This window comes from Nicotiana tabacum, chromosome 24, assembly GCF_000715075.1.
Source record: "Nicotiana tabacum cultivar K326 chromosome 24, ASM71507v2, whole genome shotgun sequence".
In the NCBI taxonomy this organism is placed as follows: Eukaryota; Viridiplantae; Streptophyta; class Magnoliopsida; order Solanales; family Solanaceae; genus Nicotiana; species Nicotiana tabacum.
This window is the reverse complement of record NC_134103.1, coordinates 82,034,087-82,105,348: the sequence shown is the minus strand read 5'-3', so window position 1 is coordinate 82,105,348 and position 71,262 is coordinate 82,034,087. Positions and strand designations below refer to the sequence as shown.

The following is a 71,262-nucleotide window of genomic DNA, read 5'->3' as shown; positions in this document are numbered from 1 at the left end:
TATGAAAGTGGTCGGTTGTTCAGTTGTTACTTGTCCTTTCTTTATCTGTGATTAACGGATTTAGGTTGTGTTTCCGTTCGTTCTTCTATGTCATTATTATGATGTTCCGCTGTGAGTTGTTGTTTTCCTTCCTTATTGAAATTTTCGTATTATTTGCCACTTCGCATAGTCTTTATGTGGATATCATACTCTGTTGTTCCTATACTTATACTTGTTCAGGTTATTTTGTCCAGTAGGTGTCTTGACTGTTCCTCGTCACTACTCCACCAAGGTTAGTCTTGATACTTGCTGGGTACCGTCGTGGTGTACTCATACTACACTTCTGCATATTTTTGTGTAAATCCAGGTATTTCGAAGTCAGATGATCATTAGCTAGCTATGCGGATTGATGCTATGGAGACTCAAGGTAAACCTGTTGCTGCGTTCGCAGTCTTCGAAGTCACCTTTTGATCTGTATTCACACTGTTTACTTTAATTCAAACAGTTGTATTTAGAAAATGTAGCAAACTCTGTAGAGCCTATGACTTGTACTACCGGTTTTGGGAATTGTAATTTTTTTTTTGGAGATGTTATTTAACTATTGTTGTTATTCAGTAAATGTTAGGCTTACCTAGTCCCTAAGACTAGGGTGCCATCATGATACCCAACAGAGGGAAAATTGGGTGCCATCACGATACCCAACGGAGGGAAAAAAGCGACCGTACTAGAACCGCAGGACTCGGGGAATGCCTTACACTCGGGGCCTATTGTGCTACTTGTTTGCTTTTTACCGCTCTGATATTGTTGAACTGTACATTATAAATTATCTTCTCACGCATCCCCTCTGAGTCTTTTTGAAATTAAAATTGGGCATTTGCTTGACATAGCCCGCTTTCTTTGAGATAGCTGAGGTGCTTGCCACCTGGTGAATGATTTTTAGCCACACATATTTTAGGCGGGGAGCACTATCAGCTAAGCCGAAAAGCAATGCTATCGGTACGCTAACCCTCCTCGGCTCGAGTTGTTCGCTCGAGTAAGCTAGTCTAGATACATTCTCCATCAGGATTTAAACCTAGAAGAACAAACCTCATGTCGGATATCCCTAGTATGTTTTCTTTATTTGCATCACGTGCATTTGACTTAGCAGGTGCGGCGCAGGGGCCGAGTTCTGTTTTAGGACAGGTACCTTTTTGAGACCATTATGTCATGTTATGTTCTACTTGTTGCATTATATGGGAGGCTTGCATGTTGACCGACTTTAGCATAAATCAGTTGAATGAACAAAAATAATGATGTGGTCTAGTGCATATGGTTTTTAAAGATTAATTTTCATTAAAAAATCAAAAAACATAACAAGAAGAGAAACATAGTTATTTTCACCGAACTACGCGGGTCTAATTCTCACCGGATGTGAGATACGTAGGCAAACCTCATCGGTTCCGGCCCCAATTTTCAAAAATTCAAAAATATTTTCATTTAATTCCTTCAATAGAAATCTTTCCTTAGAAAATCCCAAATAAAAAAAATATTTTATTTCTTTTTAGAAGTCTTTCATTAGAAAAAGAAAATAAAATCAAAATCCAAAAATACTTTTTTTTTCCTTCTTTAGAAGTCTTTCTTCGGAAAAAATAAATAAAAATCGAAATTAAAAAATATATTTTTTTTCTTTCTTCTTTAGAAGTCTTTCTTTTAAAAAATTCTCAAAAAACAAAAATCAAAATCCAAAAAAACAATATTTTCTTTCTTCCGAAAATTACCAAAAGAAAAACATAAAAAAAATATATTAAAAAAAATCAAAATCCAAAAATATTTTCTTTATTCTTAAAGAAGTTTTCCTTTCAAAAATTTTCCAAAAAAAAAAATCAAAATTCAAAAATATTTTCCTTGTTAGAAGCTTTCGTGGTTTGTTTTGTATATGAGTAAAAAAAGAGTTAGTTTATTTATTATTTCTGATCTTTTCTTGAACTACGAATGATCTGATTCATGCGGCGTCATGATACGTAGGCAATCCCCATCGGATTCGATCATAGCCATAAATAAATTGAGTGAAAAAATAAACCGAAAAAGAGAAAACAATTGAGTGAAAAAGAAAGAAAAGAGTGACAAAAAAATAACAGAGAAAAATAAAGAGTAAAAAACAACAAAAAGAGAAAGAAAAAGTAATCAAGATATGAAAATAAAAAAAAGAAAAAAAAAGGCTCCCTAGAAGGAATCAGTTCACCCATGTCAGTGAATCATACTCGAGCATGTTCCAAAAGCTAGTCAGGCTAGGTCTACTGCAGCTAGTAGCCCTGAACCGGCCAAACCCTGAGTCCCCAACACATCGGGCTAATGCTAGATGTGAATGCCACTCTGGAGCAGTGGGACATGATACGGAAGACTGTTGGATTCTTAAGAGAGCAATGGAAGACCTCGTTGAGGTCAAGACAATAGTGCTTAGGGATGAAGAGGCCCCTAATATGATGAACAATCCTCTGCCTACTCACACCAATGTGGGCCAGTAGTCAGAATGATCTGTGAAGATGAGGAATTTGATCAAGCACTGAAAGCCACAGTAGCCATTGCCGCGACAGAAGAGAAACCTAAAAACGGGCGCCAAACCTGAAAAGTTCTCTGTCATATAGGAGTCTCGGTAGCCGGTCTTGCTATCTTTTCTGCATCTGGATTATTTCAGGATGTAATCCGGATGTTTTACTTTTATTGTCTTACTTTCTGATGTAAATCCTTCTATCTTTAAAAAATTTTAAAAAATCAAATCAAATGAAATTAATATTTCATTGTACAGGAATGTCTCTTTTCTTATTCTTGTCACCTTCCATATTCTCTTTAAAGTTCTGTTAATGCAGATTTTAATGGCGTGACATGCTTGAGGACTTCATGCCTAGATCCTAAAACGCTGTTAGACTTCAAAATAATGAATCAAGAATCAGAATGCAATGAAGATAAGTTTAAGGAAATAAAATAAAGACTCGGAATAGCTAAAGGAAAATTGGCTCTAGATTGAAAAGGTCCATACATTGTAACAAGAGTACTGCCAAAAAGGAGCTTTGTATTTGGGAGATATTGAAGAAAATGTATCCGTGCCAGCTGTCAATACAGACGCAGTCAAAAGGTATTATGTTTGACCCTTTTACGCAGCTTTAATGCTCTCTGATTGGGATGACGAAGGCTTTCATTCTCGCTATCCAAACACTATCAACCTTTTGCAAACCCTTTGAGCCGGTTACCTTTTCTTTGATTACCCTCTTTGGAACCTGAAAGTGTTATTAAAAAAAAAAGACAAAAGAAAATGAAAGAAACAAATGATAAAAAAGGAAAAGGAAAGGAAAAAAGAAAAAGAAAAAGAAAATAAAACAAAAATCCAAACAAGTTCTTGTTACTTGAACTATGTTCGACTTGATTCCGAAAGGATACATAGGCAGCCTCTCTCTGGGGTTCAGTCACACCAACAAAAAAATCCACATTCCCAAAATAAAAAGAAAGAGATTGAAACTGGGGCAGATGTTACAATTAGTTCGGCGATGGTTTCGCCTGAAAGGTTCCAAAGTTGTAATTCAATCCAAATGCTTTTCAAGTCCTTCCGATCAATCAATGAGAATGTTCAAGAATTGGAGGATACAATTACTTGGATCTGATACAAACAAATGAGAGAAATAAAATAAGAGAGTCTTATTTGGTGAAAACCCTCACGGGCATCGTAGGGCGATTGCGAGCAGAGAAAATAAAAATGAGAGAGTCTTGTTAGTGAAAACCCGCAAAGGGCACTATAAGGCAATAGTGAGAAGAGAAATGAGGGAGGTCAGTTGGTGAAAACCCGCAAAAGGCACTACTGATCGAAAAGAGGATCTTTACATCCATTAGCATCGACACAGTCCTGGGCAAGGTTTCTCGGTTTCGAGGGAAAATTTGTGATCAATTGCTGAGAGTCGAACGGTTTACACAGATCAAGCATCCAGTCCAAAAGGTATGTTATGTTCATTGAAGTCCGCATGTACTCCTAGATTAGTCCTTCTTTAATTTCTGTTCCCCAAAAAGGACAACTCTTGTTTAAACCCATTCTCCATTCCATTATTGTTTTTCTTTGAATCCCTTTCGGTATAACTTCGTGCCAAAATAAAGGCAAAAAAAGGATGGTAAGAGCGATTACAGGGCTCTCGTTTGAAGTGAACAGATACTTTGAAAAGGTACCCAACCTCGGTAAGGGCATCAAGGCCACAAACTGACCACCACTTTGAACACTCATGATTTTTCTTTGTTTGCAACAGGAACAAAGCAGTGCATAATGGCGATTCCTAAAGGACGAATGTCACCAAAGGTAGGTTTCCACAAAATCTCCATTTTCTTTTATTTTAAGAATGCATCACTATTGTTCATACAAATCATTTTCGTAGCTTAACCAAGGTAGAACCTTTTCGCCTAGGGGATCCAGCTCATAGTTCCGAGTAGAAGTACTCTTCGCTCAGGATGTTTTACATAGCTTAACCCAGGTAGAACCTTTTTCGCCTAGGGGGATCTAGCTCATATTTCCGGGTAGAAGTAGTCTTCGCCCAGGCTTATTTTTCGTAGCTTAACCCAGCTAGAACCTTTTTCGCCTAGGGGGATCCAGCTTATAGTTTTGAGTAGAAGTACTCTTCGCTCAGGTTGTTTTACGTAGCTTAACCCATGTAGAACCTTTTCGCCTAAGGGGATCCAGCTCATAGTTCCGGGTAGAAGCACTCTTTGCTCGAGTTGTTTTACAGTAGCTTAACTCAGGTAGAACCATTTCACCTAGGGGGATTCAGCTCATAGTTCCGGGTAGAAGTACTCTTCGCTCAAGTTGTTTTACAGTAACTTAACCTAGGTAGAACTATTTCGCCTAGGGGGATCCAGCTCATAGTTCCAGGTAGAAGTACTTTTCGCTCAGGATATTTTACATAGCTTAACCCAGGTAGAACCTCTTTCGCCTAGGGGGATCTAGCTCATAGTTCCGGGTAGAAGTACTCTTCGCCCGCGATGTTTTACGCAGCTTAACCCAGGTAGAACCTTTTCGCCTAGGGAGATCCAGCTCATAGTTTCGGGTAGAAGTACTCTTCGCCCAGGCTGTTTTTCGTAGCTTAACCCAGGTAGAACCTTTTCACCTAGGGGGATCCAGCTCATAGTTTCAGGTAGAAGTACTCTTCACTCAGGTTATTTTACGTAGCTTAACCCAGGTAGAAACTTTTCGCCTAGGGGGATCCAACTCATATTCCGGGTAGAAGTACTCTTCGCCCAGGTTGGCTTTTCACAGTTTAACCCAGGTAGAACCTTTTTGCCCAGGGGATTCATTTTCATTTCAGTAATACATGACACCAACCCCTAGTTACATTTCTTTTCCGTAATACATGGTCCCATCCCCCGATTACATTTTCTTTCAGTAATACAGGACGTCATCCTATGATTACATTATTTTCAGTAATACAGGGTACCAACCCCTGATTACATTCTTTTTCCGTAATACAGGGTACCAACCCCTGGTTATATTTCCTTACCGGTATCAGGGTACATCAATCCCTAGTCATTTTTCTAACATAGTGTCTCCACTCCCTAGTTGATGTTTATATTAGACATAAAGTCTCCACTCCCTAGTCTCTTTTCCAGCATAGGGTCTCCACTCCCTAGTTGACTTTATTTTTAGACATAGGCACTCCCTAGTCATTTTTCCAACATAGGGTCTCCACTCCCTAGTTGATTTTTATTTCAGACATATGGTCTCAATTCCCTAGTCATTTTTCCAGCATAGGGTCTCAACTCCCTAGTTTCTTTCATTTTATACATAGGGTCTCCATTCCCTAGTCTATGTTTTTTTTTGGGATACACCATTCCCGACCTTTTATTGCTTTTAATAAAGAAGTAGTTTAGAATTTTGTTACAATAACTCACGAAATTTTCCTAGTGCAAACTGGGGCAAAAAATTTTCTTTCGTTTGTTTGTTTTGGTGTCTGAGTAGGTTTACCTCGAGGCACAGGGTTCGAAATGACCAAAAGAAGAAGTCTCAATTCAGAATAAAAGAAAAGAAAAAATAGGTGAATCCAAAATGCAAAAGTAGTTAAAAGATGTGGAGTGCTCAAGACATGACTGAAGCCACGAGCATTGGAGTCCCGTTTTGATTAGAAGAAGATATAGAACAATGAACTAGCACCTACAGTTAGCGAGCATCAAGGTTTAGATCAGAGTCTGTATGAAGAACCAGTCAAGACTCAAGATCAAGTTTCAGAAGATTCATAGATAGAAATCTTGTAACTCATAGCTGATAGGCTTATCTAGTTTCTTTTTTATTTTGATATAATAGCAGGACCGCAGACCGGAGCCTCGACGGAACCTCACTCGACTCCTCAACTCATCATTCCACCATTCTCCTTGAACTACAGGCGGCCTGATTCCCCTATAACCCGGGATATGTAGGTTGTCCAAAACCAGGATTCGGTTACACCCTATCTTTTATTTCTTTTCCTTTTGAATAACAGTTTGGTCAAAAATTAGTCACATGGCTCACCTAGTCTTTGCCTTCAGCTGTGAGCACCTAATTTTTTTACTATACTTGAAATTTTATCACTTTCTACTATGTAAATATTTTTAGAAAATTAGTATATATATGTTTTTAGCTTTGTTACATTTTTTAAATATAGGTTAAGAATTAAAAATAATTTAAAAGGTCAAATTATTAATTTTAGTTTTTTTTTATTTTTTATCTTTATTTTAAAATAAAATAAATTTTTAAAAAAAACCAAAAAAATTAAATATTTTTTAAAATTTTTGAATGGGAATAAAATAATAGGAAAATTAAAAGTATGGAATAAAAAAAAGTAAAAGTAAGTGAAAATTAAAAAAAGAAAAGTAAAATAAGTGAAAATAAAAAAAAGAAAAGTAAAAAAAGTGAAAAATTAAAAAAAATAAAAGTAAAGGAAAGTGGTGAATTATTTTTTTTTAAAAAAGAAGAAAAATGGAAAGTGGGAATTCTTTTTAATTAAAAAATAATAAAATAATAAAATTAAAAAAGAAATAAAAAAATCAAAAAATATTACGAATTTTTTTCTATAAATAGAAGTGAAATGTGAGGAGAAAGAGAAGGAAAGAGGAAAGAGAGAGAGAGAGAGAGAGAGAGAGAGAGAGAGAGAGAGAGAGAGAGAGAGAGGGAGGGAATTGAGAGAAATTATTTTTCTTCTTCTACGCTAAGGTAATTTCTACTTATTTCATTCTTTCTTCGTCTTTCTTTCGAAAAATCCATCAATTCATCACCCAAAAACCAACAAAAAAAATATTTCAAAACATCCCTTTTGATACGCCAAACAGTGAAGTCAATAGTCGAGGTCGAGAATTCCGTTGGAGCTTCGTTCACTAGCTTTGATGTTCTTCTTCGCTTATGCTTGTTCGGTGTTCGTCTTAGTTATTGTACCTGTTCTTGGAGACTCATTTAATTGGAAATTTTGCATTACAGGTTTATTCTTTCCTTTGTTCTTTTTATCTTACTTCATGTGATTTTATTTATTTGCCTTTAAATTTTATAAATAATAATGTAAATTAGTCCTTAAAAGCTATATGCTTACACTACTAGAAATTTGGCAAAAATCGACCAAGGTCGACCGACCAACTTTGGTTGGTCAAAAAACCGACCAAAGTTGGTCGGTTTTTCAAAATATTTTTTTTTAATTTTTTTTTTTTACGAAACCGAGCAACTTTGGTCGGTTTTCTTTGGCGTAAAAATGCGGGAAACTATTTTTGAGTCTCGCGAAATTTATGTTTCAAGAAACCGACCAACTTTGGTCGGTTTATCAATTAATATAAATAAAAATTAATATTAAAAAAATCGACCAAAATTGGTCGGTTAATTCGGCGGGTCATTTAAAAAAATCGACCAACTTTGGTCGGTAATTTTACTTTTTAATAAAACCGACCAACTTTGGTCGGTTATTTTCGTGCGAAAATACAATTAAAGAGTATAAATCAAATAAAAGACAGTCTTAAAACAAAATGTACAAATGGTCTAGTAGTAGAATAGTATCCTGCCACAGTACAGACCCCGATTCGATTCCCATATGGTGAATCTATTTATTACATAATTAAAATACCGACCAACATTGGTCGGAAAAAACCGACCAACTTTGGTCGATTTTTTTTGCAATATTTTTTTTTGAATTTAATTGACCCGACCAAAGTTGGTCGGTAATTTCCGACCAACTTTGGTCGGTATTCCTTTCCGACCACAAAAATACCGTCCACACGTAAATGGTCGCGTTTTGATCGATTTTTGGCCATTACCGACCAGCGTTGGTCGATTTTTTTGTCGGTTTTTATCGGATTTCTAGTAGTGTTAATTATGTTTCTGGAAATATGGTATTCAAATTTGCTTTAAAGTTGGGAAGATTTTGACCCTAATAAGTTTGGGCTTCAATTGTTGGGCTTCAATTGTTGGGCTATAGGGTATTGGTATATGATGGTTTATTTATTCAAATATCTAAAATTATACACTTCTTCCACAAGTAAATCCATAATTCATGACCTCACAATAATCTCAAAGTTTAGGAAGAATAATGAACATTGTTAGAGTGCTTTAGGCGCGCTTTTAATTAGTTTATCGCGATTATGTATACGTTCACGTGACATAATTTTGATTTTTAAAATTAAGATCGAAGTATGTGTTCGCGCAACTTTGGTCAAAATAATCTTAATATAATAAAATGCTATTAATTGTGTACATATACGCGTGACATGATTTTGACATAATAAACAAAACGGATTCACACACATGATTCGTTTCAAAGATAATTTTATATTTTAATAATTAAAAGCGGATCGATAAATCATGAAAATCAATAAATCACAGTTTATCCAAAATTAATTCAAGCCAAATGTAGTCAATAAAGCGACCGTGCTAGAACCACGGGACTCGGGGAATGCCTTACACCTTCTCCCCGGTCAACAGAATTCCTTACCCAGACTTTATTTTCGCAGACCAATAATAATAGAGTCAAACCTTCCTTTGACTAGGGATTCAAATAAAAGGTGACTTGGAACGCCCAAAAATATCAATTCCAAGTGGCGACTTTGTAAATAAAATAATTCCTACTCAAATTTGTCACTTTAATTGGAAAATTTTTTTAACCCATAACAATCCATAATATATATATATAGGGGGTATAAAAGGGGCGTGACATTGATTATCTTTCTGCGGCTTAGCCCTAATTGAATTTGTTATATCTCCTTCTTTATTGTCCAACCTTAAAAAAAGTTAGATATCTTATATTCTAATTGTCCTTATTTGGAATTATTCGCATCGTGTTAGCTCCCTCATTGTCGAACTGTGCATTGTGAACCGTTGTTACATAATATTTCTTTCTTGTTGAGTTGTTCTTATTATGACTAAAATTCTCTATTGTGGCTACTTCTTGTGAACTAGTTCTATAGTTTCCTTGTGATTTAAAGTTCTTGATTTGATTTACTTGCCGTACTCTTGTATTTATTGTCATTGTTGATGTTGTCCTTGTTGTTGTGATACAGGAGGTTTCTGCCGTGCGGTTATTATTATGGGGTTGCACGAGATTTCTGCCATGCCATGGTTACTATTGATATTTGCACATGCGGCGTAACAAGGCGGGATATATATATATATATATATATATGGGGGGAGGGTTGCACATGTGGCAAGACAAGATGGGAATATTACTATGCATGTGTGGCGAGATAAGGCGGGCATTTATTTTACTATTGCACACGTGGCGAGACAAGGTGGGCTATGTCAGGGATTGATTTGTGATGACTTGTGATGGCCATGGGGCATTTTGTTGTTGTTGTTTGTTGCACATTTACTTTTGGGACTACGAGACGGTATCTCGGGAGTGCCCTTTGTTGACACCTCTCTATGGTTGCACTTGTCTTTGGTTATTTTATATTTCCTTGTTGTATTATGTTGGCTTGGGCTTTTTAGTACGAGACTGTGATGATTTATATTCCTGATTTTTACCGATTTTTGATGACTGAATTGTTTTAAATAAAAGAAGTTACTATCATATTTTAAATTAATAAATTTTACATCCGAGACAATAGATTATCTGATGTTATTGAAATTGAAATGTCAATTTTCTCTACTCAAATTATTTCTAAAATAAACTCATTTTTTTGTTGAATTCTTACTTGGTCTAAAAATTGTAACCTTACTTTATTGAAAATAAATATCTTATGTATTGCAATAATTGGCACAAGAGTTGTCAGTGTGGATATGAAGTGTAATGAGGGCACAATATGCCTGGTGTTAAGGTCCAGGTATTGGGACTCGTGAGCTGTGAATAGTCTGAGGTTCGATACCTCGTTGAGTTATTGACTAAAACCTGGTATGAAAGCGGTCGGTTGTTGAGTTGTTACTTGTCCTTTCTTTATCTGTGATTAACGGATTTAGGTTGTGTTTCCGTTCGTTCTTCTATGTCATTATTATGGTGCTCCGCTGTGAGTTGTTGTTTTCCTTCCTTATTGAAATTTTCGTATTATTTTCCACTTCGCGTAGTCTTTATGTGGATATCATACTCTATTGTTCCTATACTTATACTTGTTCAGGTTATTTAGTCCAATAGGTGTCTTAACTGTTCCTCGTCACTACTCTATCCAGGTTAGTCTTGATACTTGTTGGCTACCGCCGTGGTGTACTCATACTACACTTCTGCACATTTTTGTGTAGATCCAGGTATTTCGAAGTCAGATGATTATTAGCTAGTTATGCGGATTGCTGCTGTGGAGACTCAAGGTAAACCTGTTGCTGCGTTCGCAGTCTTTGGAGTCACCTTTTGATCTGTATTCACACTGTTTACTTTATTTCAAACAGTTGTATTTAGAAAATGTAGCAAACTCTGTAGAGCTTATGACTTGTACTACCGGTTTTGGAAATTATAATTTTTTTAGATGTTATTTAATTATTGTTGTTATTCAGTAAATGTTAGGCTTACCTAATCCCTAAGACTAGGTACCATCAAGATACCCAACGGAAGGAAAATTGGGTCGTGACACTTATTTTCTTCAGTTTGCTTAGCTTATAAGTCTTTCAACCCTATTAGAACTTGTTATCTATGATCTTAAAGATATGTAACCTCCAAGGTAACATGATTAACTTACCATATGTACTTTAAAAAATGATCTCATTTCTAAGCTTACATCAATTTACTTATGACGTACTCTCACGTACGAAAATATGAGGTGTAATAAATTTTACTATACCAACAAGAGTATAAAAGAGAGTACAAAATTAGAGTAAACATTCTAATTAATTTCAAAAACCATAAGAGAATAACCTCACAAAATCACTCCAAAGAAAGGGTTTACACAAGTAGTTCCCAACACTAAATCTCATACAAAGTATCTTAATAAATGAGGAAAGTAAGAAACAAGAAATAAAGACTCAAAGTCTTGTTGGTGTGAATAAAATGAACTAATGACCTTTACTTTTATAGGCAAAAAAAACTTGATCTCTTAATAGTAACAAAAAATACAAACTTGTATAAATAATATACACTACACCATGTAATATTTTTGGGTGCAAAGAATACTAACAACAACAAACTGTATTCTCGTTAGCACACAAACGAATTTTGACAGTGATTTCTAGCTCAAATACACAACCTCTATTCACCTTGATCAATTTTTCATCCCCGAATTCGAACTTCACATCTGGGCATTAAACTTCGAGCTTCAAAGCTCGTTCGTGAATCGGTGAGAAGGTTGCGGAGCAGTGGGAAGGTCGCCGCCGGTGGAACCATTTCCGGCACCATTGTATGCGAAACAGAAGTTTCGCCAAAAATTGTCGAAGTTGAAGTGTTGGCTAAAGCAAAGCAGAATTTTTCTGCTGTATGCAAAGCAGAAGTGTCAGCGGCAACTGTGTAAGAAAATAAGGATTAAAGCCGAGTTGAGAGCTGGGCAAATAGCCGGTTATATTCGCTAATTACCTTTTCTAGTCATATACATAAATTATACAGTAATTATACATATATAATATATAAATTATGCATATATTATAGCTCCCTATGCTATTTCTAGTTAAGATGGGTATATTCCCTTTTATTTTTCTACTACATGTCCCAGAGAGCACAGCCCTAGTCCAACAGTACATAGAGCTTTGCGCATTTCTGTCTACATTAATAGCTACTATGTTTTATCTCTTTGCTCTATTAAGAAACTCCAACAGAAAGGAATATCTTTCAGGCCTGTGAATTTGTGCTTATTTTTTACTGCCTGATTTTGACATTGCAGTTCAGTTGGATGACCAAGTATTTAGTAGAGGGCACAACGGCAATGTATAACATATCAGCAAGTATTCAGACAGATCTGCATTCGGAGCAAGGAAGATCAGCAAGGGAGACAAACCTACTTCTCCACTAAGGTATGATAGTTTCACCTATTTCACTGAAACTTGTATAGGTAGAAGCTGTACTAAAGCATTGCTCAAGTCAGTATTTTGTTTAAATCCTCAGAAAACTTCAAAAGTTGTTTAGTACTACCTATCCTTGAGTCTTATGAGATGGTGTGGCTACGTGTTTTCAAACATATGAGAGCTTAAAGAAAGACATGGGGGTGTTGGTTGGTTGTGGTGGAACAAGAAACCCTTCACTTTATGCACTCTCTCAACAGAAGTGTGTTTCATTAGATTCACCTATACAAAAAACTAAATATCAAGTGCCATTGGTGATCTATTTCATTTGAACATAAGCATTCCCCTAGAAAAATGTTAAGGAAATTGACATCATTTATTTTTCCAGTGTTCTGATTTAGAAGGTGAACAGTGAGGTGTCTTGTAACAAGATTAGAATTCTGCGACAATTTAGAGGCTAAGCTCTTATACTAGATTCACCTTGGCCTTTTGCATCTTTGTAGGCTTTGTATTAGTAAAGCACCATGATATTATTGACAATTCATTCCGGTGATGATAAAAGTTCACTTAAGAGTTATATTCTTGATGATAAGGGATCCACCTACTTTTATCTTTCTCAATAATAGAAGCATAATAGATTCGTGTCCTTACGAAATCCTGTAACATATTCTGCTGATGTATTAGTTTCTCATAGTAGTGAAATACATTTTGGCAGAATGTCTCTATTTTGTCAGAAAATTTGCTTTCTGAAGTTGATACTGCTCCATTTGCCAAAGGACACTATCAAAACAGAACTTGAACTACCACATCCTTCCATTGCTCAAATGCACCATGGAAAGCGCTGCTTTCCTCCTCTTGTCAAAATTGAAAGGAGATTCCTCTTGAATAATGTTTTATGTTTTCAGCATCGCAATGTCTGGCTTGGTCATCTACATGCAAATATATAAGCATAAGACTCGTACAAACGGCTTTTAGTAGATAATCTTCTACTACTCTTTATTGGCTTCAGAAGCTTCAGATATGAATAGAGAGTTCAGGTACTCAAGGGAATTATTAAATACACATCTGATAGTCAATCATAGGCACATTTTAACAGCAGATTGTTTATCTATTTTCCAATTCTATTAATGTCTTGGACAATCTGCTTGTGGCTTAATATGCTCATGAAATTGGTTTGTTTTTCTTAAACCAAAGATTGAATTCAAATGGGGCTATATCTCTCCAAGTGCACCACATAACTTACCAAGTAAAGTGATTTAAGCCAAGTGTAATGGTGTTTTAGCATAAATGCAAAATCTTCAGTTATTCTATCCAAGTAGAATACATAAGGATGATCAATTGTTCACAGAAAAATATGTAACTTTACCACTAAATGATCATTCAAAGTACCAAATAATTAACACCACGTCAAAATTATAAGTTGACACTTTCCTTATAACTTGTAGAAAGACACAACTAATCTCATTTACAATCTTGAAGAACCTTTGAAAGATCTTTGAAAAAACACAAACAACGATAGCGTGCATAGTATGGGCACTCCCATCTAGTTACTAAAGAAACCTGATGCAGCACTTCAATGTTTCCTACAAGAAATGGCATAGATATACACACCAAGAACACATGCAAACATTAACAACTATTTGTTGCTTATTTCTTTGGAATGTGGAAAGAATGACAGAAAAATGATTTACTGCATGATAAACTTGATATCTGGATTTCTTATTGACTTGAGCCACATATCCGCCATTACACGTGATGATATGGTCCATAGCAAATCTTGGCCTTTTACTGCTGAAGCTTTCTTTACTTTCTTCCCCATTTTACCAAGTCCATAAGCCACCAGCCACTGCATTGCAGTCAATCTCTGCTTTTCTGTGTCCCATGCATTCTTCTTTTCTCCACTCCCAACTCTCAATCCGCCAATCGCCAAACATGCTATTTTAAACTTCTTGTCCTCATCGATATCATTAGTTTTCTCATCAATATGAACTGCTTGAATCAGTGCTATCATAGGTCCTCCGACTGGCTCGAACTGCCTCAATGGATCCCTCAGTTGAACCACAACAGATATCATTACATTATTGCTTTTGTCATCTTTTTCCCAATCTTCAAGTGGAACTGCGGACTCCAGCGGATGACCATGGTCATCTTTCTTGTTTGCTGAATGTGGGGAAACATCAAAAGGCGCCTCTTCTTCCGCGATATCTGCCTGAATTTTCAGGGCTTCGATGGTCATTGCCTCCATTTTCTGCAGTGTGAACGCTAGAATTTCGTCCACTGTCAATGGTTCGTCACTGATATTCCAAATCCCTGTAGAAATCCTCTCATTTCGGCTTGTGTTCATCGCTGTTGCCATTGATTTCACTGCTGCAACTGTACGAGCAGCAGTTGAGCTGGCACCTACTTCTTTATTCCTTCCTTGAATAATTGCTGAAGCAATGCCTTCAAAAGCTATCTGCTCTGCTGTTTTCCCCACGAGTTCTTCCATTGGCATCATTGATAAGATCTTGGAGGTAAATTCTTCCATCCCAATAGCTGCCATCCTCTGGAATATTTCAAATCCATTCATAGACGACAAAATTGATGGAAAAACAAATGGTTTTGATATCTGCATTGCAAGTTTTGGGGTGTCTTTTCTAGAAACAACAGTATTAAGAGGATTCATGGCCGCCAAGAAACCTCCGTTCCTTGTTTGAACCACACAACCCAACCCCTTACCAAGATCTGGTATAAATATGACCGATTCTCTCTTTTCGCTATTTTCATCTCCTTGCAGCTTTGATGTTGGGATTTCTTGAAGATCCGTCTTAAACTGATTAGTGCCACCTGAATCTTCGAGCATTTGAAGAAATTCCCTTGTCACATTTTCCTCATCCGCATCCAACCTTTGTGATTCAGAGTCGTCATCCTCTGTCTTGACTTGATTTTCATCTTTAAACATGGATTCAAGAGCTTTGATTTGCTGAGCAATGGAATCAAGTGCTGACAATCTAGTCAAATGATGCTGATCATGCACAATCTCCTTAACTACCTCATGACTTGATACTGATCTTTTGTCAGAATTTCCTTCAGATTGTTCTTCTTCTTCTGCGTCTTCCTCTTCTTCTTTTACTTCTACTTCTTTTTTTGCTTCATCTTTATCTTGAATTTCAACTCCTTTGTCCACAACATCAAACTCCGGGAGATCAAGATCCTCTGCTTTTGACTCTGGTTCCTTTTCAGGCTCAGCATCTAGATTCAGCTCATCAATTCCTTGAAGATTTGGTGTTGTTCCTGTTTGTGAAGGAGTCCAATTAGATGAACTTAGGCTAGTCATTCTTGGACTTGGGACACTAAAAGATGTTTTGGATTGCTTTCGAGCAAATGATGACGATGAATAGTTCACATTTTTTCCCGTCTTTTGCCCCTCAACCTGGCTGTAAATTCCAATTCCACCATCTTTCTCCATTATCTGAAATCCCAATTTCAGAACTAGCTCCCCCCCTTTGGCCTTCCCTGAAAGAGTATAGCTCGTGTCCCATTGGCGAATTCGGTTGCCTTCAAAGCTCTTTTCTATGGACTCCTGAATCATTTCACTCAAATCTACTAAGTTCTTTCCAAAATCAAGCTCCTCTGCATCCACAGCAAACACATATATCGAAAATGGACGTGGCTCGAATTTAAAGCGAGTTCCACTACTACCAATAGTAGTAGCAGGGGTATAATAAACATGGCACCTAATGAAAAGGGTCTCTTCAAAATCAGCAGCTCCCTGAGTAACTCTAGATGGCATGGTTTGTACTGCTCCTTCTTTAGTTTCCTTTTTTCTAACACAAACTGATAGCCGTAGCCCGTTCATGGATGTAGGTAGTCCCTGAACTGTGACGACTTCAACTGAGAACAAACAGCTTAGCTTTTGCTTACCAATGTGAGCGAGAGCCCGAATTGGTTTCCAGCTCCATAGGCCTTTTTTCTCGGAGTTGGACTCGGCTTTGCTATCCAACTTCTTCAGTGACTTGGTGCTGCTGCTCTGTTGTTGTATGATATTGTCCTCGCTCTCGATATCCATCTTTGGACGAGAACGCCATGGCGACAATGACATGCGCCTCGACCTCTGCTTAGGATTGATGGCACTGTCATCATTTTTAACACTGGTTATTGGATCATCAGCGATAGCGATTGGAGGGACAGACGTTCGAGGAAGGACAAGGGAGGCAGTTCTTCGGGTTGTGCTAGTTGAAGAAGTGTTTGGCTGATAGAGTGTTTCACTAAGTGCTTCGAGTTCTTGTAATAACTGTGTATTGGAATTCCTTCTAGTATTTGTGATGTAATCAGCCATTGTAATGAAACTCTGAGAAAACAGAAGAAAGAAAATGTTGGTAAAAGGCTTGCCAAAGTAAAGATGATTATTGGCAAGTAGTGGAAGAGATATGAGGGCAGTTTGATCAGAGAGGTGTTTGGATGGAGATGAGAAGATTGATGTGGGCATTTGAGGACTGGAAACTTCCTTGTATAAATGGTGAGTAGGATGTATTGCTTGGTGCTTTTTGAACCAGGTATTTGCATTAGTTTTGTATGTGAAGGATAAGGCAAGAACGTTTGTCTCTCTCTCTCTCTGGCAATTCCCCTGCCCCACTGACAGTTGTCCATTTTTGGCAAACAGTACTACGGACTCCGTTCACTTTTACTTGTCCAAAGTGGACTTAGCACGCCCCTTAAGAAATAATAGGTGAAATATATATTTTACTATAAAACCCATAATAATGATTTTATTTTGAGAAGTCTTGGAATATGATTTGTGAAATGAGTAATTATGATAAGGGTAAAATAGGAAAAAATATATGGTCTTCTTTTGATTTACTAAAATTGATAAGTAAAAATAAAAATATATTTTTAGTATAGTGGACAAGTTCTAATACCATCTCTACTTCCAATAATTAACTAGCGTCAAAAATATATCATCTGCACAAAGGTTCAATTTCCGGAACTCAGTTGGCATTAGGCCAAAGAGTTTTACTACAATTCCAACTCAAAATATTTATTAAAAAAAGTTTTCGAGAAAATAGTTTATTCAAAATCACTATAAAATTTGTAGAACTTATCTTTGAGAGAAACAAAATTATAATGCAGTTGCCTGGATGATAATGCAATAGGAGATCAAACAGTTCCAAGCCGCTAGCAAAATTAGTTTAGATATCTTTGACAATGTTCATTGTTTTAAAATGAAGTCAAGGAAATCAAGGTCTATTTTCTATTCAGTTTGAAAACTAAGGTAGCTAAATATCTTCTAGAGTATTCTTGTAAAGGTTTTGTCAACCAATTACTTAAGTTATCAACAACGCGATCAGCACACATTACTCTTGAAAAGGCCGTAACTATAACACCTTTTCCTTGAACTGAATGATCCCTTAAGCAATATAGGCCATTCATAGCTTTTATTTTTTATTTTTTTATTTTTTATCCCTCCCAAATAAGGAGGATCTATAGTGTTTCCACACTTCCCCTCCAGCATGACTCGAACCCAGGACCTAACGGTCGTGGGTGGAGGTGACGGAACTGTTTTTCTAAGGGTTCAGTGAGGGCAGCGAAGTTAGCTTGACTGCTACTTAGCTTCAGCCCTTAAACAATAAACAACACATTGTGCTGAAGCGATGGCAATCACACGAAACAAGCAAGAAAGCTATGAAAGAAAGAGACCAAGATTTGGGAGGCAAGTGCCCTTTTCTGTTGTATTATCAAATATTGCTGATTACAAAGAATGAGTCTAAAGCCTATTTATAGAAATTAAAATTGCTATACAAAAGGGGTGGTTGGCAGGGCTGGAAAGGCTGTCCACCAGCCTGGTGCACTCCAGCATGGCAAAGCTGGAAAGGCATCCTAGAGAGATCCTGCTATCAACCATGGCCCAGAATGTCAAAGATGCTCTCCCACTTTCGGCTACTTGTCCCTTGGTATGCTGACTTTCTGTCAAAGGTGTCTTTTGATGGCATTTCATGATTTCTGTGAGGCCCAAGTGTTTTCCCACTGATGGCTGTCCGAGATTTGGGCTCAGGCAAGTCACGTCGTCGCTGGAATTGCGGAAAATTAAGCCTCACTTGTCACCATTCTTGAGAAGCTCAAATAAGTGAAATTGAAATACTTTTAAGTTGTTCAATATGAAAATTCAGCAGAAGTGGAGAAAAAAGGGTAAAGGATAAAAATGCCCCTAAAGTATTTGATATTTACAACATTTGCCCAATCATGCCCCTATCCGTTAATAGTTTGGCCCAATCATGCCCCTACCGGCTACCATTACTTTCTTGGGCCAAATATGCCCTTATATTTCACATGGAACCAAACCGAGCATAATTAGGGCATATTTAAACCTACACATACATTAAGGGCATATTTGGTCCAATTTGGTTCCAAACTGCAATTATGCAGCAACTTTTGAAGCTCACTTATGAAGCAACTTGGTTAAATTATATAGTGAATTTTTTCACCAATTTAAGGCATCACATAGAGCATATTGTTTTTCATTTTTAAGCACCTTAAAGTACCATTTTGTGCGACTTAAATTAGAAGCTCTAGGTATAGATACAACCACCATAATGTCATAAAACAAGAAAATTCATTACATTGCTTCAAACCACAAAATGTATTTACATTGCATCAAAATAACATACCTTAACCCATTGATTGTTTCAAAATTTACATAACTAAACTATATGCTATGGTACTCTAAATTGTCCAAACTACAAGACCCATATATAATCACAAATTGATACTCCTTACCATATACTCCATTCATATGATTTGGCCGAGCGCTTGGCTATACAGCCAGCACCCCAGTAAAACGCAGCAACTGGAATGAAGATGACAGCAAATATAAAAGGCACTCGTTGTCCTTGGAGAAGAAATTTTGGGTGGAGGATAGCCATTTTGTTTTTCAAAAGGAGCAAAGATATAGCCAAAGGTGACTCAAGAATTATGTGTTGGACATTACAAGCAGTCAGGGGCGGATCTAGTTATAAGGTCCGAGGGGTGGTACGTTACCCGCAAGCTACAGTCGAGACTGTGTATATTTGTATATATATGTAAGAAATCATATATGTATATTTAAAGTGCCACCCATAGTAACAAATGATATAAAGGTGCCAGTGGCAAAGAATAGGAGATTTCACCTTGGTGGCAAAGGATTGAACCCCACCGGTAACATTTTTTGAACCTTTTTACTTGCTACATTAAGCTTTCTATATATTCAGTTCTCTTTTTCTTCTTCATAATTATTATTAAACATCTTATTTTATTTGTTAACTTTTGACTTTCTTTCTGTCTCTTATTAGTTAAGTATTTATTTTTTTCACACAAAGTTAAAATAGCATTTTGTTTTGCAAATCTTTGCTCTATCATAACTATAGCACTATATTTTTTTGTTCCATCGATTTATATTATATACCAAAAAAATAATAATCCGAACCGAAATTCAAAGTTGTTCAAACCAACAAAATATTTACTCTATCTCAATGTATAAATACATGGACGCTCAAAGCTATGTGGCACCTAAAAGCTCCAAATACTAGATCCACCTCAGCAAGCAGTTGCATAATATTTGGGATAACTAAACAGAACATACTCTAAATAAGCCTGGAAACCATACAACATATTTGCTTAACACCCAATTTACAAATGAAAGAAAAAAACAACATACCCATGAAGGAGTTGGGTTGTTAAGGTGTTTTTGAATATTATGGGGTAAAATGTTTTAATTTAACAGTCACACACTATTGATCACATTATTACCGTCAATAGTCAACAGTTGATAAATGTTTCTGCAACGGGAAGCGTGTCGTTCTACCATAAGCTACTTATAGCTTATATTATATGATAAGTATATCACAAGATACTTAAAAAAGGGAGCCTCGGAGCAATGTTAAAATTGTATTCGTATGACCTATAGGTCACGGGTTCGAGTTGTGGAAGTAGTCACTAATGCTTGCATTAGGGTAGACTGTTTATATCATACTTCATGGGTGTAGTCCTTCCCCGAACTCTGTACGTAGAGGCGGAACCAGGATTTGTAACTTATAGGTTCGGTTGAACCCATACTCGATGGGCTAGCTCCGCCCCTGTCTGCAATGCTTTGTGCATCGGAATATCCGTATATCACAAGCTACTTATAGTTTATGCGATGTCATGACATTATATTCACAAAGGTAAACTAAAAAATTTCTATATATAGTTTTGTCGAAAACTTAAAAATAAAAAAGGGAAGCACTTCATTGGTAATTGTATGAGAAGGATTTCCCTAACATACATCAAAAGGCATTCTTTACCTAATGCGGGAATTGAAATTATTGGGATAAAAGGTAGCGGTTGATTATACGGGCAAGACAGCCAAAAAACGCAAAAATCAGAATAGCGATGACAACAAATATAAAAGCCACTTCTGATCCACTTATATGCTTTGAAGTTGTGTCCTCGGATGTTGGACGAGGATCCCTGCCATGTTCATTACAATTAGGAATATCCTGTTGAAGATTATTGGAACTGGAATTAGGAGACGTCAATGTTGTGTGAATAATGGTAATAGTAATATTTATATTTATAGTCATATTATTATTTGTGGATATTGTTTATGATAGGAGTTCTTTTCTGGTGGAGAGGGCGGTGGAAGTTGAAGTGAGTAGAATGAACATAACTAGTATTGTTATTTTGAGAAGAAGAGGGAAATGTAGCCATTGTTTATTGCACAAACAGACAGAAAGAAAAACTGTTGTACTTTTACTACTAGAATCGTATTATATGTTTGTATACGGTTAAAATCAGGCTCGATGTTCGATCGAGCTTCCAACCTCCCTAATTAAGGCCAAAGTCGAAATATTCGTAATCGGGTAAAAGTCGAGCTCGAAGTTCGATCTTACATCCGACACAATCAGCCAAGATCGAAATATGGTAATTAAGATCGGACCCAAAGCATTGCTAAAATTAGTCATCGACACCACCATATTTGCTCTCGAGTTTACCGAAGTCATAACCGGTCCCGGTCATGACGGTCTCAAGGAATATATTGCCAGCTTATCCAAAATTCCCGCAATTAATCAGACATTACGGCGAAAATCACGGAATATACCAAAAAAAGGAACCAACGGTCAACAAATCAAGGATCTTTTTACCTTTTATGGTATAATAGAATAATACCTAAAAAGTAGGTTCCTCTAATATATAAAGGGGGCCTCACAATTCATGAAAAAAAGGTAACATACACTCATAAGCAATACATTCTCCAAGTTCTTACTCTCTGGTATCTTCGTGTCAATAAAAGTGCATTCAACTCAAGGGTGGCTTGCTTTCCTAAGCTGAAATCATCCAATTCATGTGGTTTGCAGTTAATTTATCGTTATTTATTTCAATTGCAATCTAATTTATCGCTTTGTATCATGTTAATCCGCATATCTTTTGACCCACTAACAAATTCAATTGTTATCCAATTTCGAGAGTAAACAACTTCTGTGATGGTTGGCTAAGGATAATAGTGGTTATTTGATACAAATCTCCATAACACACACTACTTTACACTTGCTCTTTAAAGCGTCTTTGATTTCAGGCTAAAAATGCCAAACTCTCAATCAGCACCCCTACATATCGACAACGAGTCCGGTCATCAAGGTGAAAATAACAATATGGCACCCGGTAACAAAGTGCCGCTGCTGATCCCGTTGGAATTTCGATCGTAGATCCGATTGATGTTAATTCACATGTGGCTATCGACGCCAACTTGCCTACCGACCCCGAAAATAACATCTGTGGTGGAGCCCGATCAGCAACTCGAAACACGCAAAACATTGAAGAAGATGGGATCAGCCTACGGATGATCTTCGAAATGCTGCAGGCACAACAGGCGGCTATAGCTCAGTTACAGAACCAAAGCCGGGTACCGAGCAGGGCTGAGCCCGATCCACCCCGTAAAGTCACCCGCAGAAATGAACCGGTCATAGAAAGGTCAAATGAACAAGAATCGGGTGCTAACCCCGAGATTATAAAGATGCTAGAGGAGCTGACAAAGCGGATAAAATCAGGGGAAAAGAAAATCAAAGCAAACAACAAAAAGGTGGAAACCTACAATCCCAGGGTAGATCAAATCATAGGACCACCTCTGTTATTGAAAGGACTGGATTCGAGGAAGTTCGTGCAAAAGCCTTTTCCTCCGAGCGCAGCTCCGAAGCCGATCCCCAAGAAATTCCGCATGCCCGAAATACCTAAGTATAACGGAACGACCGACCCAAATGAGCACGTAACCTCTTATACATGTGCCATTAAAGGAAACGACTTGGAAGACGACGAGATCGAGTCTGTTCTACTGAAAATATTTGGGGAAACCCTGTCAAAGGGAGCTATGATATCGTATCACAACTTACCTCCTAATTCTATTGACTCATTTGCTATGCTTGCAGACTCTTTCGTAAAAGCACATGCTGGTGCATTCAAGCTCGAAGCCACGAAATCGGATCTTTTCCAAGTCAAACAGAAGGACACCGAGATGCTCAGGGAATTCGTGTCCCGTTTTCAAATGGAACAAATGGATCTGCCACCGGTCGCTGATGATTGGGCTATTCAATCAAGCTTTCACTCAGGGACTCAATATTCGAAGTTCGGTGGCTTCACAATAGGTGAAGCAGAACCTGATAGAATACCCGGCCGTTACCTGGGCCGACATGCATAACCAGTATCAATCGAAAATCAGAGTCGAAGATGATCAACTCGGGGCCCCTTCGGAGTTTGTTTGCCCCGTCAGAACCCTCGACAGAGTCAAGAGAGACATCGATCGTGAACCAAAACCAAACAGAGATCGGTATCAGCCATATAATGGAGATCGGAGAAGCAGTAGGTGCGGGCGGAACCCCATGAGAAATGAAGGGAGAAATGACCGAGGTCGAAAAAATCGGGGGCTCATGACCAAAAACGGCTTCGACAGGTCCATCGGGCCTAAAGAAGCGCCGAGGCTATCGGAATACAACTTTAATATCGATGTTGCCGCTATTGTATCGGCTATTGGGCGCATCAAAGATACCAAATAGCCTCGACCTCTACAATCCGATCCAACTCAAAGGGATCCTAATCAGATGTGCAAATATCATGAAACTCACGGTCATAAAACGAAAGATTGTCGATAGCTGAGAGAAGGAGTTGCCCGACTATTCAACAATGGGCACCTTCGAGAATTCTTGAGCGACCGGGCCAAGAATCATATTAGGAACAAGACGAACCTCAACACGTCATTAATATGATCATAAGTGGAGTTGATATCCCATAGGGGCCGATGTTGAAACGCTCCAAAGTATCCATCACTAGGGAGAAACGAACTCGAGACTACATACCAGAAGGAACTTTATCTTTCAATGACGAGAATGCGGAAGGGATCGTACAGCCTCACAGTAATGCACTGGTAATATCTGTACTCGTAAATAAAATTCGAGTTAAACTTGTATTAATTGATCCAGGTAGCTAGGCCAACATCATTCGGTCAAGGGCCGTGGAGCAACTCGGTCTACAGGACAAAATCGTGCCTGCAGTCCGAGTCCTAAACGGATTCAACATGGCATGTAAAACCACCAAGGGGGAGATAACGTTACCAGTCAATACCACTGGGACCATACAGAAGGCCAAGTTTTATGTGATCGAAGGAGACATGAGGTACAACGGCCTACTCGGGAGGCTATGGATCCACAACATGAGGGCAGTGCCCTCAACTCTTCACCAATTATTAAAATTCCCAACTTCGGGAGGGATTAAGACAATTTACGGGGAACAACCGACCGCAAAAGAGATGTTTGCAGTCGAAGAAGTGATTCCAATATCGACACTCACAACATCGAAGGAACCAAGTTCGAGTACAAACCAAGAGGCCAAATAGCAGTCACCGATACTTGCCACAACCCAACTAGATAAGCAGGGGACTGATGAAGACGATGATTACGGGGTTCGCCGATCTTTTATAATCCCCGATGACTACGACGCAATCAAATCGACGGTCGAAGAGCTGGAACAGGTCATATTGATCGAGCATCTACCCGATCGGAAGGTATACCTGGGCATGGGGTTAACTCCTGAGCTCAAGAAAAACTTATTCAATTTATTGTAGCTAACATAGATTATTTCGCTTGGTCCCATCTTGATATGACAGGGATTCCACTGGAGATAACCATTCAAAAGCTAAGCCTGGGCCCAAGATTCAATCCAGTCAAGCAAAAGAGGAGGCCCTAGTCCAAGATCAAACATGCTTTCGTTAAGGACGAGGTATCTAAACTCCTTAAAATAGGGTCCATTCGGGAGGTCAAATAGCCGGATTGGTTGGCAAATGTAGTGGTAGTCCCTAAAAGGGGTAACAAATTAAGAATGTGCGTAGATTATAAGGATCTGAACAAAGCATGTCCTAAGGACTCCTTCCCTCTATCCAACATTAATCGCATGATCGATGCCACGGCCGGCCACGAGATCCTCAGTTTTCTCGATGCCTATTCCGGGTACAACCAAATACGGTTGAACCCGGATGACCAGGAAAAAACCTCTTTCATCACTACTACTATAACGTGATGTCATTCGGATTAAAAAATGTCGATGCCACTTACCAACGCCTAGTAAATCGGATGTATGAGGAACAAATAGGAAAAACGATAGAGGTTTACATTGACGATATGTTGGTTAAGTCCCTGCGAGTAGAGGACCATTTAAAACATTTGCAGGAAACCTTCAGCATATTAAAGAAGTACAATATGAAGCTGAACCTGGAAAAATGTGCGTTCGGAGTCGGATAAGGTAAATTCCTCGGGTTCATGATATCCAACCGATGAATCGAGATCAACCTCGATAAGATCAAAGCCATCGAAGATATCACGGTCGTGGACAATGTAAAGGCCGTGCAAAGGCTAACCGGGCACATAGCTGCCCTGGGGCGATTTATTTCGAGGTCATCCGACAAGAGCACCGATTCTTCGCACTATTGAAAAAAAAGAATAACTTCTCATAGACTCCGGAATACCAACTAGCTTTGGAAGAGCTGAAGAGGTACTTATCGAGCCCGTCACTGCTTTACACACTAAAGACAAACGAACAAATGTACTTGTACTTGGCGGTCTCGGAGATAGCGGTAAGTGGAGTCGTAGTTCGGGAAGAGCAAGGTACACAATTTTCAATTTATTATGTTAGTAGACCATAGGTAAGGCCGAAACTAGGTACCCTTACCTAGAAACACTGGTGCTCGCTTTGCTAAGCGCCTCTAGGAAGCTAAAACCATAATTCTAGTGTCACCCCATATATGTCGTAACTACTTATTCGTTGTGAAACGTGATGCACAAGCCTAAACTCTCTGGCCGATTGGCCAAATGGGCCATGGAAGTAAGTGGGTACGATATTGAGTAGCGACCTTGGACCGCCATTAAGTCTCAAATTTTGGCAGACTTTATGGCCGACTTTACACCGGCCCTAATACCCGAGGTCGAAAGAGAGTTATTGGTTAACTCGGGGACTTCCTCTGGAATCTGGACCCTCTTTACGGACGGCGCCTCAAACGCAAAGGGTTTCGGACTTGGCATCGTACTAAAGCCACCAACATGTAATATAATTAGGCAATCTATTAAGACTAGGAAATTGACTAACAACGAGGCCGAATATGAGGCAATGATTGCAGGCCTCGAACTAGCCAAAAGTTTAGGGGCAGAAATAATCGAAGCCAAGTGCGACTCCCTCCTTGTGGTAAACCAAGCCAATGGAACATTCGAGGTCAGGGAAGAACGAATGCAAAGATACTTGTACAAATTACAAGTGGTATTACATCGGTTCAAAAAATGGACTTTGCAACATGTACCTCGGGATCAAAACAGCGAGGTCGATGCCCTCGCTAACTTGGGGTCGTCGGTCGAAGACGACGAGATCAACTCAAGAAGTCGTACAGCTTATGAGATCGATGGTGGAAGAAGGCCATGCCGAGATCAACTCAACAAGCCTAACTTGGGACTGGAGGAATATGTACGTGGAATATCTCAGGACCGGTAAGCTGCCCTCGGATCCAAAAGAATCGAGGGCCCTGCGTACAAAGGCAGCCCAATTTAGCCTGTCCAAAGACAGAACTTTATTCAAAAGAACATTCAATGGCCCACTTGTAATATGTCTAAGGCCGGGGGGATACTGAGTACGTTTTGAAGGAAATCCACGAAGGTACTTGTGGAAATCATTAGGGCGCCAAATCGCTGGTTAGAAGAATAGTCAGAGTCGGTTTCTACTAGATCAACATGAAAAAAGATGCGAAGGAATTCGTGCGAAGATGTGATGAATGCCAAAGACATGCTCCGATGATTCATTGAGCCGGAGAACTGCTACATTCGGTCTTGTCACCATCGCCATTCATGAAATGGGGGATAGATATCATTGGCCCCCTTCCACGGGCGCTCGGTAAGGCTCAATTTATTTTATTTATAACGGATTATTTTTCTAAATGGGTGGAAGCACAGGCATATGAGAAGGTCAGAGAAAAGAAGTCATCAATTTTATCTGGGACCACATTATATGTCAGTTCGGAATACCGGCCGAGATTATGTGCGACAATGGGAAAAAATTTATTGGCATCAAAGTAAGCAAGTTTCTCGAAGACCATAAGATTAAAAGGATCTTATCCACTCCCTACCACCCTAGTGGGAACGGACAAGCAGAATCCATCAATAAAACCATAATCCAAAACCTCAAAAAGAGGTTGATCGACGCCAAAGGAAAATGGAAGGAAATCCTGCCCGAAGTCCTTTGGGCATATCGTACAACTTCAAAGTCTAGTACCGGGGCCACCCCGTTCTCGTTGGTTTATGGTACCGAAGCTTTAATACTGGTTGAGGTCGGAGAACCAAGCATCAGATTCTGCAACAAAGGAATCGAACAACGAGGCTATGAGTACAAACCTGAAGCTACTAGATGAAAGGCGCAAAGCCGCCCTTGTCCGGCTGGCCGCCCAAAAATAGCGGATCGAAAGATATTACAATCGAAGGGACAACCTTCGATACTTCAATACCGGGGACTTGGTACTAATAAAGGTCACACTGAGCACCCGAATCCCGAACGATAGGAAATTAGGGCCGAACTAGGAAGGACCATATCAAATTATCGAGATCACCGAAAAAGTGTCTTACAAGCTCGGAACAACGAACGGCGAGCAATTACCGAACAACTGGAATATAGCTCATTTAAAGCGATATTACTGCTAAGGTACGACCCCATTCTTTCTTTTATTTACATTTTAAACTAACACTTACAGGTAACCAACAAGGGACGATACGGGATCCTAGGTCTGAAAGCACGCGTTGTACTCTTTTTCCCTTGAACCGGCTTTGTCCCAAATGGGTTTTCCGGCAAGGTTTTTAACGAGGCAACAAGTAAATCGTGCTAACTTAGAATTGAAGGCCGGCTACGAACCGATGGCAATGATCACAACAACATTTAAGTCCTTTCTTCGGTCAGCCATGAATACTGGGGGGCATTACCCTCAGATATCGACGTTAGCCAGGAAAGAAACTTCATGATTGAAGGGTCTTGATCAATAGGATTTATTGCAAGGGCCAAACGGTCAAATGAACCGTGCCCACAAAGACCACTCGAGCCCTGACACAAAACATGTATACATGTACAACTATTATGCACAAGAGTAAAAAGAAGTCTCTTCCTTGCACATAAACATCTTGTCCTTTAGCATTTTTTGCATTTCTAAAGGAATTTCCTACACCCGATCCCCTAAAGGTTTCGAGCCCAAGGGCCATCTTAATCCGAGTTCGAACAATCACTCTCAATCGGGGACTGTTGTCCGAAAATGATCTCGACCAGTCCGAGCTATCAGAGCTCGGGGGCAAAAGACCTATTAGGCATCGTCCGAATTTCAAAGGCTACAACCACCTCCACTCGGGGACTGTTATCTTAGGCATGCCCGGATAACTCGGTATAGCAAGCCCACTGGGTGACACCCGAACTAAAAAGGCTACAGCCATATTAACACGGCTCGGAGACATCCAAGACCTGTAACAAAAATAAGGCCTTCAAAAAATTTTCATAACCGATTCTAAAGGCTACCTCGACAAACTATAAACCTAAACTACTTTGGGGAAAGTTTTCGGTAACACTGAATCCCTACGATGCCTTAAAACAAATTAATGTTAAAGGCAAGGTTTGTTCAAACCTTCGAACATAGCCTAACTATTTCATGCTAAGGCATTTCGATCTTTGCGAATACAAATAAAAAAATAAAGGAAAAATTCAAAAGTTGTGAAAGGGAAAAAACCTTATATATATCAAAAATTCTTTTTACAAGAGTTGAATAGCCCCGATACAAATTTTTTACAAAGGCCGAACGGCCTCAACAAAAAGATGATACAAAAAACAAAAGGCAAAAATGCCTAAAAAGATCCTAAATGGCCTAGTCTTCATCGGGGGCCACGTCATCGCCTACGGGGTCTTCGCCACCATCAGACACCCGAATCTTCAGACCCTTCGGAATCTTCCTCCTCAGGATAAGCCAGCTTCCTGGCCTTGGTTTCGTATATCTTGGCATTCTCAATTTCAGCCAATAAATCAAAATCTCGAGCATGGACTCCCTCGAGGACCTTCCTTCGGGATTGTCACTTCGCGTGATTCACCATATTTCTCGCTTGGTCCTAAGCCGCTTCGGTATCGGCCTTGTGCTGGGCCACCCTATCATCGGCCTCGGCCCTGACCATGACAACCTCTGACTTGGTCGCCTCAAGCTCCTTGGCTAGATGTTCTTGACCAGAGATAGCCGAGTTCAACTGAGACTGGAGCTCCTCGATTTTTTTGGCCTGTACCGAGGTTTTTTCCATTGCAGCTCGAAGCTGGACCTCAGCAGAAGCCAACTGTGCCCGGGCAGTCTCCTTCTCCTTCTCAGTTTTGACCGTATCCACCTCCACCTGGAGATGCTCGATCTGGTCAAGTCTTTTTTGAACCTGCGGGTTCGGATCGTTAGCCATTGTGTCTGACTCATCGTCACTAACTTCAAAAAATCTTCTTACCTGCTCGACCAGGTCGGCATGCTCCTTCCGAGCCGCTTCTAGCTCAGCATGGAGTTTCTCACTAAGAAGCTTGTAAGCATCCCTCTTCTCAGTAAGCTCCTGAGTCTCGACCTCATTATGATTTAACTCCTCCCAATATTATAGAAAGGTCTCGTGATGAAGCACCAAGGTCTGCAAGCACAAAGGAAAATGTTACGATTGTTTACGACTTAATCTAAGTACATAATAGAGGGGCATTCGAAGTTACACAATTTAACGCATGTTGAGCTTCATTGAACAGGCAGGGCACTTCCACCTCGTTCATCTTGGCTTGATCCTCTTCGGTCACCAGGCACCGAAGATAACTGGCAATCCCTACGGGGGCGGAGAGAACCCGGGCATCCTCCGGAATGGACATAATGATTGACCGCTTCCGGGTAGGATCTGCACTCGGAGTTAGGAATCGGTTTACTAATTTCAGAATTGAAGAAGACCCGCCAGCTCCCGGAGACGGTATCTTCTTTTGTACCAGTAAGTCACCCAACTCGGTGACGTCCTCCGAGGCCGTAGAATCCAAGCCATCGAAGAAGTTGTTAAAAAATTTTGTTGCTCCTAGGGGTCCCTCGCTGAGGTGACCTTTCAGCGTCTGAGCCTCGTTTATCATAGAATCAATAAATGAAGGTGACTCGGAGAGATCTATCACCCCAAGTGCGTCCTTCGGTACATTATCTTCTGCCTGAGGAGTACCGAACACGGTCTCTTTGTCGACCTCCCCATCTCAGGGCAAAATGGCCTCGACCCTCCCTAGTTCGGAGGCCTAGGCCACTGCCTCTTCATTGGCCCCTCTAGTTCGAGGCAGTTCGGTACCGCTTCTCAAACAGGTCACCAATTCAGAGTTTTCTTCTTCTTCGGACTCATCCCTCAACCGGTGGAGTGAGTCCAATGGGAGTTCTCGGGCGCTAGTACTTTCTTTGGATGTGCGCACCAGCCGCCTCTTTGGTTTCTTCTGCTCCGAGCTCTGGGAGTTCGTAGCTTTTCTTCTTTTCTTCTCTTTATCCTGCTTCGGAGCAGAGGGCTTGGTGAAAATGTCATTATCACCGGACGGAGGCCTCATTTCAACATCTTTTGGTAAACCTGCAAAATAAAAGTAAAACAAGTTAAAAATCGACGGCGTGAAAGTAGGTCGAACGTGACCTAAAGAAAAAATCTCACCATGAGAACGAGCCTCCCAACAGCCCTTCGAAAGCTCACGCCATGAGCGCTTAGAGTAAGATCTCTGTATTGCGATACCCTCAACCCACTCCTTGAGTAGAGGAACTGCATCTGGCATCCGAGCAACATCTGCACCATCACAAAATATTGATGAGAAGGGAGGAAAAGGAAAAGCGATAAAAGGGTTTTCTTTTTGAGGAACGGATTTTGAAGTCTTTGCCATTGCTTCTAAATAGTGGAGAAAAAAAAGTGCTGATAAAAGAGGAGGTGTGATTAGCAGACAACTTATGTAAGATTTTAGAAAATCAGAAGATGAGAGTGATGAGGTTTTCTTAAAGCACAAGAGCAAAAGTTTGAATGTAAAAGTTCTAAATGAATAAATGAAAGGGTATTTATAGTTTTCTCAAATGGCGGTTCGCATCCTGAAGTGGCCGACCGTTAACTGACATGCATTTAATGCCTTAAAAATTGGACCGACGGGATGTAACTGGACCGATGGGACGTTTCAACTATTCTTATCACTTACGTCATGGTTTTGTCGTCATGATTTATCGAAGTGAGAATCGGAAGCTCGTATCGTTTCTCATCATTTACTCTCCGAAAAACAAGAGGATTTTATGTCATGATTTTGTCACTTACGTCATGATATATCGAAGTGAGATTCGGAGGCTCATATCGTTTCTCGTCATCTACTCTCGGAAAAATAAGAGGATTATGTGTATACGGGTAAAACCGGGCTCGATGTTCGATCGAGCTTCCAACCTCCCTAATTAAGGCCAAGGTCAAAATATCCGTAATCGGCTAAAAGTCGAGCTCGAAGTTCGATCTTACATCCGACATAATCAGCCAAGATCGAAATATGGTAATTAAGATCGGACCCAAAGCATTGCTAAAATTAGTCATCAACACCACCAGATTTGCCCTCGAGTTTACCGAAGTCATAACCGGGCCTGGTCATAACGGTCTCAAGGAATATATTGCCTGCTTATCCGAAATTCCTGTAATTAACCGGACATTATGCCGGAAATCACGAAATATACCAAAAAAGAAACTAACGGTCAACAAATCAAGGACATTGTTACCTTTTATAGTATAATAGAATAATACCTAAAAAGTAGGTTCCTCTAATATATAGAGGGGGTCTCACAATTCATGAAAGAAGGGTAACATACACTGATAAGCAATACATTCTCTGAGTTCTTACTCTTTGGTATCTTTGTGTCAATAAAAGTGCATTCAACTCAAGGGTGGCTTGCTTTCCTAAGCTGAAATCATCCAATTCATGTGGTTTGCAGTTAATATATCGTTATTTATTTCAATTGCAATCTAATTTATCGCTTTGTATCAAGTTAATCTGCATATCCTTTAAATCACTAACAACTTCAATCGTTATCCGATTACGAGGGTAAACAATGTTGTATATATAGAAGAGGAGACATGACAACAATAGGATTTTTTATTGTTTGTCTTGTATTAGATTTGGTTGTTTAATTCCCTTTTCCTTTCGTTTTCGGCTTCCTATTGGCACTAAAATTAGTACTAATATGGTAATTTTAATACCACAAACTTTACAAGTACTTCCTCTCATTTTGTCAAGACAAAGAACTTGAAACAAGAGATAATTAGTGCAATCCAAATAGAAGAATATCTCATTCAAGTTCTGTTGGAAAAAGAATTTCACGGAACAATTTTCAACAAATCCAAGGGAATTAGAAACAAACCAAAATTCCCCTACATCCCTCATTCATTGTAGAAAAATACAACATTAATGATAATACTTGTATTTAAAGGAAACAAAAGAATTGTATGCAGTATATGTTGTAGTATTAATTTTTCAAAAGTATAAGTAAATTAGAAAGAAATAGGGGAAGGAGCTGGAGCATCAGCTACATCTTCGAGTGCAGCTCCGTTGCTTGAGAGCTCAATCATAGCACGGTGTGGGCTGGTCCTCTGCTTGTTGCATAAATCTGGCAAATACACTCCTGCACATTTCCAACATACGCAATAACATTACTGTCGGAAATAAAGTCCACTCATAAGGGTGCTCTTAAAGCCCACTACGGTAAAGCCCAGTAACTTTAGTTATTACTATAACCCTAGACCAGTGATTACTAGTGATTCCGGCTTCATGCAAGCAAGTTATAGCCTGCAATCATAACTGAGGACAGGTTTTTGGGGTTAGCTCACCCTCGCAGGGTCGCAACCCTTTATCCCGGCCATTGTAGCATGTGTGTCGCCTAGGGCATAAGGGGCATGATGACTTGACGTCATCCTCACTTTCCTTTGGCTTATCACCGACAGTTTGTTCAGAGTTCCAAAATAAGTACACATACAATGTACAATAAAATATACTGAATAAAATATTTTCCTGCACTCTTCTCTAAGTTCTCCGTTTATAATTTACACGCTATTTAATATGTTTAGATTATCGGATTCTAACAATTACTAAACCAGAAATGCATTATATACGGTGAACAACTTTACTTTAACCCTAGCTGGGTTTATACAAGTAAACATACGGTGTACAACTAAATATACTGAATACATCGATCTTCTCTGTTAATAACATTAGGGTTTAGACTGTCGAATAGGGGTTGATTCAATACATCGTGACAACCACCACCGGCCGCAGTTCAATCTTCCTCTTTTCCTATGAAGAACAAGTAAGTTCTCCGTTTATAATTCACGCGCTATATATCTAATATATTTAGATTATCGCATTCTAACAATTACTAAACCAGAAATACTAATGCAGGGGATCAAAAAATAACTCAACTATGTGGTGCCTATATATCACAGAAAGAAAATAAAGGAAGAGGGAAAATGCTAATGTTGTTACCTTCTCCAGCAGCTAAGTTGAAGTAAAGGTCAACAATGTTAGCACATTTTTGGTAACAAGCAGAGGAGCAGAGTTTAGAAGTGAATAGAGAATCAAGCAAAGCATCAGAAGAAATCCCAACAGAGTTCCTGTCAACTCCACAAGCATCAACACATTCATGTGTCTCAATGTGTTCTTTCATGTTTCCAACAACAACCTCAGATGTCTTACATAGATACTCCACCTTCCCATCTTCCCCTGCTGAATTCTCCAACAAACACCTCTTCCCTGATGTCGCGATCGCAAAACCACACACATTTGTTGGCAAATCCTCACAAATGAAATTCCCTGAGATTAAATTTACACATACCCCAAAAAAAAATTAAATTTACACGTCGTGGACACAGGTGGAGTCAGAAATTCTAAAGAGGATTTTAAAAAGTACAAAAATATATGATTAAAAGTTGTGACTTAAAGTAATTCTTGAACCATCTATGTCATTACACTAGAAGATTGTCTTAAGTCGAGGAACAATTTATTATAACCCTACTATTTGTGCAGTATAATTTTTCATTCAATTAAAACCCTCCAGATCATGTCGCTCTGCCCCTGATCGTGAGATGAAAAACTACTCTGGATATTGCAAATGAAAACATGCATTCTACATATTCAAAAGAAAATTAAACAAACTATGATGGAAATATATTGTGTGCATGAAATAGGGAAGAAGATTAGATTGGATATATACAATACGTACCCAAAGTGCCTTGGAGGAAAAGGGCGCTAGCAAAGAAAACAATTATGGAGTATTTCATAGTGGAGGACATTTCTAATTTTATTTCTTCCCTTTTGGGAAATTTCCTTTTTTGCTTTTTGAACTCGAGGAAAAAAAATGGAGTTAGGAACTATGGGGTTCTTGAGATGAATAGAGGGGTTTATTGAATTTATATAGGGAAGTTAGGAGGAGGAATAGGAGGAAAATGCGGTTTGAACTTAGAATTCTTTGTCACCTTCTTAGTTGTTCTTTTATTTTGGATATTATTAATCTTCTTTCATTTTTTTAATTTTCAGCTTATAAGGTAGTATATGCCCTCCTAAATTTTGACGAATTCTCTGAATTTGGTGTGCACGAATAGAATGGAAGGATCTTTTAGTGGAGCCCACGCGTTTGCTTCTGTCATTAATTTTATTTAATTTTATTTCTTTATTAACTAAAGAATTAATTATTTCGTTGAATTTCTTGTTGTTTGTAGTAAGTTTACTTCTTGCCTTCTAAGTTCTAGTTGACGCCTAACAAGTAGTACGCGTTTTTTGTCTACTAATTGAAGTTTCAAACACTAGAAGTTGTCAATGAAAATCATATTTCTGATTCTCATAGTTTCCTAATCTATATTTCAATTAAATTGTTAGTTTCCCACTAAAAGGTTAACTAAATTTCCATATCTTTACTATAAACCAAATAATGTTTACGTGCATGCTTCAATTAGAAACTTCAATCGATCGAGAGTAGATTTTGATAAAAGTGCTTGTCTAGTTATGAATTTTGGGGGGATGATTAAAAATTGAACGTATTACATTTCCTTATTAGAAAGCTAAAGTGGAAATGAATTGTTTCTCCTAACAATTAATATGCATAATTAGAGTGAATTTTCTCTCCTACAATTAATATGCTAATAATACATGTTGAACTATGTTGTCAACAATTAATGGACACAATTTATGCACCTAGCTAGTTTGGTTAACCATAAGCAATCTTAAGCCCCGATAAATTTCGGGATCATTTGGTACGAGGGATAAGAGATAATTAATTTTCGGATTAAATTTAAGATGAGTTTATCCTACGTTTGGTTAGGATAAATTACAGTATACTCCTGAGATTAGTTATCCCGAGATTATAATGTTATTTTTATCCTTATGAGGATGGGATAACAATCATGAGATAACTAATCCCGAAATAATTAATCTTGGGATAACTTATTTCCCAACCAAACGACCCTTAGAATACTAAGTGGAGTTCAAATGAATCCATTCTGTTAAGTTCAAAAACTATAAATTTATAAGTAAAAACAAAGTAAATTATGTTTTAATCGCATAATTTTAAATAATCACTCACTTTTATAAAAAGAGCCTGAATTCATTAACGTTGAATTCTAATGTAAGTGTATGTACGTGAAAAGTCACAAACTTCTGTGGAAAAAATAGCAGCAACGAGAGTTAACAAGTTTTATTTTATTTTGGATAAAAGAATTCTATTATATAGAAAAGAAAAGTTGGTCAACCAAGGGCAAAATTGTAATTTTACCTTGACATTTTATTTTATTTTTCCTATTTCTATTGGTTGATCAAGGGCAAATCTCTAATAGGAGTAGTAATCTGGTTGGGCACATGCCCACACAATTCTAGAAGAATTTCTCTTATGAGAACAAGAAACCCTTGGTTGTTTCATTTGATTTCTCTTCCTCGTCTTTCAATTTCAGGTAAGTTTTTTTCTCAATTTTTGATTTAATCTTCTTCCAATTCTTTTCAAATTTCTCAATTTCATGGCTGAAATTCATTGTTGTTTTTCTTTTATGTTCTTGTTCATCCGTTATCTCCTTCCTTTTATTTCTCTATTTCATTATTAAAATGCTCCTTATGCATGATCTCTTTATTTTTCTTCAGATTTTCAAAGACTACTTTTTTTTCTAGTTCTTTACATCTTCTCAGCTCGGTTGTTCTAATTTTAGGTATGATTTGTCTCAATTTTTGCCCACTTTCTTCTAATTTCCAAATTTCATAATTGGAATCCGTGGCTGATGTCTTTAGTAGAGAAAGAGGTAGAGTTTCGGAAGGTTTGCTATGCGTAAAATGTAGTTGGGAGATTGGGGTAGAAACGATGAACAAAAAGATTATAGTAGTATTTAATAATTTCATCATAGACTATATTATAGGTAGAGTGGTCATCATCGTCGCCAGCTGTAGGTGGTCTAATAAATACCTTCACACAATTAGAACTTTTGGCTCTTGATAAAGCAACATACAATTGACCATGAGAAAAGACAGGTTCGCACAAATAGATACCCACAAAATCTAATGTTTGACCTTGAGCTTTGTTTATTGTCATGGCGAAACATAATCGAACTGAAAATTGTGTCCTTTTAAAAGGGAGAGGTTGTAACGACTCGGCCGGTTGTTTTGAGAGTAATAGCCCCGATCCCCTATTAACTGCTTTCCCCGTATCTTTTCTGCTTATGTGACTTGCCGAGAGGTCTTGTTTTTTGTTTCGGAGTGAGTTGGGACACTTAGTCCCTAAAACGGAAGCTTAAGTCTTAGGATTTTGACCATAGGCGGAACTGTAAGAAGACGACTCCAGAATAGGTTTTCGTCTATTCTGTTAGCTCCGTTGGGTGATTTTGGACTTAGGGGAGTGTCCGGATTGTGTTTTGGAGGTTGGTAGCTGATTTAGGCTTGAAATGGCGAAAGTCTATTTTTTGGAGATTTTGACCGGTAGTGGACTTTTTAATATCGGGGTCGGATTCCAATTCCGGAAGTTGGATTAGGTCCGTAGGGTTGAATATGACATGTGTGCAAAATTTGGGGTCAATCGGACGTGGTTTGGTTGGTTTCGGCATCGGTTGTCGGATTTGGAAGTTTCAAGTTCTTTAAATTTGAATTGGAGGATGATTCGTGATTTTAGCGTTGTTTGATGTGGTTTGAGGGCTCGACTATGTTCGTGTGGTATTTTAGGATTGGTTGGTATGTTTGATTGAGGTCCCGGGGGACTCGGGTGAGTTTTGGGAGTTTGAGAGCTCGGTGTGAGGCGATATTTCGAGATTTCTTCAAGGAGATTGTTGGGGTAAGTGGTTCTAACTCGGATTGGACTATTTTTCATGAATCTATTGCTATTTTCATCATCTAATTAGGGTTTTGAGTTGGCAATTTAGGGGGAAATGGTAGAAACTTTATAGACTAAAATTTCGAGTTTTGGATGGTGATTTGAGGTCGGATTCGAGTAATTCTTATATGGTTAGACTCGTGAGTGAATGGGTATTCGTATTTTGTGACTTTTACCCGATTCCGAGATGTGGGCCCGGATCGACTTTGTAGGACGGATTTCGGAGTTTTTGTTAAAGTCTTGATTTTATTAATTAGACTAGTCTATTATAGTTGTATTTATAATATGTAATTATTTTAATTAAGTTTTGGGTCATTCGGGGTCGGATATTCGTGTAAAAGGCATTGTTACCGATTGATTGATCTTGGTTTGAGATAAGCAGCTTGCCTAACCTTGTGTGGGAGAAATCCCCTTAGGATTTGGTATTTTCGTGATATGTGAGCGTCATGTACGTGAGGTGACGAGTACGTACATGGGCTATTTGTTGAAAAAAACCAATTTATTTTACTGAGTAGTAACATATTTTTCCTTTAATTTGAGTTATACCTTTTAAATGAGTATTAGTCTTTTTTCATTCTTAATTGAGCTATTCCAACATGCGTAGTTATCCTGATTAGCCTAATATCGCATGCCTACGTGTTTTAACTGCTCATTTAAACTCTCTGAAGCATGCCTAGTTGATTTTCTATTTTTCCTTGTTCTTTATCAGTCTTAACTGTAGAATTCTTGCTGTTAACTATGGTATTTATCGATTGAGCTGTGTGTTTACTTTTGAGTCTACGAGGCGATTCCTCGGGAGTTCTCCCTGCATATTTATTTTTGAGACTACGAGGCGGTTCCTCGGGAGTTCTCCCTGCACATTTACTTTTGAGATTACGAGGCGGTTCCTTGGAAGTTCTCCATATATATTTACTTTTGAGACTACAAGGCAGTTCCTCGGGAGTTATCCATGTATATTTACTTTTGAGACTACGAGGCGGTACCTTGGGAGTTCTCCCTGCATATTTATTTTGGGACTACGAGACGGTATCTCGGGAGATCCCCTGTTGTTTATCCATGTGTGTTGCATTGTTATATCGTTGTGTTTTCTTTTTGTTAAATTCCAGTCTTTTATTATACTGTTATAATTTCCTGCTTTATTTATTATATACCAGTGGGCCTGACCTGACCTCGTCACTACTCTACCGAGGTTAGGCTTGGCACTTATTGGGTACCGTTGTGGTGTACTCATGCTACTCTTCTGCACATATTTTTGTGTGCAGATCCATGTGCTCCTTATCAGCCCCGCTAATAGTTGAGAGTGCTTGCTTTTGTACGGATACTTCAAGGTACATTTGACGCGTCCGCAGACCTCGAAGTCCCCCTCTATTCTCTCCTATGTCATTTACCTTCCGTACTTCTTTTGTTAGACTTTGGTGTATAGAGATACTAGTTTCCTTCTGTAGCTTGTGACTTACGATGTTCTGGATTTTGGGAAGACTGTGTATTAGATAGTATTGGTTATTGCACATGCCGAGCGGTATTGTTATTAGTTATTTAGTTATCCACTGTTGTTAGTTGTCAAGTTTTACTTTCGTTTTTGTTATATTTCCGCAATTTGTTAGGCTTACCTAGTCGTAGAGACTAGGTGTTGTCACGACGTTATACGGAGGGAGTTTGGGTCATGACAAGTTGGTATGAGAGCTCTAGGTTCATAGGTGTCGTGAGTCACAAGCAATTTTATTAGAATCTCGCGGATCAGTGCGGAGATGTCTGTACTTATCTTCGGGAGGCTATGGAACTGTTAGGAAAAATTATACTTCTTTGATTCCTTGTCGTGCTAAATTTGTACCGCCGTTTGTACCAATGGTCTAGTGGTAGAATAGTATCTTACTACCGTACAGACCCTGGTTCGATTTCCAAACTGTGCATATTTTAATTGTATAATTAAAAATACTAATACTGACCGGGAAATGGGGCTATAACTCTCGAAACGACCGGCCGGGTCGTTACATCTTCTAATTGTCTCTCATTCCTCAATGACACGACATTAATGGATGCCTTAGGATTAGCTCCAGTGTCACTTGGAAGAGCTCCAACTGGTCTAGTATTTTGGGCATTGGCAAGTTGTCCCACTTGGCGCTCCAAATTTCTCATTGATGTTGCTTGGGCTTGCTGATCAACCATCAATTTCTTCATCATTTCCTCAAGGTGACTTGTTGAGTTTGCATGTTGTTCGTCCTTAGGTGGTCTACATTGTTGTTGAGGTGCTTGTGGTTGGTATTGATTTTGAGCACCTCGATTTTCACCCCAAGAGAAGTTTGGGTAGTTCCTCCAGTTGGGATTGTAAGTGTTCCCATATTGATTTGTCTGGCCCCTATTTGCATAACCCACAAAGTAGATAGACTCTGGATTAACTTGGCATAAGTCGCTTGTGTGACCCTCTCTACATACTTCACAAAACATTTGAACATGCTGCACTGGTTGAGCTTGTTGCTTGTTAATAACCATGGTCATCTGATTGGCTTGGTTGGTTAGTATAGAAATCTGCGCTGATAATGCCGAGACGATATCTAACTCGAGAACCCCCGCAGATTTTTGTACCGTGTGTCTTCCCATTTCTCCTTGCCAATCCTCTTGCTTTTGGAGAATTTGTTCAATAATTCATATATCTTGCCAAAGCTTTTCTCCAACACTTGACCTCCAGCTACAACATCTACCACAATTTTTGTTTCAGGATGGAGCCCTTCTATAAAAGTGTGAGCTAATACTTCGTTTGTCTGATTGTGATGAGGACAGTCTCTGAGTAGCCCCTTTAACCTCTCCCAAGCTGAGTATAAAGACTCTCCCACTTTCTGTTTGAAGGCAACTATCTCACTTCTGATCTTTGCAGTTTTACCTGAAGGGAAGAACCTTGCCAGAAATTTCCTTGCCACATCATTCCATGATGTAATAGAATTAGTTGGTTCTGCCTCCAGCCATCGCTTTTCTTCGCCCAACAGAGAGAATGGAAAAAGTATGAGCCTCACATAGTCTGGAGTGACCCCGTTATTGATATAAGTATCATTAATCTCCAAGAAGTTCAGGATATGCTATTGTGGATCCTCATGTGGAAGACCCATAAACTGCCCATTCGCATGAAGTAGCTGGATCATGCTCTGTTTTAGCTCAAAGTGCCCAGTGATTCTGGGCTTCACTATGTTGGAGGTGACATTAGCAATGCTGGCATTGCCACCTCCTGAACAACCATATGTTCCTCTGCTATGTTCACATGAAATTGAACGAGTGCCTAAATATTATTCGTGTCCTTTACTTCCCTCAACCTCCTATGAAATGTTCTCTTAGGTTCGGGGTCAAAGCCTTGAGGTCGGTCCTGGCTTCTGACTCTGCGCATTCAATCAAAGTTCCTGAGATCAGAGCAACAATCAAGTAACGTTAGACTTGACGAAATAAATAATGAAAGCAAAAACTAGAAAGTAGTCAATATTCAAGTCCCCGGCAACGACGCCAAAAACTTGTTGCTCCTAAACGCACATGCTAGTATACGTGATCGTACAAGTAATAAAATGATAAGTCGAGTATCGAACCTACAGAGACTTGTATCAACTACCCACTAAAGTCACCAAGATTGTTATTCAGTCAAGCCAAATTTGAGTTCAAGAATGTGATTATACTAAGCTATAATTCTAAGCAGTAACTAAATTATTAAGTAGTAAAATGGTTGTTGTGTATTCAGTAGAGACAAATATTCCAGGGTTGTGATTGATTCACCATTCTTATTGTGTTCTAGTTAACTATCCCTTTCATACAATTCACTCATGGTTTCTAATTAATCGATAATTGCTTTCATAGCCTTCTCCTGAAGTACTACTCGCCTATTCAAAATAGATTAACGCCTATATTCCTATAGAATCAATCTATCAACAATGCATTAAGATTACGATATTTAATTAAGCACGGTGACTAGGTATATTCCTATCCTAACCACAAATCCCACCCACCCACCCCACCCTAAGAGTTAAGATCATGCTCTCTTCAATTCTTCTCTAATCTAAACATAGCTTTCCCAAGCAGAACATAGATAGTAAATAAAATCTAACTGCTGGCCAAACAATTAAGTAATTAATTATAGAATTGAAGAAATAATCATATATTAGTGAATTATAATTAAGGTTAAGTCAACGTTAAACAACAATATTCATAGCTAAATCAAATGTGATGACCCAAAATGTCATCTTTAAATTTAATAAGTAATTATATTTTTTAAGACCTCGAAAAGCACCATTTCTCATTCTTCGACTTGCGTGCACAGTCCGTATAATTTTCCGAAAAGTGTTTTACGTGAAAAATGAATTAAAATGTGAATTAGAGCTTTAAAACTCAACTAAGATGATTTTGGTCAACATTTTGAGCAAACGGACCCGGATCGGTGTTTTGACAATTCTGATAGGTCCGTATCGTGATTTGGGACTTGGGCGTATGTCCGGAATCAAATTCCGAGGTCCCTAGCCCGAGATATGAAATTTTGATGAAAAATTAAAAGCTTGAAAGGTTAATGATTTCTAAGAAATTACTGATGTTGGATTTATTGACCTCGGGTCCGTATTTTAGTTTCGGAGCCCGGTATAGGTCCACTATAATATTTATGACTTGTCTGCTGAATTTGGTGAGAATCAGAGTTGATTTGACGTGATTCGGACGTCCGATTGTAAAAATATAAGTTTTAAAGTTTTCTTGAAAACTTTCTTTGATTTGGTGTCCGATTCGTAGTTCCAGGTGTTATGGCGATTTGATCGCGCGAGCAAGTTTGTATGATGTTTTAGGACTTGTGTGCATGTTTGGTTTGGAGCCCCGAGGGCTCGGGTGAGTTTCGGATAGGCTACGGGATGTTTTGGACTTTGAAAATCTGGTATTTTGCTGCAACAAGTGTTCTGGCATGTCCTTCTTCGCGTTCGCGAAGGTACTCTCGCGAACGCAAAGAGTAAACTGGGCAACTGAAGTTTTCTTCTTCGCGAACGTGAAGGCTTGGTCGCGAACGCGAAGCGATGGGGGCATTACCCTTCGCGAACGCGATCAGCTCCTCGCGAACGCGTAGTGTTAGGAACACCTGGGGGAGGGTTGATCATTCCTTCATCGCGAACGTGAGCTATGCCTGGCGAACGCGAAGGCCGGGGGGGAGCCTTCGCGAACGCGAAGGAGGACTCGCGAACGCAAAAGCCACAGGCTGCTACTCATCACGAACGCGACAGGCCCTTCGCGAACGCGAAGAAGGCCTGACCCCTGTGACTTAAAACAGAACCAAAACGGGATTTTTTCTATTTTTCACAAACCCTCAATTATAACTCGGCTTAGGGGAGATTTCAAAGGAGTTTTTCACGATTTCGAATTGGGTAAGTGTTCTTTATCATATTGTGATTGTATTTCATAAATCTAAGCCTATATTTCTCATTTATTTCGGATTTAGATGGAAGAAATTGGAATTTTTGTAAAATTTTCCAAAAGCGAAAAATTAAGATTTGAAGGTCCAATTGATATCGGAATCGGACAAATTTTGTATGGTTGAAATCGTATCGGAACGGGTGTTCGAATTTCGTGAGTTTTTCCGGAATTTGAGATGTGGGTCCCACTGCCGAATATTTTAATGAATTTCGGATTTTTATCCAAAAAATTTGTAAATTCATATGGAATTAATTCCTATGATTCGTATTGAATATATCGAACTGTTTGTGAATAGATTTGAAGCTTTCGAAGGCAAATTTAAAAGAAAAATTTGTGATTGAATAATTGATTGGAATTTGCAAAGCGAAGTAAGTATCGTGGTTAACCTTGACTTGAGGGAATAGAACCTTTAAATTATTTGTTATGTGAAATGCATGTGAACGACGTATAGGCGAGGTGACGAGTGTCTATATGTCGTCAAATTAATTGTTTGCATAATTACTTGAAAAATCATAAATTGTTTTAAATCATGAATTAATTATTATAATAATTGTTTCTCTCCTATTCTTTGCCAAATATTAATTCTTGAATTCCTGCATTAATTGTTACATGCTACTTGAATTATGTGTCTTAATTGTTATTTGACATTTAGCATATTAAATATTAAACTGCCTATTTTCTCCCTGATTTCTATAATAATTTGCTATTTGACATTGTCTGTTTCATGAATAAATCATAATTATTGTATGCTTGTTGTCTTATAATTTTATATTAATTGTTGCATTTATTGGGGAAATTCCTTCTATAAGAATTGATTATAATGAATATATTGGAGGATCGGGTTGCACGCCGCAACAGACTTATTAAAAGTCTATATTGGAGGATCGGGTTGCACGCTGCAACAAACTTATTAAGAGTCCATATTGGAGGATCGGGTTGCACGCCGCAACAAACTTGATTAAAAATGAATATATTGTGAGAGTGGGTTGCACGCTGCAACAGAATTGAATGTGAATATATTGTGAGAGCGGGTTGCACGCTGTAATTTTTTCTTTTCGATCGCTATTTATTATCGATCAGCCCAATTTCGACTGATTAAAGTCGGTCGAAAATCGGTCGATTTTTTCAATTTTCCGACCGATTTTGATCGGTATTTCTGGACAGTTTTAGATAGTTTTCTAGTAGTGTCAGGATTGATACATCTATTAGATTTCAAGTTGTACTATGTACTGTGATATGTTTTTCTTTAAATGCAAAGCAAACTTAAAAATTCCAAGATTAAATTAGAGATAAATTTGTCATCTACCTTATACCATCACTGAATCAATAGAATAGTATGTCAAGATGTAGGCTTCGGAGCAAAGAAGCCTCACAAAGACAAAGTATTTTTGTGCCTAATAATACTTGGCGAGATAAAATACAAAAATACAAATCAACTTGATAAAACTCACAAAGAATCGTAAAACATGAAAATTAAAATCTCCAAAGAGCACAAAGATGGAACTCACCAAGCTAGAATAAGATATTAACGTAGCCCGTCTGAAATCAATTTTTACTTTTGCCTCATTAGATATTAACTGATTAAAATTAGACTAGGGATGGTAGAAGCAAAAAGACACGAGGCTAGAGCACTTCATGGCTTCATATGAATTGATCAATTTGAACCTTATAATTTGCTTTAAAACTGACTTGGCCACGGGAGGCTAGAGCTCTTCTTTTCGGTACCCTCATTTTCAGTTTTTACATATCTCGTTTGGATTCCGAAGAATACTATATACCATTCCAATATTGAGAACCACATACATTGTGCATTAAATCCCAACAAACAACTAATACAAATCCCAAAAGAACCGAATACATTGTGTATTGTAAACTCATTCGTATGGGAATGAAGTAGGAGAAGCTCAACAACATTGTCATAGTTATGAGTATTTTTACCTTTCTGTACAATATTAATGTACAGTTAATATGATTTTTAATAGGGTAAAAAGGTCCAATAATTTTTTTGGAACATTTTACTAATAAGAAGTTTTAAGAACTCACGTTTTATTTTGGACGGTGGACAATACTTGTGCTTGCCCTAGTTACAAGACCTGCTGAAAACTATACTTTGACCCCCAAAGATCTAAAGTTGACACTTTAAACAAAAGACTTAAACATGCACTCAAATAACGTAAAGGGCTACGTATAAGTTGTATTTAGCTACTGTTAATATTCTTTTGTGAATAATTAATTTGTAATTAGTTGTAATTAATCATATAAAGAGACATCAATTTCTCTTATATGTATGACAACATCCATTATTGAAATTATTACTTTCATTAATGTACAAAATATCATTTAATGGGAGGTAATTTTAATATTAGTTATAGGGTAATTTGGTCATTCAAATTTTGAAGGACATTTTAGTAAACTAATTTCACCTACAAGTTTTAATACTTATAATATATTATGTTTGTCTGTATTCTTGAAAGAAACAAGTTGTTGTCCATCAAGATGTAGCTGAAGATGATATACATTTGGAAACATTTCACTAATAGGGAAAGCAAATATACACCATGCTGCCTCAGGTGGTGACACCCACCTAGCAGATTGGTATTCCTTTATTTCATCTATTTCTATGTTTGTATCATTAGCATGTATATGAAATGCAATTTTATCATATCATTTGCAAATATACTTATAAATGTACTTAACAACTTTAATATCATAGCAAATCTCTACATTCATATGGCAGTTGAACTTACAAAGTAAATATGGATTATAAGGAACAACCCATGAATTATCAAGAAAGTGTCCTCTTATTTGCACTTTCTTACCCGTGTTTCGTCTTCTATAAATTGAATACGAATTTTTTCATTTAGTTGTTTGTTCTGCAAACTCTTTTGGATACTTAAATTTATAGTGACCTTTTTTTTCATACAAGAATTTGTTGGATTTAATTCTCCGCATGGACCGTGCATCATGTGATCTATAACAAGTGAATATAGTGTAGGATTTTTTTTTTTATCCGTTAATTCAGCACATATAAATCGGTCATATGCTTCAGGAGTTAGTAATTTATATTTTTCATCAAGTATTATAAGAAAATGAGCATGTGGAAGTCCCCATTTTTGGAATTCCACTGTATACATAAATGCTGCGACTTTACCAAATATTTGTGTTTTGAGAATATCCTTTTTCAACTCTTCTAGTTTTGCTCGAAATACTCGACTAACTAAATCAGGTCTATTTTGTGTTTCATCTATCGTTAGAAGGTTTTCTTTTATTTCAGGCCAAGAAGGATTACACGTCATTGTCAAAAATATATCTGGTTTCCAAAGCGTTACACTAATGCAATAGCATCCATATACCTTCGACGCATATCTCTTGGGCCTCCTGTAAAGCTAAGTGAGAGTATTCTTTATTTTCCAACCTGTGAAGCTTCTCTTTTCCCACATCGTAGAATATCTAAAAGCCCGCTTAATACATCAACTCTGAATAAATCCTGATTAAAAGAAGCAAAGTCTAATCTTTGGATTTCAATTTTTATCCATTCATCCACAATATATTGTTGGAATAATCTTCCAGCATGTAAAAGTATATTTTCATCATCTCTTATTTGAAGTTTGTAACAATAATATTCACGACAAGAAACATTGTCTCTTTTTCGTTTTCGTTTTTCATAACCTCAGCTTCCATATCGAGTAATCCATCAATTGAACACATATTCATTACACTAGGTAATTGTTCATGTTCACAGTATATTCGCGTTGTTGATTTACCAGTAGAATGCTTAATTTTCTTAATATCACAATGCCATCCATTTTGACCGTGAGGGAACAATAATGGATATTGCAATGGATCATAACAACCATAATAATAATTAACCAGCTGACTTCTATCACTTTTCGTATATATACGGATATGTGGTGCAGGAATAAAATTATTGATATCTTGTTCGACTCATATACCTGCAACTTCTGATACAATTGGTAAGTTGTATACTCGTTGATCTAAACCAGCATCACTCTTAAGATCAATGTAAAAATTAGATAATTGCGGAATATTTATTAAAGATTTCAAAAACATTGAGTATGGATTAATTTTTAGTATATTCATCAAACGTTTTACAATATCTTCATTCAGTTTGTTTGAACATGCCATTCGATTTCTCACTTCATTTTCACTATCAAAGAAGTATAACTCAAGGTTTTTTCCTTTTTGATCAGTTGGTATCAAGTCATTTACGAAATGATACATTTGCCCTTGAACACGGAATGTATAGATACCATTATTTCTTTTTGCTAGCTCTACCAAGGGATGTGAACGCAAATATGTTATTGTATGTTCTAATGTAAGTTCGAAAATATTTTGATTCCTCACTATTTTCCAGATAATGGTTTCTTAACTCTGTTGGCATTTCATGTAAAATTAGTTGAATAGAACCGTTACCACAACAGAATGCAGGCAGTTCATATTCAAATTTTTTGCTCCACAAAATTGGCATTTTGGTACTTCTTTTAATTTAACATAAGTATTTGCTGCTTGCATACTACTCGAACAACCAGCATCTGTGAAAACATTCCCTGCATATGAAAACTCTAGTATTGAGTAGATTATTAACCCAGAAAAAAGGTAATCACTATTGTTCTCAATAGATGTAGTTTATACAAACCGTGATTTTTAGTCATGCCTGTTCTTTTCCTTGAAAAAGGCAATGGGTCATTTATAATAAGAGAAATTTGGTTTGTAGAAACATTAGCTGCGTTAGTGGATGATGCGTTAGCTGCATCAACACTAATTGAAGATTCAGTAGACCGTCGTCTTTTCAATTCAGCTCGATTTGCACGCCGTCATGCCAAAATGGCCTCTTTTTTATTAGGTGGCATCAGTCTATATAATTCGCGTCTCCTCGCCCTTTTGTCAGCATGTGATTTTCCAAAAGTCTGGTCATTTTCATGGTTTCTATTCGCCATTAAACTAGATTATCTATTGCCGTGATATTTTTCTTATTATTAAGGCTTCAAAAGGAATACTCTAAAATTTAGATGATATGCTTATAAGTTATGTAAGTTTAATCATAATGGCATATATCACAAACAAAAGCAACTAAGGTAATGATATAAAATTTCATAACCAATTCTAAATAGAATAGATTACCTTTTAGTTGAAAAGAGTTAAAGTATGATGGGATGGCCTTAAATGAATAAAATGAGTAAATTCTTTACTCATAAAAAATAATTAAAATAAATAGTACATTAAGATTTCCTTGTAATGTCTTCAAAAGGAAGTTCATAACATCACCTACATATTACATTTTTCTTTTTGTTAATGTCTTGGGGAAGTTTTCGCGTGGGTGAAAAAGCTAAACAACTTGTCTATAAACTCACAATTGGAACCACTTGACTTGATTGTGTGAAACAAAAAGTATATTGACGATGAATATTATAACTTAAACTCATTGAATAAGTATTACTACTATTTATGATGTACGGGCAAAGAAAAGAGTTAAAATAATTGAAATAAACCCAATCTAGATTCAGATTCTCAAAGTATGGTCTACACGTCTATTTCTATTCTCCCGGTTTGTCAATGAATTCTTTAGAAAATCCAATTACATAATTATTAGACAGGATAAGAGGGGAGTTCAAAATTTTAAGTTAACTAAATATAGCGTATATATACACTTGTTATTCTTGTGACAACGTAGCCACATACGTGGGTTCGGTCCTTCAAGGCCTGTTAGAGCTCTCTTCAACCTGCTTATGGCTAGATCAATCGGTTTTATTTAGCGAGAAACCGTATCACTCGGTGTCGAATGGTCAAAGTTAAACGCTTTAAGCATCTCCTTTTAAACCCTAGCTTCTCCTTCGATCCAAAAGCTGTCGATCGCATGTGCGATGTGTCCAAAGTTTACCTTCGGATCAGAGCATGTTCAGCATCGGAGAATTACACTTTTTCTCCCGCCTCAGCTTTGCGATCGTGTATATATTTATGTATATAGTTCGAACTGAAAACAGTACAACCCTACACGAATAGACCGTCGCCAATACATAAGGCGTAGAAGTTTGTCATGGACCATTGTAAGATTGGGATAACGGTGTCCAAAAACCCAAGTTATTGGATTTATTCTGCAGCCTAAGATCAGAGAGATGTGAATTCTGAACTCAGCTCAAAAGCTTAACCGCGAATGCCAGGATAAGTGGGACCCTCTTAATTACCAGCCTTACACTTACATCCCACATTTGCCAGCGCCAAATTAAGAGAATAACAAACAGTACCACAATAATCAATTACAAAGTATATTACTCGTTAGCTTCAATTTTATATTGTATTTTCTTCCTTTTCTTTTTCAAAAAGAATATTTTCCTGTACTTAAAAAAAATTAACATTAAATTTTTTATTTTACCTTTAATGATATATTTTTTATAGCCACCAAAATGTCATAGCATGATTAATATCACATTGTCTATAAAACAAAAAGGATGGAGTATAATAACATAAGTATTTTAATAGGCGATAAAGGAGACCAATATAATTAATTGAAATTAAGATTAATGTTTAGTAGTAAGTCTTTTAGTTTGATTAAAGATTGTAAGTTTAACTAGTGAGTAGTGAAACAAAATATAGACAGAATGAATATCCAATATTCATACATACAGATACAGTAGTATTAGTTTTGACTTGGAAGATAGTTGTTGTAGTAAAGGATGAGAAAGAAATTTTTGTGATCACAAATCACTAAGCCAAAATCAAAAGTAAAGCAAAATTACCAATGGCGGTTTCAACTACCACAGCGCCAACTTCAAACTTTAGCTTCTCTAGTTCTCATTCCATTTCTCGCCTATCTCTTTTTCAACTATTCACTCTACACAAAAAGACTTCATTTTTGTACACCAAAAACAGTAGAAAAAGAAGGTGTGGAGATGGGGGAGTGAGGTGCATGGTCATTAAGAGTAGTGCAGCAGAGGCTATAAAAACCAAGAAACAGAATGGATATAAGCTGCAGACTTTAACTAGCTGGTTGTTGAAGCAAGAACAAGATGGGGTTATTGAGTCTGAACTTACAATTGTTATTTCAAGTATTTCTATGGCTTGTAAGCAGATTGCTTCACTAGTTCAGAGAGCTGGCATTTCCAAACTTATTGGAGGTCAAGGTGCTGTTAATGTTCAAGGAGAGGATCAGAAGAAGCTTGATGTTGTCTCTAACGAGGTTCATAACACATTCTTGTATTTTGCTTTTTTTTTAAACCATCCACTTTACTAATTCGAGTTTGTGCCAAATAGGCCTACTGAGGGGTAAACCGTCGTACCAGTTACCTCTCTTGTGCAATCCTCAATGGGAACTAGGACTTTCACTACCTCCAAATCAATAAGATTATCCTCTGTTGCTTTGAAAGTGTGGTATTGATTAACATCCAGTGTAAGGTCAAACATTAAACTAAATTTCAAGTTTTCCTGGAATTCAAAGAATAGAAAACCAACTTTTGTGATCCAAATTTATTTGACCTCAGAAGAATGACAGAGAATTATTATCTCTTCACATGAAGAAAATGAGATTGATATGTCAAAGATGGACCAGTGTTCTGTTCATGCTTAAAAAGGGAGTAATAATTAGGTGTAATAAGTGAACTTGCTATTAATGTGGTTACAACTTGTGTCACAATGAATCCCTCTTCCCAGTACCTTTGAACAAGCTTACAGATTGTGCCCAAACAAAGATGCACTAGTTGTCAAGGAACAAATTTATGGTTAGTATTATTTAGTTATAGATGAGTATTATTGAGGCTAGGTAACTGAAGGTTGATGTTAATTGTTTGAACAGGTATTCTCTAATTGTCTAAGGTCAAATGGACGGACAGGGATTATAGCGTCAGAGGAAGAAGACGTACCAGTGGCAGTAGAGGAGAGTTACTATGGAAACTACATTGTCGTATTTGATCCTCTTGATGGATCATCAAATATTGATGCTGCTGTATCTACTGGCTCTATCTTCGGAATATACAGTCCAAATGATGATTGCCTCAGCCTCGTTGATCTTGAAGATACTACCACGGTACTAACTGGACTACCTACATATATCTTCCATAAAAATAGCTCATAACATCCAGGTTTTATTGGTGACAATGTGGTTTAGTCTCAAATTTATGTTATATCTGCTAGATACTTTGTCCTATAGTTATTTTCATCTATTTAGTTACGAATTGTGTTAGAACGATCATCAAAATAGTTAGTTAACAATCGAATACATGTCCAAAATTGCAGCTTGACAATGTGGAGCAAAGGTGCATAGTGAATGTGTGCCAACCAGGGAATAACCTTTTAGCAGCAGGCTACTGCATGTACTCGAGCTCTGTGATTTTCGTGCTCACGTTGGGAAAAGGAGTCTTTTCTTTCACCTTGGATCCAATGTTTGGAGAATTCATTCTAACTCAAGAAAACATCCAAATACCAAAAGCTGGAAAGATGTATGCGTTCAATGAAGGAAACTATCAGCTGTGGGATGACAGGTTGAAGGAATACATTGATCACTTGAAGGAACCCGGTCCTAATTGTAAGCCTTACTCGGCTAGGTACATTGGCAGTTTAGTTGGTGATTTTCATAGGACACTTTTATATGGTGGTATATATGGTTATCCGAGAGACAAGAAGAGCAGGAACGGGAAGTTGAGACTTTTGTATGAGTGCGCGCCCATGAGCTTTATTGTAGAACAAGCTGGTGGCAAAGGATCAGATGGCCAACAAAGAATTCTTGATATTCAACCAGTTGAGGTGAGAATAAACTAACTGTTACATTTGCTGCTGACAAGAAAAATATGTTAGTAGTAGTTAATTTGGTTTCTTTTGTTTCTATTGTTGCAGATACACCAACGCGTTCCATTGTATATTGGAAGCACAGAAGAAGTTGAAAAATTGGAGAAGTACTTGTCTTAGTGACTCTTTCACCCTCTTTAATATTGTAAGCATCAAAACACATGAAGAGCTGTAAATCTGTATATAAATTCAAAGAAACTCTTTTTACAAGTCTTGGCACAAATTCCTGAATAATTATAGGCTCTTGAAAAGCTATGCAGTGATTCAATTCACTATAAAAATTGGAAAGGTGTTCATATGTCATATATTTTCTTCTTAACGGGCCAATTACTTTTACAAACTTAGTTTTGAGTACCCCAAAGTGGTTCCTCAAGAAATGGGCTTCGGATAGTGATAATATGTTCAATAGGTTAAGAAGTAAAAGGGCAGCCTCGTGTACAAAGCATTTCGCATTCACGCAGGGTTCAGGGAAGGGCCGCAACCTAAGGGGTAAATGATGTAGACAGTTTACTCTAATGCAAACATTAGTGGTTGCTTCCATGGCTCAAAGCCCTGACCTATAGGTCACACGGAGATAATTTTACCATTGCTCTAACGTTGTCTTTCCAATAGGCTAAGAAGTGTTTCCCAAATTTTGGCTGTAATGGCAATGTTAAAGAATATGAGCTTTCAAATGATGGAACTTCTACTATTGCTTCTTCATTGAAATATGCATTACGACCATAAAAACATGAAAATTCCATTATTGTGTTGAGAATTATCCTCTCCTTTAACGACCTTTGATTTTCTGAAGTTTCCTTTTTAAGTCCAAAGAATACATTCTTCCCTTTGCAATAAAAGAATTTAGAAGTGAAATCACCTTTCTGTTGGGATTGTAGGGACACCATTTTCATCCCTTGAATTTTCAGCCGCATATCTAAAGCAAGTTGCTCTTTACTTTTGGAACTTTAGATATTTCTAATGACAAATCATGTTCACACAATAGTCAAAAAGGAAAAGATAAGCTGGCAATCCAATAGTCAATTCAGAGAGACAAGAGAAGAAAGAAATGGCTGAAGCTATTCCAAGATTTACTTGGAACACCAAATTCTCAAGCTCTTCCATTTCTCGTCTCTCTCCTAATTTCCATCTCCTTCCCACCAATATCAAGAGATCACAACAGCTAAATAATGACAATTTCAGTTCTAATTCCAATTCCAGAAGTCGCTGCGAAGCAGTGGGCGTGGAAGGAGCAAAAACAGCCCCAGCACAGATCAAGAAGCCTATAAACCGATATGAAATGATAAACTTAACAACATGGCTGTTGCGGCAAGAACAAGAAGGAAATATAGATGCAGAATTAGCCATAGTTCTTTCGAGCATATCGTTAGCCTGTAAGCAAATTGCTTCGCTTTTACAAAGGTCAAGTATTGTTAACCTTACTGGAGCTCAAGGCACTGTTAATATCCAAGGTGAAGATCAGAAAAAACTTGATGTTATATCCAATGAGGTTAGTTTGCTTTTTTACCTCCCAAGAATTAGATTATTGTGAATTTAGTGCACTGAAAATGCTGGTTGAGTTGCTGTAGTTGTTCTGCAATTGTCTAAGATCAAGTGGGAGGACAGGAATTATAGCATCAGAGGAAGAAGATGTACCAGTTGCAGTTGAAGAAACTTATTCTGGAAATTATATTGTAGTGTTTGACCCCATTGATGGATCTGCTAACATTGATATTGCCTTAACCACTGGATCAATATTTGGAATTTATGGTCCAGATCAACAATGCCTTGTAGATATGGATGATGATTCAACGGTAATTCTCTCACAATTTTAACATGAAACTTAAGTATTTATGGTCCAGATCAACAATGCCTTGTAGATATGGATGATGATTCAACGGTAATTCTCTCACAATTTTAACATGAAACTTAAGTATAACAACTATGCCTCAATCCCAAGCAAGTTGGGGTCGGCTGTACGAATCATCATTGTCCATGTCGCTCCATTTAAACTCAATCTCAGCTCTATATTATATATAAAAAATTAGAACTAATTATGAAAAGCACAAAAGTTGAAGGGGAGGCCTTCTGGAGTAATGGTAAAGTTGTCTCCGTGTGACCTATAGGTCACAGGTTCAAGCCGTGGAAGCCGTCACTAATGCTTGCATTAGAGTAAGTTGTCTACGTCACACCACTGTGGGTGCAGCTCTTCCCCAGACCCTGCGTGAACGAGGAATGTTTTGTATACCGAACTGCCTCTTTTTTTTATGAAAAGCACAAAAAGTTCTTTATATTTTCTACTGACATCTAACAAGAAACGTGAATCACACGGAAAAACAAGTGTTGTTACTTAACATATGGAGCTTTCAATTTAATTTGCATCTCATGATCCAAATTCTTGGATTTTCAGATTGACCAAGCCAGGGAAAAGTGTATAGTTAGTGTTTGCCAGCCAGGGAGCAATTTAGTAGCAGCAGGATACTGTCTTTATTCAAGTTCAGTGGTCTTCACACTTTCAGTAGGAAATGGAGTATATGCATTTACTCTAGATCCAGCATATGGAGAATTTGTTTTGACACATGAAGATATCAAAATACCAAAGGCTGGAAGAATCTATTCCTTTAATGAGGGAAATTATGATCTATGGGATGAGAAATTACAGAATTATCTTGACCACTTAAGACAACCAGGTCCGAATGGCAAGCCATATTCAGGCCGTTACATTGGTTGTCTTGTAGGTGAAATCCACAGAATGTTGTTGTATGGCGGTATTTATGGTAATCCTAAGAACAAGAATGCCAAGAATGGGAACTTGAGGCTCTTGTATGAGTGTGCTCCAATGAGCTATATCATAGAACAAGCCGGTGGCAAAGCAACAGATGGCACCCAAAGGATACTGGAAATCATGCCTGAGCAGGTAAATTTGAGAACCTCTATTCAAAGAGAGGGAAACTTCAGATTTTTTAACAGCAATATAGTTGAAGATTGAATTTGCACTTGATTCTAGATGATGTAAAATAATGATAAAAACGGTTCAAGTAACATAATAGTGTATTTGTTTCATGAGTCCATAGGACCCTAATTACTTTTCTTTGTTGCAGATACATCAGCGAACGCCTATTTTTATTGGAAGCACAGAAGAAATTGAGAAGCTGGAAAAGTACCTTGCCTGAGTTTGATTTCATCTGATGAGATGCGAGTCATGTACAATAGATATTTTAGTGCATCAAACAAACAAAATGTACCTAGAAGCTTCTCTTTGACTCAAATCCATCTTATATTTTAGCAATAAAAGAATAGTTCATCTTAAAAAGGTCATTCTATTGGGTTTCATGAATCAAGTCAGATGTGATGATTCTAGCATGTCAGCTTCCATATCCATCCGTCAAAGAATTTAGTCAATTTCTTGCACACGAGTTCTAATCTCTTGAGCTTCTGTTACTCTTAACTGCAAAGACGATAAAGAAACAGAATCGATTAGTCTTGTGGCCTCTATTAGCTATTTGTTGAAATAAAAAGTAACACCAAAAGTGAAGCAACTACCACTTACCAGGACTTGCAAGTTGGATACGCTTGGTTACAGATTTCACAGTTTTCACGGTATCTGAACCTGAACAATCAATGACAAATTTGAAAACCATTAACATCACTTTCGCAGAAAAGAAGATCACATCCAATTGCATAGTCAAGAATTCCCTTTTACCTAGTAAACTTGTATCTTTCTCTGAAAAGACTTCAGTAACTGTCGATGAAATCTGTGATGTAACTTGGTTTGCATCATTTTTTACATTTCCAGACTCATATGGTGACCTGTGCATTAAACATAAGATGGCACTATATGAAGGATGCAAACAAGAAATTTTTCTTCATGACAAAAAAGCAAGAATTTTTACCCTGAAAATGAATATGGAGAAAAGTCCAGTTTGTCCTGGCAAGAATAATCAATCCCTTGTCCATCAATGTCAAAATCACGCAGCAGTTCAGAAAAACTAAAATTTGCACCCAGAGCATCTAAGTTAGGAAAATCCAAGTCAAAAATATCTCCTTCCTTCTCAGACTCGGATGTTGAAATCATGTCAGGAATTTGTGGCATCTCTGAACTACTTGGAATATCTGAGGCATCAAAATTCAGCCTACCTTTTACTTGATCTCTCTTCACAGGCCTCTTCAGGTTTGCTTTAACTGGCGAGGAAGCCGAAACACAGTGATTTCTTTCTATGGAATAGTATGCTATTTGTTTGGTGGGGGTCACTTGAATTGTCTCTGAAGAGATTATCATGCGGTTAGTCGACATTAGATGAGAGGGAGTAGATTCTTTGCTGAAAGTTGCTGTTGAACACATTTCTGGTGGAGAGATAGGTTTGTCAATTTGGGATGAAGATGCTATTGGAGGTGTCTTAGGACCAGAAGAATTAGTTACAAGGGACTGAATGGGTTGGTTCAACAAACACTTGTCAATGTTAGATCCTTGGACTGGTGACTTGTTTGGTTCATCAATGGGATCTGATAACTGAACCACAGAGTTCTTCACAACATTGTTGTACTGATTGGTGGGTGATCGAGTACGAGATTTCTTGGCAGCTGTGGAAGCATATGAAACATCCTTGGACCCTTTTCTTTTTGAAGTTGTTGGGATGGAGTTTGGAGAAGAAAATTTCATGGCATCTACGGCAGTGTTGGAAGGCATTGATGCTGACATAAGAGCTGAACCAGAACAACAACCTGATAAATTTTATAACAATAGAAGTCGGTGCTAGAAAGCATGTAATACTATGGATCTAAGGAATTGATTGTTTCCTGATTATTGCAGTTAACGAATAATAATGGCATTCATAACATGGAATAGCACATCTTTCAGGGGGAAAAAGCAATGGATTAATCCTAGGAATGATGTGAATTCAATTATGGTGCTATATCCCAATCTTTTCTTCAAGGGCCTGCACCTTTATTTGTGAATATATGTCCACTCCACAACAACAATACAATAGCGCTGAACTTTATTGAGGAGCCAAATTCAGTGAGTAAGACATCAGATAAAAAATCTACGGCCTATTATTGCAATGGACTAATTTGACTATCACATCAGTGTACATAAAACAAAGACTTCTTTGTGTTGAAATTAAACTCTGGTTGAGTGAAATAGTTAAAAGAAGAAGAAACCCAAACTTAAGTTTCATCAGTCATAAATGTATTACCACCATAGACATTTCAGCCTAGATATGAGGTGGCAGCTACTGATACAAGCTTAATACAAAGACAATAGGAAACATATAATAAGTGCGCCTATAATGTGATGCCAAATTGGGAATTTGAGACTCAAGGTGGCATATCCTAACATCTCAATGATTTATGTCTTATAAAGTTATTATAATATCATGCTTGCTCAGGTGATGCCATAGTAGGAAATTTGGGACCAGATAAGTGTTTGCCATGTGTGTATATGTTGAAAAATCTCACAGTCTGTGACCTTGAAGCTCAACAAATTATATAGTACTCAACAATCTGAAAAAAAATTATTTTTGTTGGATGCAAACATTGTAGGCAAAATCTTGGAGCAACTAGCTCACGACTGTTAAGCAAACTACTATAACACTATTGAGACAAATATACTAACAAACAGATAAGCAAGTATATATATTATGCTTTGGGGAGGACAGTTAAAAATAGAAATAAACAGACAGAATTGAAACCTGCTGATTTGGGCAATGAAGAAGCAGGAATTGAGGGAGGTGGTGTCACCTTTGCACTTGCATTATAAATGTTCATAACACCTTGCATCCCCCTTAGCAAATTCTGAACCTGCATTTTCTCTTGCTCTAAAAACACTTTCTGCTCTTTCAATCTTATGTACTCATCCAACATTGCTCCTAAACTCAATAAACTCCTCGGCGCCTGTTCAAAAAATCATAAAACAGAAAGAAAAAAAAAATCGTTGATTCATGGGTTCTATATTGAAAGTATGGAATCTAAAATGTACATCTAACACTATATTTAATAGAGTTTAAGCTTTGTACAATGGTGTAAAATTATTTACACAATCAGGTCAATTATTGGATAATTAAGTTAAATCTCTTAATAACTATAACTAATAAGTAATCTGGGGAAAATGGTAAGAACATGCAATCATAGGTTAAAATTACTTGATAGTGCAAAAAACAAAACAAAAAATTAAGTGTCAAAGTATATAACTTAAACCCATAGAGAAATGTGCGAAAAATGTGAACGGGCACCTCATGGATGGGAGATTTAGAGAGTAGATGTGAAGCTTCGGAGCGAAAAGTGGAGCGGGTTTCAGAGAAATGGTTATCAGAAAGGTAACGGTCGACGATGAAAGCAATTTGGACAGGAGTAACTTTGCCTTTGCCTATGATTTCAGCTCTTCTTGATTTGCTTTGCTTCGCCATTTTCACTTTCTGCAGATTCTAAAATGCAGAGATTGGGGAAAGGAAATGTGAGAAGAATTTGGGAGGGAAAGTGCATATATTTGTTAGAGTTGTGAATAGGAAGGAGGGAAAGAAGGGGAGAACGTGGAGGAGATGACAATAAGCGCGGGACTATTCGAAAAGTGGTAAAATACAAAAGGGCGGTAAAATAACAAAAGAGTAATTTATTGTTATAAATATGGGTGAAATTCAAAAATAGCCAATTTTACGATTGATAATTGAAAAATAGTCAATGTTTCAAAAGTAATAGAAATTTAACCACTTTTCATGTAAAGATAAATTTGAACAAAAACACTGTTCAAAATCCATAAAATATTTCTGCATAATATACTGGAGTTCGAATTTTTTACATGTTAACTTCCAGCGTAACATGCTGGAATTTCATAAAGTGCTGGATTTCTAATATAATATGCTGGAAGTTCATATACAGGTGCTTCAATCTCTAGTATATTATGCTGGAACGTTCCGTATATGGAGTTCCAGCATAATATGCTGGAAGTTCATACACAGGTGTTTCAATCTTCAGTATATTATACTGGAACTTTTCGTGTTGTAGCAAAGAAGTGGAGTAGTTATTTTTTAATAATTTTACAAACGCTGACTATTTTTTAATTACCAGTCCGAAAACTGGCTAGCCCGTGCTATTTTAACAATAAATATAGGTGAATTTTCATATTAGTCTCTTTACATTTGTTATTGTACCACTCTTTTTAAGGTTTGAGGTATCACTTATCTTTTCTTGCTTTTTTCTGAGTCTTTGTGGTGAATGAGATCACATAAAAATATTACTATGATATTTCAGAACTGACCTTATGTAATCTAAATTATCGAATGCTAAATTTGTAAAACAAATCTTTTACTTAATTCTTTTTATGCTAAACAGTTTGTGTTAAACTAAATTTTAAAATAAATCAGTTGATGCTGACATAAGATAGATTGACCTATAAGATCTTTTTTCATGTATGCAAAATGTTAAATCTAGCCAAGAGTTCTTGGGAATAAGTTTACCAATTTAAAATGTAGCATATGAACTACTCCTATTTCAAGGGTCAAAAATGCAGATGAAAAGAGCTGTATGGTGGCAGAATTTTTGTACCATAACTAGGCCTTAATTTTTTTGTAGCACATGAACTACATTTAGCATATTAATCGCGCAAAAGTTGATTCCTGTCATAAAATTTGATTACTGGACCTTCGCCAATAATCGCCATTAATAAAATCATAATTTGATAACACCATAAGTTGGATTTCATTAGAAATCAAGGGGACATATTCCCTTTATGCTGAGTTGATTTCCTTAGAATCATTCCATCAGTTAAGATTAAATTTTTAAGTAAAAATTGCAAATAAAATTAAATAAGAATTATCTATAGATGAGTAAAGTGAATAGCAGATTATAAAATACAACTAGATTGTAGTTTTTTTTTAACAAACGGCACAAACCAAAATCGATAAGTGAATAACCAAACCATACGTAACTTATCTACATATGGTATTGGTATAACATTTTAGAAAGAAAAAAAGAAAAAAAAACTACCGAACCGAAATCTTTCAAAGCCGTACAAAACCGACCAATGCACAGCTCTGCCAGATTAGCCCTGATTAATGAGTGACCCTCCAAAGTCCTGTATCTAGCTAGTACCATATTGCCATGTAAATCATCCGGGATAGTCTTCAACTACCAACAAGTAATAGATTTTTATTCTGGTACATGTGATATCTTTTGCAGAGTTTCTCTAATGTTGCTACAGAGTGCTGCATCTTATTGAGTTTCGTGTCCATGAACATGCTCTGAAAGTCATCTCCATTCTTCTCTACAAGTCTGCCAATATCAACTCGTTGTATAGACGTGAGTGGTTGCAGCGGAGCACTTTTTCCATCCCTTCGCTTCTTCCTCAACTTCACTGCCTAGTCCAGATCGGTGGCATCATCGGACGGAGGTGGTTTCTGCGGCGGCGGGACCTGAAGGGAGTCGGTTTCGATCATATGAGAGGTTCGGCAACGGACACCAAGCAAGTTAGGGTTCGGCAACTAGATTGTAGTTACATCGAGTAAACTATAAATCTCACAAAACAGCTTCAGTAGACAACTAAATTGATTCAACAGCTTGCCTTAGCTTATCACACAAGTGAGCCCCAACCAATTTAGACAAACACAATGTGGCCTAAATGCAGATGAATTAGAGAACTATGGAAATACCTATTGTAACTGCAAACCAAACATTGGGAACAAGTTATTGCTACCGACAGCGAAAAGCACATATAAACACATAAAACATGAAACAGAACAAGACAGCAGAAAACCAGCAATGTAATAGAGCAATACTTCATCATCATAAAACCAAGATAAGTACGATTAAACACAACCAACAGAAACAAGTACTATTACAATACTGCAGATTGTCTTAGAAGCTAACAAGAAAATTACATGATAGCATATTATAGCTATCAAAGACTACTACTTTCCATTGCCGTTGTCAATGCCAAAGGACCATCAACTGGAAATTGTGGTGCTTGGTTCATACATTCAAATTAAGCTTCATTAAGATCCTCTTCATCTTCCTCATAGTAATCTCCCTCCTCATCAGCAGTAGCATCCTGGTACTGCTGATACTCCGAAACCAAATCATTCATGTTACTTTCTGCCTCGGTGAACTCCATCTCGTCCATTCCTTCACCAGTGTACCAATGCAAGAAAGCTTTTCTCCTGAACATAGCAGTGAACTGCTCACTCACACGCCTAAACATCTCCTGAATGGATGTCGAGTTACCGATGAAGGTAGATGCCATCTTAAGTCCAGTCGGTGGGATATCACAAACAGTTGATTTTACGTTGTTTGGAATCCACTCGACGAAGTAGGACGAATTCTTGTTCTGCACATTGAGCATTTGCTCGTCCACCTCTTTGGTACTCATTTTACCCCTGAACATAGCAGAGGCTGTCAAGTATCTTCCGTGGCGAGGGTCAGCTGCGCACATCATGTTCTTGGCATCCCACATTTGCTGGGTAAGTTCAGGAACTGTCAAAGCTCGGTATTGCTGAGAACCACGTGAAGTCAGTGGTGCGAAACCAACCATGAAGAAATGGAGCCTAGGGAATGGGATCAGATTCACAGCTAATTTTCTAAGATCAGAGTTCAATTGCCCAGGGAAACGCAAACAACATGTGACACCAGACATTGTAGCTGATATCAAATGATTCAAATCTCCAACTGCTCAATTCAGATTAAAAAAAAAAAAGAAACAGTTAAATAATAAGTTATAAATCAACTGATCAGGTGGTAAAGAGCAATGCAATGAAAATGGTAAAATGACTTACAGCTGGGGGTCGTAAGCTTGAGCGTTCTGAAGCAGATGTCATATAAAGCTTCATTATCAAGGACCATACATTCATCGGCATTTTCAACCAATTGATGCACCGACAAGGTAGCATTATAAGGCTCAACAACAGTGTCAGATACCTTAGGCGATGGGAAAACTGAGAACGTAAGCATCATTCTATCGGGATATTCTTCTCTGATCTTTGATATCAGAAGCGTTCCCATTCCAGATCCCGTTCCTCCACCCAATGAATGGCACACTTGAAATCCTAATATAAAAAAAAATCAAAACACCAAAAACATTAACAAAAATGCCTCAAAACTCACGCATCTATATCAAAAATAAATATTCAAACAGCATGTTTGAAAAAATGCCTAAGAGAATCCTGAAAACTGGCGGCGGAAATATCAACAAAAGCCTCAGAAATGCACGGATCTATAACAAAAAAATAAAACACAAGCAAATAAAATTTGACAAAATGCCAAAGAGAATGGTAGAAACACAAACCTTGAAGGCAGTCACAGTTTTCCGCTTCCTTACGAACAACATCAAGGACAGAATCAATCAATTCAGCGCCTTCAGTGTAATGTCCTTTAGCCCAATTGTTACCAGCACCAGACTGACCAAAAACGAAGTTATCAGGCCTAAAGATCTGACCGTACGGACCAGATCTGATACTGTCCATGGTACCAGGTTCCAGATCCATAAGAACAGCCCTAGGAACAAACCTTCCACAGGTTGCCTCATTGTAATAAACATTGATTCTCTCAAGCTGGAGATCTGAATCGCCGTTGTAACGGCCGGTGGAATCAATTCCGTGTTCGGCACAAACAACTTCCCAGAACTTGGCACCGATTTGGTTGCCGCATTGTCCACCTTGAATGTGAAGGATTTCACGCATTTTTGAAACTGAGATCTGAAAAAGATGCAAAAATTTGAAAAAAAATGTGTAGATCTCAGAAATAGGAGGCAGCAGAGAAGAGTCAAAAATTAAAGAGAGAGATAAATGTAGGGACAGGGGAAAGGGTTTGTTTTTATAGTGAGGTTATAGATTTTTTGAAACGCTTTTAGGGTTTGTAAAGAAAGGGACGGGATGAGCTGTAACGGATAGTGAATTTACGGTTCGGATGTATTTTCTATTTTTAACAAGGGTGGAGATTTATTTTTATACATTCAATTTTTTAGGAAGGAATTTGAAATTTGAAAATTTTATGGGGAACAGCTGGTCCAGAAATTTAGTAAACGACAAAGTTAATTAAAGTGTGACGTTGATTTTTCGTTCACTACTTTATCAATAGGTCATTTGTATATATATATTCACGAAATCACCTTTGTTTGAGTTTTGAAAAAAAAATATTTTTTGTAAACTCAAGTTTTCTAAGTTTTGAATTTTTGAAAAAACTTTCGTTTGGACGCTTTTGCAAGAAAAATAACTTTTGGCAGTCTCTAAAGTTATCATAATTTTTCATTTAGATACCTCAACTAAAAATTTTATTTTACACACTCCAATCTCACAAGCTGAATTCACAAGTCATTCATAGGAGACCAAGTTTTAAGTACATTGGGTTAGTTATTCAAGGGTAGTGTAACGATCCGACTGGTCGTTTTGAGCCCTAGCGCTTCATTCGGCAGTTTGAGGCCTTGAGTAGCTTCACTTCAGGTATTATGACTTGTATGTGTGATCGGAATTGAATTTCGGGAATTTCAGGATTGATTTAGAAAGAAAATTCTAATTTCGGAAGCTTTAAGTTGGAAGAATTAGCTAAGATTTGACTTTTGAGTAAACGACCTCAGAATCACGATTTAAAGGTTCCAATAGGTTCGTATGATGATTTCGAACTTGGGCATATGTTCGGGTCGAGTATCGGATCACCCCGGGAGCATTTCGGCGCTTATTATGGAATGTTGGCATTTTAAAGTTTTAAGAATTTCATAAGTTTGGTTTGAAGTAGACTTTGATGTTGTCGATGTCCGTTTGGAATTCCGATGTCACGACCCCAAATTCCCTCCGTAGGATGTCGTGATGGCACATAGTCTCTAAGACTAGGTAAGCCTATCAATGCGGAATAATAATAAATATCTGAAATAAATAAACTACAATTCAAACAATTTCAACTCCCAAAACCCGGTAGAAATAAGTCACAAGCTTCTAAGAATTTATTCTCAATGTCTCTATATGTCAAGGTCTAAATAAAATATAAGGAAGCAATATAAAATGATAGAAGGGGACTCCGGAGTCTGCGGACGCTGGCAGATATACCTCGAAATCTCCGTGCGCAAGTAACTCACTGACGTCTAGGCTGGTAAAATGTACCTGGGTCTGCACAAAAAGATGTGCAGAAGCATAGTATGAGTACACCACAGCGGTACCCAGTAAGTGCCAAGCCTAACCTCGGTAGAGTAGTGACGAGGTCAGGTGAGGCCCTACTGGAATATAATAATGGCATGGTAAAATGTTTATCAATGTAGTAAAATAAAATGACATTGGAAATGAATCAAATAGTATGTCACATTTAATGACATCAAATAATTACAAATAATATCTCGTGGAATCAAAATAGAATTTCCTTCAACTTTATGAAAATCACAACAATTGATCGAAATCAACTATGGCCATAAATCAATATCAACAAGGGCACTCCCGAGGTACCGCCTCGTAGTCCCAAATCATAAATAAATTCACAATATCTCATTTTCTTATATCACCGCGGGAGCCTTCACAATTTATTTAAAGAAAATATTTTTTTCCGAAATAGCATCTCGCGTTTTAGCCACTCTTATCACACCACATGACTTCTAGTAGTTTCCCTACTAGCCACGCGTATCAAGCCACCCTTATCTCACCGCATGCGTTTCAACACTCAGACCTTATACCACCGCATGCGTATCAATATCACAATATATCACAATTTGTACCTCAAGTGCTCAAATAATTTAACTTGCCAAAATAATTCAACAACAATATTTTTCCACAATAAAGAGCTCACGGCTCATGCCAAAATAAATCATCAATAATAGTTTTCCACAATAAAGAGCGCACGGCTCCCTCACAATGAGTATAAAAATATTCAGGAGTAAATAATTTAGGAAAATAATATTTCAGAATCTTTACTATGTTGCTTCAATATCAAGTTTAAAAATGTCAAATACTTCATATTAATAATATTTAATTTAAACTTCAAATAATGCATAGAATAAAAGAAACCAAGTTTCAACTAAACAGGTAAAACAATTAGTAAGAAAAGATCAAATAAATTTGAAGTATATATCTCAGATCAATGATGAAAAATATAACAAGATAAAATAATTTAATAAATGCGCAACAGTGATCTACACAATTTTAAAATATAATCTTTCGCAATTTAGCCCGTGTACACACTCGTCATCTCGTGCACATGACTTTCAACATATTTCAATAATCACATCAATACCAATCCTAGGGAAAATTTCTCCCACACAAGGTTAGACAAGTCACTTACCTCGACTTGCTCCAATTTAATCAAATATTATGCTTTTTCCTCGATTTTCTGACTCCGATCGACTCGTATCTAGTTATAATTAATTCGATACAGTCAACAAAAATTATAGTAATCAATTTCATAAGAAAATATTATATTTTCATTAAAATCCAAAATTAGCTCAAAATTTGCCCGTGGGGCCCATATCTCGGAATCCGGCAAAACTTATAAAATCCGACAACCCATTCAATTACGAGTCCACCCATACCAATTTTACCAAAATCCGATAACAACTCGACCTCCAAATCTTAAATTTTCGTTTTTGGAGGATTTTGCAAAAATCTTGATTTTTCTTCTATAAATTCACGGATTCATGACGTAAATAAGTATGGAATCATGAAATATAATCAATATAGGATAAGGAACACTTACCCCAATATTTTCCCGTGAAACTCGCCCAAAATTCGCCCAAGAACCGTGCTCCAAAAATTCAAAATGAAATAAATGAAATGACCATTTTTGATCCTTAAGTTTCTGCCAATCCGTCACTAAAAGTCCATTTTCCGTCACTAAAAGTCCATTAGAAACAGCTCTACCAGTCTTACTTCAATTGATCATAACTTTATGTACAAATGTCCAAATGATAAATGGTTTAACTTTATGGAAACTAGAATCCACCGACTACAACATTCATGTTTTGCAATTTTTCTGATTCCTTATGCATTGCGAGATATAAGCTCCCAAAGTCGGCTGCATGCATCAGAATTTCTGGCGAAACTGCTCTACCAGCCTTCATTCAATCCATCATAACTTTCTCTACAAATGTCCAAACAATGCATAGCTTAACTTTCGGGAACCTATAATCAAACGAATACAACTTTTATGTTTTGAACATTTTCTGATTCCTTATGAATTGCGAGATATAAGCTTCCAAAGTTGGCTCCACGTACGAAATTTCTGCAACAGAAATTTCTAGCACTCTTTGTCCGAAATCCATTCCGTTTACCTTCCGAAATCCACCTGAGACCCTCGGGACCTTAACCAATTATTCCAACATGTCCCAAACTACCATACGAACTTAGTCGAGGCTTCAAACTACATCAAACAACATCAAAATAATAAATCACACCTCAAATCAAAATCAATAAACTTTGAACTTTCAAATTTTATATCTTGTGTCGAAACACATCAAATCAATTCAGAATGACTTCAAATTTTGCACACAAGTCATAAATGACATAACTGAACTATAAAAATTTTCAGAATCGGATTTCGACCCCGAAATCAAAAAGTCAACCCATGGTCAAACTTCCCAAAAATTCAACTTTCGGCATTTCAAGCCTAATTCTACTACGGACTTCCAAATAAAATTCCGATCATGCTCCTAAGTCTAAAATTACCATACGGAGCTGTTGGAATCATCAAAATGCTATTCCGGGGTCGTTTGCACATAATTTGACATCCGGTCACTATTTGAACTTAAACTTTTAATTTTTTATCAAAATTCCATATCTCTGGCTAGGGACCTCGGAATTTGATTTCGGGCATACACCTAAGTCCCAAATCACGATACAGACCTACTAAAATTATCAAAATATTGATCCGAGTCTGTTTGCTCAAACTGTTAACCAAAGTCAACTCAGTTGAGTTTTAAAGCTCTAATTCACATTTTAATTCATTTTTCACCTGAAAACTTTTCGAAATATTTTTACGGACTGCACGATCAAGTCGAGTAATGGTAAATAGTGCTTAGATCACATAATTAATTATTAAATTTAAAGATGACATTTTGGGTCATCACATCCGAGCCTTCGAATGGGTTCGTATTGTGATTCATGACTTGTATACAAAGTTTGGTATCATTCCAGAATGTTTTGGTATGGTTCGGACGCATTCGTCGAAATTTAAAAGTTTGAAAAGTTTTAAGAAGGATTTTGGTCGTCGATTCGTAGTTTAGATGTTGTTAGATGTGATTTGAGGCCTCGAGCAGGTTCGTGTCATGTATTGTGACTGGTTGGTATGATTGGACAGGGTCCCAGAGGCCTCGGGTGAGTTTCGGATTGGAATCAGATCGAAATTTGAAGTTGAGGAATGTTGGTTTTAGCCAACTGCTGGTGCAATCGCACCTGCGAAAAAAGGGACGCAGATGCGACCCCGCAGAAGCGGCTAGGCTAGTGCAGATACGGATTTGCTGGGGGAAGGTTGAGACTGCAGATGTGGTCGAGTATCCGCAGAAGCGGACTCGTACATGCGGGTGAGGCGTCGCAGAAGCGAGGAAGTGGGTCGTAGAAGCGATCGGAGATGATCAGGGCAGCGGTCGCAGGTACGAAGCACTTCCCGCACCTGCGTTAGCGCAGATGCGGTGCCTGGGGCGCAGAAACGGGCAGGGTTGTTGGGCACGACTTCGCAAAAGCGTGGATTTCGCCGCAGAAGCGGCCAAGATGATCGCAGAAGCGGAAGGTCGTCTAGGCAAAGGTGTTTTTATAAAAACGGAATTTGGCCCATTTTCTTTCATTTTCACTTGGTTGGGGCCATTTTGGAGAGATTCAAGGGGAGATTTTCATCAAGCAACACAAGGTAAGTGATTCTCACCTATTACAAGTTAAATACATGGTTTGTATAAGGATTTAAATATGAAAATTAGTAGAAATTGTGAGGGGTTTTGGTAAAAAATCTAGAATTTGGTATTTTTTGATTTTGACCACGAAATTAGATGTGGAATTGAGAATAAACTATATATTTGAGTTCGTAATATTATGGGTAATGTTTATCTTCGAAAATTTTCGGAATCCGGGCATGTGGGCCCGAGGGTTGGCTTTATCGACTTTTCGAGCGGGGTTAAAAATTATTTAAATTGATTAATTATGGGTATTAGAATACATTTTAATTGGGTTGCACACTGTTTGAATAGTTTTGGATCGGCGGGCTTTGATTCGAGATGTTAGAGAGGCTTTGGAGTCGGTTATGGAACTTCAGAGCGAGATAAGTCTCATGTCTAACTCTGTGAGGAGAAAATTACCCCTAGGTGATGTATTTGTTATGTGCTACTTATTGCGTGGGCTACCTACGCACAGGGTGACGAGAGTTCGTGCGTAGCTAGATTTATGTTATTGATCGAGGCGTACGCCTCGGCAGTTCTATAAAATACTCTTTTGAAATAATGCGTAATAATTGGCAAGAAGCCAGCATATCTGTGAGCTTTTCCTGATTGAACTGTGACGATATATCTGGCAAGGTCCAAAATATATATATACTCCGATTGAGGAGGTAACTACTAGCTGAGAGTTTGAGTTATTGCTGAGAGGAGGATTGTACCACGTATTATACTTATTATTTTGCTTATTTACTCTGACTCACATTTGTTTACTTCTACTGTATCTGTCTTATTCGACTACTAGTAAGTGTTGATGTCGACCCCTCGTCACTATTTCTGTGGGGTTAGGCTAGATATACTTACTGGGTACGTGTTGATTTATGTACTCTTGCTACACTTATTGTGCAAGTACATATATGTCCGGTGGTCTTTTGGACGCAGAGGCGCGACTATTGCAGGGACTTTACCGTGAGCTGCATTTCATGTTACGATCCGCAGCCTACAGAGTCTCCATCAGAGTTATTTATATTCTCCTGTCTAATTTGTATTCCAGACAGATATTGTAGTTTATTACATTTCCTAGTTAATACTCATGCACTTGTGACACCGGATTTTGGGGGTTCCTACGGGTTGTTCATTATTGTAGTTCGTGTAAATATTATTATCTATCCTGTAAATTATATTTCATACTATTTAATTAATGAAAATTTTGATTTCAAAGTAATAAAATGAGTAATTAAATTGGTTATTCACTGTTGGCTTGCCTGACGACGGCGTTAGGAGCCATCACGACCTATAGTGAATTTTGGGTCGTGACAGGTAGGAAGATTGACGAATATGTCACACATCATATACATTGGGGCATGGTGGATGAAATTGAGACTCGCTTCCGGTGTTTTGTATAATAAAAAGATGCCACCTAAACTTAAAGTTGAGTCCTGCAGAGCAGTGGTCAGACGAACTATGGTGTATGTGGATGTGTATTGGCCAGTCAAGAGCTTCCATATCCACAAGATGAATGTATCAGAAATAAGGATGTTTGAGATGGATATGTGACATACCAGGATAGATAGAATTATGAGTGAAGTTATTCGGGACAAGAGGGCGTGGCCCCTGTGGAAGACAAGATGCGGAAAGCGAGACTTAGATGGTTTAGACACGTGAGATGGAGGGACACTTATGCCCCAGTAAGGAGGTGTAAGAGGGTAGCCTTGGAGTGCCTAAGGAGAAGTAGAGGTAGGTCGAAGAAATATTGGGGAGATGTAATTAGGTAAGTCATGATGATGCTCCAATTTACCGAAGACATGACCCTAGATATGAAGGTGTGTGGAGGTAGAGGATTATGGTAGAGAGTTAGGTAGCCTATTGTTTTCCTTGTTCTTATCAGTAGTATTAGTATGTACTCTCGTATTTTATTAGTGTTGGATTTCTAGTACTACCTGTTGTTTATTTCATTTCGGTTGTCTTATTACCTTGTTGTTATTGATGCTTCTTTTCCCTAGCTTCTTACTGTTATTTCTTATCGATTTTCTTTTAATTACTGTTGTGCTTATACTTTTGTGAGTCGAGGTTTTTTTGGAAATAACCCCCTATCTATACAAGATAAGGGTAAGACTGCGTACACACCATTCTCTATAGATCTCTATGTGGAATTACATTTCATATGTTATTGTTGTTACACATTCCAATCTCAAATTAGCCGCATTTTTATATTTACAACAATATTTTAAGAGAGATCTTGAAGCATAGGCAAACTGTAATAATTACGCTTCAAATCCGAACTAGTGGAGTATGTAAACTCTAAGAATTCTAATCATTGTACGAAAGCTTTAAATAATATTTTAAGTGGATTTCATATGTGAAATATTGTTATTAGATTTTAATTAGTTAAAAGTGCTCCTTCAGTCCTGCTCTATAACTATGCAGATGTGTAAAGAGAAAACATATAAAAGCACTCTCTTTGTCAATTTGACTTATACAACTGAATGGATAATGGTCTAATATGTCAATCTGAACTGTCTCTATATTAGCAGTAGACTAGTAGTAGTAGAAAAATATCAAAATAATAATGAAAATTACTCTGATAAGAGAAAGTTTCATATAAGTTGAAAATTAATAGCTAAATGAATTTGAAAACTCGAGGGATGGTTTAATATCGGTGATAAGAATAATAATTAAGATATAAAATGTTGGATATTATATTATGTTTGGGTGAAATTTTTAATTTGAGTGTAAATAATCTCGAGATTATTTCTACCACAAGTAATTCTCATAATAGTAAAAAAAAAATATTCTTATTTAAAAATATTACATACTAATAGTAATATATCAAACTAAATATTTACGAACAAAATAATCTCTGCTACATACATCGTTACATGATTAATATAACTTGTTTCTGAACAAAAGGAACCTAGTGTTATTTGCGAAAGGATATCATTTATTTTGAACATTTCAAAATTAAGAAAATGTGATATGAAGTGATAGATGGGGTGAAAGAAGAAAAGATAAAGAAAGCCAAAATGTGAAGGAAAGACAAAAAGGACATTGTGTCACACCTCTTCGGGTTTGGGGCATTCGAGGACGAGGACGAATATTCCAAAGAGGAATGATGTTACACCCATGTTTTTGTATGTGAGAGTATATCAAGAGTCAATTGATCTAAGCTCAGAAATGATAATATCTTTTAAAGTAGATAAAGTAAGTTAATCATGTTACCATGTAGGTTACAAATATTTAAGATCATGAATAACAAGTACCAAAAGGGTTGGAAGGCTTAGAAGCTAAACGAATTGAAGAAATTAAGTTTCGTCGAAAGTCGACAAGTTGAGAATGTTATAACATATATTTTTGGGATGAGACTAGGGTGCTTAACATGATAAGGGGGTTATGTTAGTCGTATGATAGTCGTGTGTTATATTTTGAAGTCAAGCAAGATGTGGAACAAAAATTGGCAAAGGTCATCACAAGTTACATTCATAAATGTGCTAAAACTTAGGTCAAATGTAGATGAACTTTTCTCCAAATATACTTGGAATTACGGAATGATCCACCTACCAAATTAAAGATCTACGAGTCTAGTTTCTAACATATTAAACCATTCGTCGATATGACATCGGAGTAGAGATAAATTTATATTTTTGCGAGACTACGCAGGCAGCCCTTATGGGACCCACTTGGTCGGTGGCCGACCTTCGCCTATTTTTATCTCTTTTTGGGATGAGCTTTACTCATTTTTCGACCTCCTTCCATCCTCACACTCTCCAAACCCTCCCAAACAGTTTTCCCAAGGCTTCAAATAAATTTCAAAAAAATACACCATAATCCAACATCAAAGTTAGTCAAAGGTGAAGAATAACCCCTCTATGGTGTTGTGGTGCGAATAAGGATGATGGTGAGCTAAGTTAAGCTTAGGTTTCGAATGTTATCTACTGCCTAAAGTATGTTTAACATTTTTTTGATGGTGTTTAAGGTTAATTACATGTTGGTTGTGGTGTTGGAGTGAAAGATTAC

General features: G+C 37.5%; 6 protein-coding genes and 1 non-coding gene across 7 annotated transcripts; 3 read left to right on the top strand and 4 right to left on the bottom strand.

The window, feature by feature from the left end:
- Positions 1-12,925: 12,925 nt before the first annotated feature.
- Positions 12,926-16,880, bottom strand: LOC107784536 (protein PLASTID MOVEMENT IMPAIRED 1-like). The gene is made up of 2 exons (XM_016605685.2): positions 14,035-16,880; positions 12,926-13,272 (listed from the first exon to the last, which is right to left on the bottom strand). Exons 1-2 carry the CDS (start codon positions 16,809-16,811, stop codon positions 13,269-13,271), a joined length of 2,781 nt encoding a protein of 926 aa, XP_016461171.1. The 5' UTR covers positions 16,812-16,880; the 3' UTR covers positions 12,926-13,268.
- A 15,295-nt stretch (positions 16,881-32,175) lies between these two features.
- LOC107784538 (uncharacterized) lies at positions 32,176-34,302 on the bottom strand. Its single transcript, XM_016605687.2, has 3 exons — positions 34,125-34,302; positions 33,389-33,715; positions 32,176-32,531 (listed from the first exon to the last, which is right to left on the bottom strand). The coding sequence occupies exons 1-3, from the start codon at positions 34,192-34,194 to the stop codon at positions 32,401-32,403; spliced, it is 528 nt and encodes a 175-aa protein (XP_016461173.1). The 5' UTR covers positions 34,195-34,302; the 3' UTR covers positions 32,176-32,400.
- A 5,701-nt stretch (positions 34,303-40,003) lies between these two features.
- On the top strand, positions 40,004-40,108 carry LOC142178653 (small nucleolar RNA R71). Its single transcript, XR_012706923.1, has one exon. It is a non-coding gene; the product is annotated as a small nucleolar RNA R71 (small nucleolar RNA).
- Positions 40,109-49,270: 9,162 nt separating this feature from the next.
- Positions 49,271-51,678, top strand: LOC107784539 (fructose-1,6-bisphosphatase, chloroplastic). The gene is made up of 4 exons (XM_016605688.2): positions 49,271-49,854; positions 50,467-50,697; positions 50,907-51,413; positions 51,504-51,678. Exons 1-4 carry the CDS (start codon positions 49,417-49,419, stop codon positions 51,573-51,575), a joined length of 1,248 nt encoding a protein of 415 aa, XP_016461174.1. The 5' UTR covers positions 49,271-49,416; the 3' UTR covers positions 51,576-51,678.
- A 731-nt stretch (positions 51,679-52,409) lies between these two features.
- On the top strand, positions 52,410-54,747 carry LOC107784541 (fructose-1,6-bisphosphatase, chloroplastic). Its single transcript, XM_075248382.1, has 4 exons — positions 52,410-52,944; positions 53,024-53,248; positions 53,845-54,351; positions 54,536-54,747. Exons 1-4 carry the CDS (start codon positions 52,504-52,506, stop codon positions 54,605-54,607), a joined length of 1,245 nt encoding a protein of 414 aa, XP_075104483.1. The 5' UTR covers positions 52,410-52,503; the 3' UTR covers positions 54,608-54,747.
- On the bottom strand, positions 54,588-57,942 carry LOC107784540 (uncharacterized). Its single transcript, XM_075248381.1, has 6 exons — positions 57,665-57,942; positions 57,125-57,326; positions 55,328-56,138; positions 55,138-55,244; positions 54,985-55,044; positions 54,588-54,882 (listed from the first exon to the last, which is right to left on the bottom strand). The coding sequence occupies exons 1-6, from the start codon at positions 57,836-57,838 to the stop codon at positions 54,854-54,856; spliced, it is 1,383 nt and encodes a 460-aa protein (XP_075104482.1). The 5' UTR covers positions 57,839-57,942; the 3' UTR covers positions 54,588-54,853.
- Positions 57,943-60,188: 2,246 nt separating this feature from the next.
- LOC107784542 (tubulin beta-2 chain) lies at positions 60,189-62,233 on the bottom strand. The gene is made up of 3 exons (XM_016605691.2): positions 61,705-62,233; positions 61,196-61,465; positions 60,189-61,088 (listed from the first exon to the last, which is right to left on the bottom strand). Exons 1-3 carry the CDS (start codon positions 62,096-62,098, stop codon positions 60,409-60,411), a joined length of 1,344 nt encoding a protein of 447 aa, XP_016461177.1. The 5' UTR covers positions 62,099-62,233; the 3' UTR covers positions 60,189-60,408.
- Positions 62,234-71,262: the final 9,029 nt, after the last annotated feature.

Excerpts from the sequence above, each read along its gene's own strand:
- LOC107784536 (XM_016605685.2), bottom strand. The coding sequence starts at position 16,811 with ATGCCCACATCAATCTTCTCATCTCCATCCAAACACCTCTCTGATCAA.
- LOC107784538 (XM_016605687.2), bottom strand. The coding sequence starts at position 34,194 with ATGTCCTCCACTATGAAATACTCCATAATTGTTTTCTTTGCTAGCGCC. Across the intron at positions 33,716-34,124 it reads TTTCCTCCAAGGCACTTTGG|GGAATTTCATTTGTGAGGAT; the intron begins GTACGTATTGTA and ends ATTTAATCTCAG. Across the intron at positions 32,532-33,388 it reads CAACTTAGCTGCTGGAGAAG|GAGTGTATTTGCCAGATTTA; the intron begins GTAACAACATTA and ends GGAAATGTGCAG.
- LOC107784539 (XM_016605688.2), top strand. The coding sequence starts at position 49,417 with ATGGCGGTTTCAACTACCACAGCGCCAACTTCAAACTTTAGCTTCTCT. Across the intron at positions 49,855-50,466 it reads TTGATGTTGTCTCTAACGAG|GTATTCTCTAATTGTCTAAG; the intron begins GTTCATAACACA and ends TTGTTTGAACAG. Across the intron at positions 51,414-51,503 it reads TTGATATTCAACCAGTTGAG|ATACACCAACGCGTTCCATT; the intron begins GTGAGAATAAAC and ends CTATTGTTGCAG.
- LOC107784541 (XM_075248382.1), top strand. The coding sequence starts at position 52,504 with ATGGCTGAAGCTATTCCAAGATTTACTTGGAACACCAAATTCTCAAGC. Across the intron at positions 52,945-53,023 it reads TTGATGTTATATCCAATGAG|TTGTTCTGCAATTGTCTAAG; the intron begins GTTAGTTTGCTT and ends GAGTTGCTGTAG. Across the intron at positions 54,352-54,535 it reads TGGAAATCATGCCTGAGCAG|ATACATCAGCGAACGCCTAT; the intron begins GTAAATTTGAGA and ends TCTTTGTTGCAG.
- LOC107784540 (XM_075248381.1), bottom strand. The coding sequence starts at position 57,838 with ATGGCGAAGCAAAGCAAATCAAGAAGAGCTGAAATCATAGGCAAAGGC. Across the intron at positions 56,139-57,124 it reads TTCATTGCCCAAATCAGCAG|CTCTTATGTCAGCATCAATG; the intron begins GTTTCAATTCTG and ends GTTCTGGTTCAG. Across the intron at positions 55,245-55,327 it reads TCTCCATATTCATTTTCAGG|GTCACCATATGAGTCTGGAA; the intron begins GTAAAAATTCTT and ends TTTAATGCACAG.
- LOC107784542 (XM_016605691.2), bottom strand. The coding sequence starts at position 62,098 with ATGCGTGAAATCCTTCACATTCAAGGTGGACAATGCGGCAACCAAATC. Across the intron at positions 61,466-61,704 it reads AAACTGTGACTGCCTTCAAG|GATTTCAAGTGTGCCATTCA; the intron begins GTTTGTGTTTCT and ends TTTTTATATTAG. Across the intron at positions 61,089-61,195 it reads CAAGCTTACGACCCCCAGCT|TTGGAGATTTGAATCATTTG; the intron begins GTAAGTCATTTT and ends TGAATTGAGCAG.